Source organism: Tenebrio molitor, chromosome 7 (genome assembly GCF_963966145.1).
Source record: "Tenebrio molitor chromosome 7, icTenMoli1.1, whole genome shotgun sequence".
Classification (NCBI taxonomy): domain Eukaryota; kingdom Metazoa; phylum Arthropoda; class Insecta; order Coleoptera; family Tenebrionidae; genus Tenebrio; species Tenebrio molitor.
Window position 1 is genome coordinate 21,624,894 of NC_091052.1, and position 72,089 is coordinate 21,696,982.

Genomic DNA, 72,089 nt, shown 5'->3' on the forward strand with positions numbered 1-72,089 from the left:
TAGATAAATGACTCATATGCCTTTCTAATGTGGCAACATTATTTTACGTAAATTACCAAGTTAGTATAATAGGGATTTTAAATATTACCAACAGCTTGTCAACCGGACAGTGCGGATGTCAAGTGAACGGATAATAGCAAATTTTTGACAATGATTAATAAAGATTTTTGAAACGAACAAATTTGATTTTTTGAATAAATCAAATTTCCCGCTGTCAACGTAAATAGCCGATTCATCATTGACTAAATATGGTTATTTAGTTCGGCCCTACGCTAGGGTTGCGCTAGCATCGTCCACGTCTCCTAGGTTTTATATGGATTTTAACAGTCTTAATTTGTTACTGGTCTGTGTACGGAACAACTAGAATAAATGTCAACCGTTAATTCGTCATTGATTATCAAAATAACATAAATACAATAAGAACTTCAATCATAATCGGTGCAAATCATTTTGTAATATTAATTTGTGTTGGTGAGAAACAGCTAGACGTAGGAAGGGTTTGAAACTCGAATAAATATCAACCGTTAATCCGTCATTGATTGTCAAAATAACATAAATACAATAAGAACTTCAATCACAATAATGCAAATCATTTAAATTTTGACAATTCGAATAAATTTTTCCTTCTGTAATTTCTGTAATCACAGACAATTAAACTATAGTAAGACACTTCAATCCCATATAATAATGTTGGAATAGCTTCGACGGTGCTGCTCCGCACGCATTTGGCCAAAACACTCCGTCGTATTTATTCGTAAAATTTCGATTATTTATTACCGTTGTATTTAAAATAGTCAAAAAATATTTGTCAAATGTGACACTTTTCTGAAAAAAATAAAAATGTACTTATTAAAGATATAAGGCTTTCTGTGAATAAAAAGGTAGGAATTAGTGCCATTTATTAAATGAAAGTAATTACAATAGCCAACGTTTTCAGTATTGAGAAATTGTCAATAAGAAAACAATAAAGAAAAAAAAAATAACATTTTCTACTTTTTGGGCAATTTGTGAATCTGCTACGTAATTTATAAAGGTAAAAACTTAAGTGATGAAACTTCTTAATAAAGTTATAGTTTCAGTTTCAATTCAAGACAAAAAGAAACCAAACAATAGTGTGTGCCCCCGGTACCTATTCTTTTAAGGAGCATGACAAGTTAAAATTGAAACTAAATACACAGTGGGCCAAAAAAAAACGGTACAAATTTTGTTCGTTCATATCTTCCTGAGTTATTAAGTTTTTTAAATGATTAATATACCAGTGAAAAACCCAATATTTATAGAAAAGATGAAGGCCTCTTGCTGTGCAGAGATAGTCCTAACTCAAAAGTTGTGCGTCATAACATGAAGACATGCAAAAATTCTGGTTTTGAAGATTACCTATCTCAATTATGAGTTTCCAGATATGGTTCAATATGCCCTCCATTTTTATTAGCTATCATTTGTAATCGTCTTTGTCCGTCCCCAGTTGCAGAACCTACATATTTGTCTCTGAGGTAGCTGATTCCAGCATTCCGTTCAGGAGCCTTCAGCTCAAGGTATATGATTGTTTGTGCCGCTCGGTGCGATGTTGATGTTGCTCCATCTATCACTAGTGAAGACGATTGCAAATGGTAGCTAATAAAAATGGGGAGCATATTGAACCATATCTGTAAAACTTATAATTGAGAGAATTTTTGCATGTCTTCATGTTGTGACGCACAATTTTTCAGTTCTGGACAACAACAATCTTTTCTATAAATATTGAGGTTTTCACTGGTATATTACTCATTAAAAACAGATAATAACTCAGGAAAATATGAGCGTACAAAATTGGTACCGTTTTTATCGACCCACTATGTATATATGTATAACAGAAGAGTTGTGTGTTGTGTTGCCAAAATTTACGATCTAAGTGTATTTTTGAATAAAAAAAGTATTGGAAAGAAATTACGTATCGCCTTAGAACGAAAAATTAATTTTCATGGTTTATATAATGTATTCCAACTTTAAAAAAACGATGCTTGGCCATGACAATCTGACAGATTTCATCCTGTATATCTGAATAAAAGTTTGGTTAGGAATTTTGAAAATTTTGAAGGCACAGTGTTGCCATACTTAGGTTCCGCTTTTTTGCGAATCTATTGAAACTGTATTACAAGAGATTAATAGAGAACCCAGCATTTTTTATTAAAAATAGCAATTGAAAAAAAAGACAAATCAAAATGTAAACATCTGGTGGAGGCTTCAGTCGTTGAATGAGTTTCAAGAACGCTTGCTTTAGTTTAACAAGCAAAAAACGGATAAGTTCTCCAAAATGGAATCACTTTTTTCAAAAGACATCTACACTTTAACCTCCTCCATTATTTCATCTTCAGAATTATCTTCATCATTATATTCCGAATCATCTTCTAATGTTTAGCCCACGAATAATTTCGTTCAGATCTCTTTTAAAAAATGGTTCCACTTTTCTGATTTTCCTCTTTTTGTAGTTCTAGTATCCTCCAGACCCTTTTTTGTAATTATGCAATATATAACAGATCTTGCCATCTATAAATTAGTTATACAGTTCAGGATTTCATCGAATACAAATTCATTGTTCTCACATTGAAGATATCCATCAATCAGTTAATAATCGCATCATTACTTAGATCGGGCCTATCTCGTTTAAAATGTGTCTAGCCCTTCAACACACCATGTTTTGTCTCTACAAACACAACTTTTGGCATTATGTACTTGTAGTAAACCCTTTAAATTATTACTTTGTGTTGTCTAATTTAAAATAAATTGGAAAAACGTCAAAATGACATTTATTGACAACTTTATTTACTTTTTGTTTTAGAATCATCTTGCAACATAGCACTTCAAATTTAGTTACAAAAGATTTACAACCAAAATGAAATGAAATATAACTACTGCTTTCCTCAGTACTGCCAATTTAACAAAATTAAAGCATGGCAACCTATCGTTTTTTTAAAGATGGAATAGATTATATGTAAAAGCCATTTTCTGGAAATTAAAACAAATTTGTTGGATGCATCAATCAATTTGATCATTTATAAAAAAAAAACTGCAGGACGTAAGAAGAGAATTTAAAAAAAAATCGTCAAAGAGATGTTACTTACGAACCAAATGGGGATTTTCTGAATATTTAATTTTAGTTTTGGTTCTAGTTTTTAATTTAATTCATTTATTGTTAATTTTTCTTATAATTAATAAAACGTTGTGCATTTTAAAGACATTTTACATTTGAAATTAATATTAAACGAGGACAAAATTCTTAATTTAAACAACTCCATCAAGCATGCTTTATAAAATTAGTTCGGCCAACTGCTCGCGCCGCGCTGGAATCGTGTTTCCAACATAGATATATAAGGAGAAGATACAGCCATTCCATATAAACGTATTTCGTTGCTTGGGAAAACATATCAACGATTCCGGTACTATCCTCCATTTTTTTCTAGCACACAATGTAATGTATTCTTGTCTTGTTTCCATACATTTGCACTTGAATAGAAAGTACCTCGTATTCATCTAGTTGACTGATAATTGAGAAACGTCATCGTGACAAATTAATTGTGAATTATTTTTTGCTTTAAAGATGAAGACCTGTATTGTATGTTCCACTCCTTACAATTCTTCAAATAAAGAAATATCCTTTCATGGATATACATACATACATATACAATATACCTAACTCATGGGAAACGCTAGGAATAATATATTTGTTAATTACATGCGTGCGACTGAAATAGATACAAAAGGTACGTCTTGTCCCCAGTACTTCACCTATTGCTGTATCTTCTCCTTATATATCTATGGTTTCCAAAAATTGGGTAGCAATGCGACGTCTTACCATGACCAACTTCATTAAACTATGTTATGGCCATTCCAATTCCATTAAAATGGGCTTCGTATGAAGTATGTCATGGATAGTGATGAAGTGGTGCCATCTGTTTGTTAGACATCAAGGTAAAATTGCCGTCAAATTTGAAATTTTGTCAATCAAAAAACTCTGAAAATGCTCATTAAATGCATTATTTGTGGCAATTCTGAAAAACCTTTATTTCAATTTCCCAGCGACAGTGGAGTTAGAGCTAAATCGTTTGAGGTTCTTCGGGAAATTTGTGGTACTAGAAAAGAAATTCGTTAACATAGTTTAATGAAGTTGGTCATGTGATGGAGATGAATTGGCGATATCTAGTGAAATTTAGAATAACCACACATTAAAAAAGTTAAATATCAGGTTATGTTATATGCTATTTCATTGTCAAGAACTGTCAGTTTATACTTTTATGACACTATGGCAGGAACATGAAAAATTAGTTAGCGTCTTAGAACCTCGAATTCTGTAATTCTTGCATCGTTTTACTCCGAAATGATCAAGTTCCACGACGAAATTCCCATTCGGAGTGGTTTTGCTGTGATCTTTCATACTTGCTTGTGTAAAAACCTATTTAGAGGAAAGTTAGCGTCTTAAAACCTCGATTTCTGTAATTCTTGCATCGTTTTACTCCGGAATGTTCAAGTTCCACGACGAAATTCCGATTCGGCGTTAGTTTGCTGTGATTAGTCTATGGCTGTGATCCTTCACACTTGCGTGCGTAAAAACGCATTTAGAGGAAAGTTAGCGTCTTAGAACCTCGAATTCTGTAATGCTTGCATCGTTTTACTCCGAAATGATCAAGTTCCACGACGAAAACGTATAAACTGACAGTTTTTGACAATGAAATAGCATATAACATAACCTGATATTTAACTTTTTAAATGTGTGGTTATTCTAAATTTCACTAGATATCGCCACTTCATCTCCATCATCGACTTGTCATTTGGTTTACTGTTTTTCGACATTTGGGATGGCCATAACATAGTTTAATGAAGTTGGTCATGGTCTTACTATAGTTTAATTGTCTGTGTCTGTAATACTATTACAGTTTCCCATAACGCGCGAGGTGGTGACATCTACCGATATTTTTTCTTTTTTCCGGTCGCAGAGTTTAGAGCGATTGGCACGACTTGTTATTACGATCAGCGCAGACGACGTTTTATGCTCATTGTGATAATGACGGATAATGTAGTAGGGATCGCGATTGCTTTATGAATTGTCTTTTGGGTTGCATTTTTACCTGGTCAGGCTCGTCATCTTACGTGAATAACCCTGTATTTATCAGTGTCAGTGTCGCTTTGATGTTTATATATACATTTTTCAGTTTATACAGGGTGATTCTGAAATAAGTTTGGAAAAAAATGCGGAGTATCCTTGACACAAAATAATTCTGCGTAAATGACTTTTGGAGGTGAAATCAAAAGGATGGAAATTACCCTATATCCCTGTATCGTGCGTTCAAATGAAATCCTGGGCTGGGAAGAGGTTGGAAACCGTCAATTGTTGTGCTTTTTTAAAGCGTAGATTAATTGGAGCATGTTGACAGCTAACCTAAAATTTAGAGCCAAAAGTTCTTTGCAATGTTTTACATCAAAAATAGAATAACGTAACGATTCCTATTCTCGAAGCAAATATCTAAGGGCACCCTTTGCTGAAAACAAACATGTTCAATTATGTACCAATTAAACATAAACAAATGTCATTCGTGTCAAACGGCGGGAAGTTCAAACTTTACACTGTTCTAAACGGTTTAATTTTTCCAACGCCTACTCAGCCCAGGATTTCATTTGAACGCCCGATATTTCCAACGCCTATGAATAGGGAAAATTTGTCCGAATTTGTTCACTTCATTTGCAACCATTGTTACATCAACTCCACAATAAAGTCGTAGGTGCAAGCACACTGCTTTGTAAATGTTTCTAGGGAAATGATCGAGAGGAGTAAGGTTGCGTTTGTGACTGACGGGCACCTTTGATTATTATTATTGTTGCTAAACTACCAAGATAATCAGGTAATCCCCTTTAACTCAGCAGCGTACTAGCAATTTTGACCAAATTTTCAATCATTTGTATCTCGAAAACGAAAAAACTTTCATAGGAAAAATGTTTTGTCAATGACTTCTTCTCATCATCACCAATCCACCTATTCAAGGGAAGAAGGCAATGAGTGGGAAAAAGATAGAAGAAATAAAATTCCCAATGTTAAAATAAGACAGACGATTGCGCAGGAGTCGGTATGGAAAGCGTTATTAACCTCTTTTTGTATATCGCGCGCTGTCACTGCTTAGAAGTGGCTAAAGCTACAAACAGTCATAACACTCATTCACAGCTGAATGTCGGTTATTGAGGTTAAAACAAGAGAAAATGTTAGTTAATTCTTTAAAGTGCTATCATGGTTGCGAATTGCTGTGTACCTGGTTGTAAAGAAAAATACAGAGGATCGACAAAGTCAAACTTACTTGCTTCAAACCTTGAAACGTTAAATATTAAACTAAAAATTGCACCAAAAATATTACTAACTTCTGGAAGTGGTTAAAGTCGCATAGGCAACACTCCTGACAACTGCGCATGTATGGAAAAGCATTTTACGCACATTGAATAGGTGGATTACCGGTTTTTTCCAAACTTATTTCAGAATCACCCTGTATACCTAACTTGACATCTGTCAAAGATAACCTAAACGAACACGAAAAACGTTGTGTGCACCTCGGCCAAAAAGTATCCTCGCCTGTTTTCAAGTCTTGGCTACGCCTCGACTAGAAAACCCAGACTCGGACGAAAAAGATGCACTTTTTGAGCCTTAATACTATTTCAGAATTAACTGACAATGTTACAAAATGGTTTTTCAACTTCGGTGTCACAATGAGCATTTTGTGACACCGAAAACAATTTCACAAAGATCAATTTTATAGCATCGTTTCTAGTGATAATTGAATTTGGGATTGGTATTGAAAGTAAATTTCAGTGTTAAATGTGATGTCATTTGAACCTGAATCCGTGTTTTGGAGCAAAATAAACTATTAAGGGGGTAGATTATTATTGTAACAACATCTGGGAGACCATTTAAATTTAATTTTCAATGAAATGAAATTGCTTCGTCAATACCAACCAAATTCCATTAAAATAAAAGTCACTAGATAATAATTTTATATTAAAAAAAAAAAATTAATGAAGCCGAAATAGAAAAAATAGCATGTTACACTCGTTGCACAAGACATGTTGTCGAACGAGAGGGTTTAGAACACTCCTCACTGCAACTGTCTTGTGCAACTCGTATAACAATATACTTACTATTATTCTACTGAACAAAAGACAAAAGATTTATGACAGAAAGTTATTTGGGCAACGGGCCTGCAATGGTTTGTCACTGGACGTGCGTTCGTGAAAATTTTTAAAGCACTCTTGGGTAGATTTTTATTAAGGCCACATACCGAGAGGATTTTTTTTCGCTGAACATGCGTTTCCATGTTTATCAGAGGTTGCTTGGATATGTTGTAATTGCTTGTAATGCATTAACATGATTTTTGAAGTGAAACTTTTTATGGGAAGGTTTTGAAATTCTGATCGGCAACCTTTTTGTGTGACGAAAAGTGGTGGGTGTAAACACTGTCTGTTGGGTCGAGTGACAGCAGTGTCTCGCACAACGGTTGCACCAATATTTCCATCTCACTTAATTTGGATGTAAGTTAATCTGTTTGACACGATACAAACATCCCTTAAAATTGTGTATATATACTTCTGTCTTTGTCACACTCACGGCATTTATCGATAATGTTTACGCAGTTACGCATTTCGATATTGTTTAGTGTTATCGTTGTTTGTCATTTATTTTCTTCAATAAAATATACAATTTTGTTGTGAATATGCTATTTATACTCAATTTCATATAAATGTGCATCTAAGCAATTCATGAAAATCTGATTTTCTGTTGGTAGTAAAGCTAAAGCTAGTGACTTTGACTTTCAAAGTTGCTTGCTCTGCGCGAACCCGATTTGACTAATTTTTCAGTTTTTGTCTATTTTAACATTGCTGATTTCAAAAGCAGTGTTACGTCTTTTTACTGATTAAATTAAAGTAATTCTTAGTTGTTTTTGTCTTTGTATTTTTACCAAGTAAAGATTTATTGGGCATGACCTTCATAAATGTGACTTTTGTAATGTAACTAAATTAAAGATGCTTTTACAAATGCACAGCTCACTTGATGAACATTTATATGAAATCAATTATAAAAGTGATTGATGAATAATGTTTTCCTGTAATACAAAAGTTTCACTTCTATCGTGCGTCTTTACGACCCACTCTGCTTTTTTTTTATATTGAACATAGTGTTAATAGTGTTATTCAGCGAAATAAAATCCTCGTTGTATGTATAAAGCGAAATCATGTCTCTCTTGCGCTTACTGTACGGATTTTCTCCTTTTTTTCCAGACTAACGAGACCGACACGGGGATGCAAATGGTTTGCAACACCTGTTGTCAAATGACGATAAAAATGTACAAGTTCCTAACTTCATCGATGAAGAACAACAGAGATCTAAAGGTGAGCCCTTTGCGACAGCATAAGACAACTCGTTAAATTTTGGCGGTTTCAGACGAAATGTCCCGATCACAACTTCCCGCAGCTCACGCACACTTCCGTGCACTTTAAAAATGAACCCAACCCCACCTCCTGCACATCATCCAAAGCCGTGATGGTGAAAAATCCAATGCATATCATGTACAAGTTTGCTCATCCCTCCGTCAAAGAGGTGGTGAAGAAGTATCCCAATATCATCGTGCCCAAAAGTTGCCTGAAATCGCACATCGCTGCTTACGTCACTCTCGTGACCCAAGAGGTCGACGACTGGTTCAAAGAGAGGAATTTCACCAAGAATCAGATCGCCAAACTGAAGAGGGAAGCCTGCGAAGTGGCGAGCAAGTCACCAAAGAAGCTGAGGAAACAACCGCGAGAGGAAAGAAAACAGCAAACGAACTTCACGTCCGATGCAAAGAAGTCAATGTAACTGCTGGAAACGCCAGCAAGACGCGAAAAGTCTCCACTGTGAGGAGAGATGTGGCTAGCCCTGTAAACCCGAGCAAAAGGATTAGATTGACGGGCGATGATTATTCTAAGGTCACCACGTTGGAAGTGGAAAAAATGCAAAGTGAATCGGTTTTTAAAAAGAGTGAGGATACTAGTGTTACATCGACTTTTAATATGAGTGTCCAACCGACTGTAATCAGTAGTGGTACATTGAGTGCCAAGTCAGAAGTTACTTCCAGTTGTAGTGAAAGCGTTAAGTCGACTTTCAACGATAGTGTTTTATCGGCTTGCGATAAGAGTGTCGACTCGGTTATGGATAGTAGTGATAAATCAATTCCCAATACGGATGTTATTGCGCCGACAGACAATGAATCTAGTCAGGATGAGACGGTTCAGTCAAATAAAGACGGCAGTTGTGTTAATAACAGTGGGAAATCCACCTATGGTACCGCGGATGGTAAAAACAATGTTAAGGCATACGCGGAAGCTTTAGTTTGTATTCCATCACTTTCCCTCCTTGAATTGTTGCCTGTCGGTAGTGAAGACACTTCAAAACCGACAGAATCTGAAGATATAACATTCAAGTCCATTCTCGGTTGTAAAGATCTAGTTGACGAAATTACGTGTGAAATTAACAATACATTCGAAATAACAGAAAAAGATATTCCTGATACGTTTAAAAAAAAAGACCACCCACCATACATGTTCACCTCCCGCACTTTTACCCCATACACATCCTCGGAACAAACGCCTTCAAATCAAGCGGTCGCTAACCACGCCATCGTTCCGGTGTCGGAATATGGCCAAGACAGGACCGTCGACAACGGTTCCGACAACGACGAATTCGTGATGGACCTCGATTGCGCCACTGCGTCTGCTTCGTCGACGAGATCCGACAACAAAACCTCCTCGGAAATGAAATTGTCAGAATCCAGCAACATGCCGGATTTGTCCGTCGTCTCCGTCGCCAACAAGTTCTACACCTTGTACACTTGTAAAGTGTGCGATTCGCAGCATAAAAGTCTCAAAAATCTAAAACGGCACGAACGAAAGACCCACACCAAGTGTCCCTTCTGCAGAAAAAGGTTCAGAATTTCGCCGATTCGGGAGAAGCACATACTTTACTCTTGTCCAAAAAAGAGCACCCGTCAGCCGAGAAAAAACTGAAAATCTTGTTGGTGAAGGTCGACCAAGACCAGGAGATACCACAAAAGTATCCTGGAGCTTTCGACGAAGAGGAAGACGCTCCACACGTTATCGAAGTGGAGGGCTCCAACGAAAAGACCGTAGTGGAATGCGACCCCGACACGGCGAAAGCGGTGGGAGTTATGGAGAAGTTTTTGCAATTTGAAGATATAACCATCAAGTCCATTCTCGGTTGTAAAGTGCTAGTTGACAAAATTAAGGGTGAAGATAACAATACATTCGAAATAACAGAAAACACCACCCTTGGTCCGTTTAAAAAAAAAGACCAACCACCAGACACATTCACCTCCCACCCATTCTCGGGACAAACTCCTTCAAATCAAGCGGTCGCCGACCACGACATCGTTCCCGTATCAGAAGATGTTCAAGACAGGACCGTCGACAGCGGTTCCGACACCGACAAATTCGTGATGGACCTTGATTGCGACAGTTCGTCCGTTTTGTCGACGAGACCCGACGACAAAACCTCCTCGGAAACGAAATCGTCAGAATCCAGCAACATGCCGGATTTGTCAGTCGTCTCCGTCGCCAACAAGTTCTACACCCTGTACACTTGTAAAGTGTGCGATTCGAAGCATAAGAGTCTCAAAGATCTGAAACAGCACGAGCGAAAGACCCACACCAAGTGTCCCTTCTGCAGAAAAAGGTTCACAGCATTGGCGATTCGGAAGAAGCACATAGTTTATTTTTGTCCAAAGAAGAACACCCGTCACACGACGAAAAAACTGAAAATCTTGTTGGTAAAGGTCGACCAAGATCATGAGATACGACAGAAGTATCCTGGAGCTTTCGACGAAGAGGAAGACGCTCCTCACGTCATCGAAGTGGAGGGTCCCAGCGAAAAGGGCGTAGTGGAATGCGATCCCGACACGGCGAAAACGGTGAGAGATATGAAGAAGTTCTTCCTGTTTACCGAGGACGTCAAGGAGGATACGAAACAGAAGAAGGACGAAACGCCTTCAGGGAGCGCCGATGATGCCAAATCGGATCAAGAGAGTGCGAAAGAGGAAGTCATTTTTATATCCTTCGAAGAAACGGAGGTCGCCAAGTCGGAGCTGGAAGGTTCCCAACGAATAATAAAAGTGGTCAACAGAGAGTGTTTACAAAACTTCAACCCCGACGACGACGACAACGACGTCAACATGTTGAAGCAAGTACTGCGCAATGCCAGGTTGAACGTGTACGAGTCGATGGGTCTGAACAACAACAGCATCGTAGACGGTGGTTCCAACCGGGTGAAGATTTTTAAAAATTTGCGAAAACATCTGCGCCAGTACAGATTACCGATCGAATTGAAGTACAACGACAGCGTGCTGGTAGAATATATCTCTGCCAAGGCGCCAGTTTCGAAAAACACGAAAGATCTGTGGCACTCGATGACGCCTCGACAGTTGAAAAAGCCAAACGAATGTGCACCCGACCATTCGAAGGAGAAGGCCTCGACGAATGCTCAAGAAAACGATGAAAGACTAAACAGGCTGAAAGAGACAATTCACCGTGAGCACGACTACGCTAGCCAAGGTGCCGATTGCCAACCTGAGGCAAGCCCTCAGGGTCAGTCCTGCCGTCCAAAAAACACCACCACGTCCGCGAATCTGATACTGCCGTCCGGTTCGATCATGACCGCTACCGCCAACGGGAACTGCACCAGCAACGCGTTTCTGATCCTGAACGGGAGCACCAACGGTGCCAACTTCGCGAACATCATCCTGGTACCGGGCACGTTGATCCCTAAGAAGATGATCGTATCGGTATCGCAAGAATCTCTTCCTATGCTACAGACGGTCAGTAGTGCCGGTTGTTCGAACACCCAGCTCAAACAACAATGTCGGCAACAATGGAGTAGTGACTGTGAGCAATGCGACGATGCCGGTGACTAACGTTGACCAACACGAAAAAGCGATGGATCCATCCGTCGCGTCGCTTAGGCGGCAATAAGGGTTAAGAATCTTAGCTAATTGTCGTAACAAATAAAGCGATTTGATTTTGTACTTGGGTTTTTATTTTTTTATTTGCATTAAAGCATCCAAAAAAACGTGCGCTGTTTTATTGTTGCACTGAAAGGAGTAATTTCTGTTGGGAGCTCCAACTTAACAGAAAATTGAAGCCTTTTAACGTTAAAGTTGTTCGTTAGTGATTGGCTAAGCAATGGGCAGAGATCGCTAAACGGACTTCCGTTATTCTTTCACAGTTTTATGTTTGAAGCTATGCTGACTGTACACGTGTTCCGTAAGTAAACGGTAATCACCTGGGTGGTAACTGAAGGGAGCAAAAGGAATGTTATTTTCTTGGTTTCCTTTTACAGAAGACTTTCGTTTAAGTATTTATTTTATACTGTCCGATGTTCGATTGCATCATCAATTTGAGTCCGGTAGGTGAGTTATAACAGTATCACAGCCGGAAAGTGTCACTAAGCAACACCTACCGGACAGTTTTATTTTTATCCATCAAATCTGACATTGAAAAGTGAAAAAGTCAAAAAATATTCAATCTAAAAAAACAATAGCAACGGCCGTTGCCACAGGAAAAAGGTGATGCTATTTTCACAGAATAATGTGATTTTTTAATTTTTGAATTAAAATTATGATGCACAAGTATGAAATAAAATACATTACGATATACAGTCGCGAGCAATAAATTTTGATCGTCAAGGTCATTCTTGGACGCAATCGAAAATGCTCCATTGTAAAACAGTCGTAAATGTCATAACCTATCATCATGTTGTATGACATTAATTATCATTTTGTTCTCATTTTTTTGACACTTTGTTGACATGGGCATAATCTGGCAGGGAATTTTTTTTTAATTTGTGACAATCTAACCAAATTTTGAAATGACATTGACGACCAAAATTTATTGCTCGCGACAGTACATCCGATAGTACTTGTAACAGGTACTCGTTTAGACATTCTTGACTCGGCTCCTAACGTCGCCTCGTTCATAATGTCTAACTCGTACTGTTACAAGTAACCTACAGGACTTATAACGTAAATTACTATAGCAGGCTTCAAATTTGACCAATAGGAAGACAATCCATAAATCGGTTTTGAACAATGATCAAGTTGTCGACGCTCGATGGCAGCAAAAAGTTTGTCATTAGTTCAGTAGCGTTCAGGTTCGGGTCGTGTAATTTTTATTTTCACAATTGCTATGCATTATGGCCCAACTTTTTACGTGCCATGAATATGCAGACATGCACTTAGTGTATGGTGAAGTGTACCAAAACAGCTTGGCGGCAAGGCGAAAATACCAACAGATGTTTCGAAATAGAAGAATTCCACATATAGTTTGTCTCAATTCTAAATTTCCACCACCTGTTGAATTATGTTGGCAAAACAAAAATATTTCTCAATTGAGGATTCTTAATAACCAAAGTTGGCAATATAATTATTTCACAAATATTATTCAAAAACATTAAAATTAGTTCACAAGTTTATTTTGCTTTTAGAATTTGATTTTCTACCTACTTACCTACTTGCTGCATTTTAAAAAAGGTCCTCGTTCTTTTCCTTTATTTTAAAATTTTGAGTTGTAGAAACGGAAATTGACAGGTAACCTAACAAATACAATCTGATGTGCTTTTTCACCAAACAGTGTTGCCGGTTGTATTTCCAACGTAGAATGCAGTGTTGGTGGAAATTTAGAATTGAGACAGACTTTAGGAGCTTATTCAAGAGAATTGACCAAAAGGTAAGGGAATTTGGACATCTAAATATCAATAATTTAGATAGGGGAAGACCTCGAAATAACGACCACGTCGAACGTGATGAAGAAGTTTTGCAACTTGTCCAAGAAAATCGTAATATAAGTATACGTCAACTTAGTAGCATTGTTGGAACTTCAAATACCACCATTTGCAGAACCTTACATAACGAAAACATGCATCCTTACCATTACACACAGAGTCCGGCTTTACTGCCATAGGATTATGAGCAAAGACTCAATCTTTGTACAATGGCGGTCAAAAAATGTTAGCCGTCACTATCTTGACATTCACGTAAAGTGTAAGGGTACGTTTCTATAGTAAATTTTTTTTAATAAACAATTGTCATTGTCAAAATTAAGTAAAAAACCACCCTAAAATGTGCACATATGGACCAGCTGTATAACAAATTTTACACCAAATCGTAGTTTAGGTTATGTTCACTTCCCGTACCTTTCTTCCTTGAATTCATTTTCAAAACTAATTTAATGAGAAATCAGGAGAAATCTTTTTCAAATTTGAAATAAATTGTCGCTCGTCAGGGCGCAGGCTCAGTTATATCCTGTTCACGTTGGACTGAACATCAGTGGTGCAAATCGCACACATTTGGCATTAACTTTCATATGAGTTGTCATAGTAGGTGCGTTTTATTGCACTCTGCCGGTAGGAATGTCAGAGGAGGAACTTTGCCTCAGCAATAAAACGACTCCTTACATGACATAAGTAAACTGTCACTGTCAGCGTGTCAGCATTGGCATACTGTCAGTTGCAGGCGTAGTTTTGTGGTTCACGTTAGGCATGTGTTGTCGAAATTATGATCACCGATACTGAGAGACATATTGCTGTTCTAGCATTATTAAAATTAATCGAAAACGAACAGGGTACTAAAAATATTTGTTGTTCAAGTAATAATTTAAACAGTGTATGTGATCAACAAATTTTACATCAAATTATTCTTTGGTAAGTATTAGTACCTACCTGTATTATCTGCTATTAAAACTATTTTAATTTTAGCATGTCTAATGGCATCATTTGGAAAAATGAGAATTATTATGATGAAGTGATTCCGCGCCAAGATTTTGGAACTTTTAAAGCAAACTTTCGTCTAAGCCGACAAACATTTGTATTAGTCCTTAATTTAATGGGCAACAGTAATCATTTTGCCAAAAGAAATGAAGCATATGGTGGAAGAAATCAAATTTCTAGTGAAAAGTCTCTTCTTATAACATTATGGACTCTTGCAACACCTGAATCTTACAGAGCAATTGGGGATCGATTTAATGTTTCAAAATCAACTGTATACAACAGTTTAGAAGTCATTATCACCGTCATTCTTCTGGAATTAGGTCCAAGGTTTATTAGATGGCCTGATGAAAATGAAAAGATTGAAATTGCAAACAACTTTTCAAGATATGGTCTTCCAAATATCATTGGTGCTATTGATGGTTCCCATATCCCTATAAAGAAACCTACAGAAAATGGCATTGACTACTTCAACCGAAAGAAATATTATTCTATGGTGTTACAAGCTGTATGTAGACATGATCTAATATTTTTGGATTGTGATATACGTTGGCCTGGAAGTGTTCATGATGGGCGAGTATTACGAACTTCTGATATGTATCCAATTGGACAAGAATTGTGTGGCCCAGATCATCATATAATAGGTAAAAATAATAATAGGACTTACATAATTATTATATAATCCATGTTCTAATGTTGTGTAGGTGACAGTGCATACCCTATTAAAAACTGGCTTATTACACCTTATAAAAATAATGGTCATCTACAACCTTTTCAAGTATTGTTCAATAAGATTCTGTCAAAAACACGAGTAAAAATTGAGAATGCATTTGCTCTTTTAAAGGGAAGATTTCGTCGCTTAAAAGACCTACTGGATAGAAATGATGACAACGCAATTGCAAGGACAGTAATAACTTGTTGTGTGTTGCACAATATATGTATAATGAATGGTGAAGATGAAATTCAACAATACATAAGAGAAGGTCATAACGAAAATAGAGAGATACCAATGATCCCTGGAATTGGTTATAATGAAAATGATAATGCAGGGGTCATTAAAAGAAACTTGTTAGCTCAAGAACTTTGGAACAATCAATATGTTGAATTCCGATAATAAAACACGCAGGTTGAATTAAATTGTTTTTTTCTGTGAAATTTCAAACATAAACATAAATCTCTTAACTAAAAAATAACAATAGGTACTACATCATAAATCTCTTGACTAAAAAATAACAAAATATGTATTACATGAAAATGTAGTCAGTCTTAGTATAGTGTAGTGATAGTTACATGAAGGAAACTTAAATAATATTCAAATATGAAACAGTTGAGAAACAAGATTATTTTTCTTTTTTCCCCTTTAGAACTGCAATGAAACTTTTAATTAAAGACATATTTTCTGAATGATGTCGTTCAGCCATAGCGATTTTCTGCTCTTCTTGTTCCTTTGTATTTTCAGACAGGTTTTTTAACCAGTTTAACATGGTTCCCCTTGGATGATTTCTCACCTTTCTTTTTTTCTGTGGAGGACTTTTCTTTTTTTCATCATCATCACTGCTATTTGCACTGCGAATACTGTGAGTCTCAGCTCTGGTTTTTAATGCTAAGGTAGAGCATGATGCTTTTGGAGTAATTGATGGACGATCACCGATGTAGTCACTAAACATTTCAAAATATTCCCAATTTTTATTACTATTGCCACTTTTATCGTTGTGATCCTTCGTTTCCTTATATTTTGTTAATAGGGTCTTCATACGCCCCATGCATTGATCAGTTGAGAAATGATAACCATAATTCAACATTTCCTTCGCGATTTCTGCATAAACTTCTTTTTTTGGTATTTTTGGATTATCCATTTTTTTCTTTCTGTCTGTTGCTAACTTTAAAAACAGAATTGTTTCTGCTTTTGACCAAAATGTTGGCCTCTTGTTCTGCTCAACAGTTGAGGTACTTGGCTGGGGTTCTTGCATTGCCTGAGGGAGCTGAGACTGTGGTATGTCTCTAGTTTGCTGGATCTGCTGCATTTTTTCGTCGTCCACTTCAACCACTTGATATGTATCAGCTGAAAACAATCAGTTTCAGTTTTCATACATTTTCAGTACCTATACCTAAGTATGTACATAGAATTATACTTACTATCTTGATTATACCAAAGCAAAGAACCATCATCTGCCTGGATGAGTTCCATTAGATTTAAATCACAGACGATAATTTCAAAGATTAGAAAGAAAAAAACACTGACCAACAAAACGTTAACGAAACGAAACGAAACCACAACGAAACTAAACTGATTTTGAGGTTATGTTGGAACGAATGTTGACAGATTTGAGCATAGATTCGCGGGTTTTTAATTCCCCCACTACTTCTCTTCCCGTTCTGCGATGTCCGGAGACCGCAGAGAAAGTAGACGCGGTAGAATAAGTAGGGAACAATAAAACGACAATCGTTGTCTGCTGCGAGCAAAAGAAGATGCAATAAAACGCACCTAGTAACAGGTCAGGTCATTTGCACCACTGATGTTCATTCCAACGTGAATAGATATTACATTAAAAAAATGTTGACACTCAGTGTGACTAATCGTATTACATATCATGAAAATCACTGTTTGGCTCATGCCAACATGACAACGTTTTGACAATTTATTAAAAAAATTCAATTATAATCACTTTTCGTGCCAAGTGCAAACTCAACACGTGTCAACTACCGTGTTTCACCTAATAAAACAGTTGACACGAAAGCACACGTCAAATTAAAACGTCTTTAAAATGGTAGAAAATAATTTAAATCCTTATTGAAATGATATTGATGATGAATTTTTACTATAGGTAATATGTGGCTAATTATAAACCTTTTTGCACTCCCGGGACTAAATGGCCTATTTTAAGCGTCATTTTGAGGCACCAAAGTGCCACTTTTAATCCCTGAGGGATTACATTTTTTTCTAATCCCCCAAGAATGTAATCAATGTATCCGAAAATTACTAAATTTATTATTTATTTATATGAATAGATACCGGGTGTAGAATGGATTTTGGTACATAGGCACTTTACATGTAAAAGTACAAATCCTTGGATATTGGCTCCCATAATTATTTTAGAACAAACCCTTAAATATACCGGGTGATTCAGATTGGTATTCGCGCCCCTATATCTTTTTTATTTTAAGAAAAAAGTATAGTAAACCATATATATTTGTAAATCGCTTATGAAACTACAATAGATGACGTTATCAAATCTTCCCTACGATGACACATGTCAAAGTTAAGATGGTCAACTTTTTTTTTTTAAATAGTACACTATACATTTCTTAGCCTATTCTTGTAAAGATTTTTTTCTACATTTGTATGTGTAAAAAAAAGTTGACACTTACATCAGAAAAAAATCGAGAAAAAAAATAAAATATGATTTAATTTACTCGAAAGTGTTATTTTCTAAAAAGAGTTAGTTAGCCATGGAGACAATTGAATTTTGACATTAATAGCGTCAATTATTAAAGTAACTACATTTAAATAAATAGCTATGTTATAACCTACATTTAAATAGATAACTATGATATAACATCCGGCTTCGAAACCTTCTTCCTGACTATACCGCTTTGAATGCATACACGATGAAAATATGTAGTTGAATTTTGATAGTGCATGAATGACATGATGAGACTTGGGAATCGTATTCGAATTATTCGAATATTTGAATAGGTGACTATGTAAAATTCGAATAAGTGTAAATTTTAATATTCGAATAAAGTAAATTCAGGATGGATCGGGTATTTCACTGTCAAATAATTTTATTTTTTGGCTATGTAATTCTTAAAATAGTGAGATGCAGGGAACCAATATAACGCGAATTTAGCATAGTAAATTCAGTATGGATTTGGTATTTCGTCCGAGTCTCAGTTTTCTGGCCGAGGCGCACCCGAGGCTTGAAAACAAACAAGGTCAAATCATTTTATTTTTTGGCTACGTGGTTGTCTTGTAAATAGTGACATGCAGGGAACCAACATAATGCGAATTTACAAATGTTTGGCTTACTAGCTCTTTTTAGAAAATAACGCTTTCGAATAAATTAAATCATATTTTATTATTTTTCTCGATTTTTTTCCGATGTAAGTGTCAACTTTTTTTACACATTCAAATGTAGAAAAAAAGCTTTACAAGAATAGGCTAAGAAATGTATAGTGTACTATTTAAAAAAAAAGTTGACTATCTTAACTTTGACATAATAATATGTCATCGTAGAGAAGATTTGACAACATCATCTATTGTAGTTTCACAAGCGATTTAAAAATATATATGGTTTGCTATACTTTTCTCTTAAAACAAAAAAAAAATGTAGGGTCGCGAATACCAAACTGAATCATTCGGTATACAAAAGTTGTAGAGTTTAAAAAATGGTTCCCAATTCTATTTTGTTTTTTTTTTGTTTTTTAACATCTGGAAGTACACAATAATGGAATAAAGAATTGAAGAATTTGTCAAAATAGCAATAGCTGTGAAGTGTAACCGAGGTGAAAACACTGACAACCAAATATGACAATGTATGATATTTGACATGTCAAACTTGGAATTGGTCGCTCAGGATAAAATGCAGGAAATGTTGCTTGCATGTCTCTAAAAGACAATCCGGAGTAATACTATTTTACGAAGTTAACTTTTTCTTCTTTGTTAAATGAGTTCATTCTTTGAGGAATCAGCAAATTTGTTACGTTTGTCAAAAATAGTATATTATATAATTAAGAGTTGAAGTACCTCTTTTTGTGCTAAGTCCAGAGATTGAAGACCGAAACGAAGTTGAGGTCGACAACTGGGCGAAGCACAAAAAGAGCTTCTACTCTGAATGATATATACTATTTTATCTTCAAGTGGAACACAAAAAAAAATCGAACGTGAACTCATTTATTTATTTTTCTTTTCCTGCAGTTACAAGCTTCAAATTTTAAGGCACTAGTAATTTGTACTTCTCTTGTTATTGGTACTTGAAGTTTCAATAATATTAGTAAAGTCTACAATGCTATTCATTCTATCGAATGTACTTTCTGCAAATTTCCAGGTAAAACTTTCTCAAAATGGTGAATGATCGCGATTTGTAATTTTTAGTATCTTTTACTTTTACTACGATAGCAGAGCCCAAATCTTGATATCTCTCATTGTCATGTAACGGGTTAAAGCGCCCCATTTTAGACAAAAAATTCCAAAGTTGTGATTTTTGTGTTGAGGGTTCCTTTGCGCTACATGCTGAAACACAGTTTTGACTCTGCCTCAGTATAATTGTTTAAAATACTCATCTCCGGTAATTCGATGGATACTTGATATAATTAGATCATCAACCTTTCATTTCCGTATTTTTCTCTTAAAGTTCCTCATCTTCATCGCCCTGTGGTGAAGGGCTGAAGAATATCGCCACCCTTTGTGATTTAGGGGAAGTAGGAGTCTTCCAAAAGTCAAATTAAATTTTTTTTGTAATATCTAGTTGTTAAAGGTGGATATCCGGACTGTTTGTCACCATGTAAACAACCTTATAACGGCCGGAGTCCGTTAAGGGTGTCCGTTATGAGCGGGAGCGGCCGTTATGAATGACCAAATAACTATAGCAACGTAGATCTAAACTTTATTTTTCAACTTTTTTACAATTGGTACAATAATTAATGTTTAATGTTATGGGACAAACCTTGAATTAATCGAAATCCGTATGTCACTAGCAGATGTAGACGAGATCGAAGATGATGCTTCAGAATTTTAACACCGACTCAAGCGCGATTTTGCAGGGAATAACGATGACCTCACTTGCTCTGCGGCCATCCGGACTTCGGGAATATCTTGATCGCGATTTTTTATTGATTTCAGTCGTTTATTTTCAACGGAAAGTTAAGTGTTGAACAAATCTGACAAACAGCAGCAAATGGAGACAAGATCGAAGATGATGCTTCACTAACACAAGCGCGATTTTGCAGGCAATAACGGTGACCTCACTTCAGGACATCGGGAATATCTTGATTGCGGTTTTTTATTGATTTAATTCACTTATTTTCAACGGAAAGTTAAGCGTTGAACAAATCTGACAAAAAACATTGAAACAATTTTTTTTCACAAACAACGGTCGATATGACGACGTCCTCCGCACACTTATTAATCATTCGGTTTTTTCGATGGCGTTGAAAAAAATGTATTTCAAAAAGATAATTGTGAACGAATCGTAGAGATATTACAAAAACTATTGTACAATACACGTCCGTTAGGGCCTTTACAGCCTTGCCAGTATTATTCGACTCGCTCTGCGAGCTCGTCTCACAAAATTTCTGGCTCGGCAGTAAAGGCTACCCTAACGGACTTCTACTGTAATAGTATTTGTCTGATGCACGGTGTGGTGCGCTAACTCTCTTTCGCTCTGATCTATTTTTAACAGTTACCCCTATTTGTGGCCACTTTTCCATAAGCAACCGTATTCCATCGTGTAGAGAAAAAAATAGCTTTTTTCTAACACTAATATCTTATAATGTTTCTATGGTGCATTTGAGCTCACACCTTATGTTTCCCATAAAATACGCTTTTCACGTCGTCAATAGCAACGTATCTTATAGTCATAAAATACGCTCACACATATTATTCAAGTAACATTTTATTCATCATTTTTACAGTAATTATCACAAAAGTGAAAAGTACAATTATTGAATTGGAACTGCCACAATAGCTTCGTGCTCTTGTTCCTAACATCTTCTTCTTTAACTTCTGCTGTTTCATCCAATGCGAGTGGCCAACCATCGAAAACTGGCAATCTTTACATTTTCTTCAAATGATTCTTGCCGTAATGTAAATAAACTTTTAAACTTTTAAACTATCAAGAAAAGCCAAAATGACATCTTCCGTTACCTCCGTGATGCTTTTTTTATTGTTCCGGCCTTGAAACAAAACATACACCTTTTCCTATGCACTGTAACAAATTGCCCCGTTTTTCTTATTTCTTCTGGAACGTTTTGGCACATTTCAACGATGAAGATTGTTTTTTTCCAAATTTGTTGATATTATTACCATAGTACCCACGGCAACCTTGGTATTTTGTGTATTGTGACGCGCCTCGAATAATTTCTGAATTTTTTAAAATTTCTGATAAGATGTTAGTGTTAGAAAAAATCTTGAAGACAACGCATGTTTTATAGTTTAAAAATCTCGGTCTATTAAATCCTCGCTCCCTGAGGTCGCTCTGATTTAAACTACGACCTCGATTTTTAAATCGTCTATAAAACCCTTGTTGTCTTAATAGCTATAATTTGATATACAGGGTGACTCACGAAAAACCTTTGATGCTGTGTTTTGCTTATTTTTTATCCGATTTGAATAAATGACACATCAAATGAAATCATTTTGAAAACACTTCAATACCAACTAAATAAAAAAAATATATTGCGTCCAGTTTTTGACAGATGAACATCAGCTTCTTTTTTTCAAATAGCACTGTACATTTTTTTTATTGAGTATTGTAGAGATTTGTCTTCTGAATATAAAAATGCAAAGAAATATACCCATTCATTAAACAAAAGTCAAGAAATTAAAGAGTAAATGTACAAAATTTAAAAATTAAGTGACCAAAATAAACAAGAGAGAAGTTTGTTTTAAATGCTCCAAATGACTAAGTAAGCTCTGAGTATTCATTTGTCGAAACAGTTTGATAATAATAATATTATAATGTTGCTGTGGAAAAAAAATTCCAAAGACGATTTAGTGTTAACCTGTGGTGTGGCATTTTTGGAGATAGAATGGACTAGTGGGTCCCTTTTTTATTGATAGCAGCCTCAATCAAACAAAATATATTATTTATTACCAAACGAAATAAGCAATTTTCTGGATGAGATACCATTAGCAGTGTTGAATAGAGTCGTGTTTCATCAGGACGGCGCCTTACCACATAATGCACGCATGAATTTTGTATTTTTAAATCATTTAAATCATTTTGGTGAACGACGAATGGGTGCTCATGGAGCTATTCGATGGCTCGCTAGATCCCCAGATTTGAATCCATTGGATTTCTTTATATTCATTCGAAACTTTCGAGACAATGTTTATTTGACCCCACCAGGTACCCAAAAAGAGTTAAGAAAAAAGATAGTGCGAGTATGTCGGATTCCTGGTTTGGCAGCGATAGCGAGCAGACGTGGAAAAAGTGCAGAGATAACAAACGTAAACAACGACGAGTGAGTGAGAGGTGATAAGCAGAAAACAGCGGGCAAGAAAGAGAGGGCATGCCGAAATCGCCGAAAGCAAGGAAAGAAAGCAGCAAGAGAGAAAGAGAAGAGGGTAGGATGTCGGAAGAAGGCCTGAACCCATTCAGAAAGAGTTCCAGAACCGAAAGATCCCCAAGTAGAGGCGAAGAAAGAAATCAAAGCAAAGAAATAGAGAAGAAAATAAAAACAGTGCTCAGAGAGATAGAAGAGGATATGGCGGGAATAGTAGAGGAGAGCAGAGCACGAAGAAAGGAATTAGCGGCAGCGAGAGAGAAAGAGGGAGAGCAAGAAAGAGAGGACATGCTGAAATCGTCAGAAGTAAGGAAAGAAAGCAGCAAGAGAGAAAGAGAAGAGGGTAGAACGTCGAAAGAAGGCAAGAACCCACTCAGAAATAGTTCCAGAACGAGAAGATCACCAAATAGAAGCGAAGAAGAAAATCAAAGCAAGGAAATGGATAAGGAAATGAAAACTACCATGATAAGAGAGATGAGAGAGGAGATCAAAACACTAAGAAAGGAATTAGCGGCAGTGAGAGAGGAGAATGGGGAGCTAAGGAAAGAATTAGCGACAGTGAGAGAGGAGAGGAGAGGAAGAGACGAAAAAGAGCAGTTGGAGAAGGCAGATTGGATGAAAAGGATGGAAATGATAGAGGAAAAGATGGAACAAAGAGAAAAGAAGGAGAGGAAGAATAATGTTATAATAACTGGAATAGGAGCAATAAGTGGAAATATAGAGAAGGGGGTGGAAGAATGGTTAGAAAGGGAGATAGGAGTGAAAGTGAATGTAAAGGAAGCATTTAAAATAAATAAAGATAAGATGATGCTGGCAAAAATAGAAAGTTGGGAGCAGAAGAAGAACATAATGCTAAGTAAGAGTAAGTTAAAGGAAAAAAAAGGTGAGAGGATGTATATAGATGACGATTTGACAAAAGAAGAAAGGGAAACACAAAAGAAGTTAAGAGAGTTGGCCAGAGAGGAGAGAGATAGAGGAAAAAGGGTGAAAATAGGATACAGGAAAATACAGATAAAAGGGACTGGTTTAGATGGGATAAGAGACAGGAGAAACTGAAGAAAATTTGCTAAAAGAAGGAGAGAATAAGAAGACGACTCGGCGAGAAAATGTACAAGGAGAAGGTGAATAAAAAGGTAGGGGGACAAAGACACAGAAAAGTAAGAGAGAAGAGAGAGAATAAGAGAATCGAAGTACAATAGGGAGGAGAAAGAGTATGTGTGAGAGAGGAAAATGATAGCGGGTTGCAGAGGTGGGGACGAGGAGAGAGAGGACAGGAATGGGAAGGAAGGAGAAGAGAGAGAGAAGGTGCAAGAAGTGACGCGAGGATAGTGAGAAGATCAAACACATGCGGCGAAATGAGAGAGAGAAAGAGAAGGGAATGGGGATTAATAGGGAGCGAAGACGGCAGGGAGATGGATGAAAGAATAAGCAAGAGGAGAGAAAGAATAGAGAACGAGAGGAGTGAGGGAGAACAATAAATTGTTATTTTTTATGTTTTGTAATCAGGAATCTGAAAGCCCGTAGGGCAAAATAAAGCATTTTTCGTAGTGCGAGTATGTCAGGAAAAACCCCGAAATTTTTTACTGAATGCAAAGGTGGGCTTTTCTAGAAGGTATCGATAGTGTCTGCAACAGCATTGAGGAAATTTTGAGCAACTAGAATAGATTTTGTATTGTTTACAAATTTGATTACTTGATTTTTGATTTTCAATTTTTTTCATTTAAAATAGATTTTTTGTTTTTTCTTTTAATGTAAAAATATTCAAAAGAAGATTCTTTATAAGAACGAATAAAAAAATATACAGAGTGTAATTTGAAAAAAAAAGTTGGCTATCGCCTGTCAAAAAATAGATGTCGAAAAAAATATCGAATAGGATAATAATGAAGTGTTTTTCGAACTATTTCATTTGATGTGTCATTTATTCAAATCGGATAAAAAATAAGTAAGATACAGCGTCAAAGGTTTTTCGTCAGTCACCCTATATCGGTGTCCCAGAACTCGCGCGTCAGCCGTAAACCACAAATTCTGTTCTTCCATCTGATATAGGATTTTCAAGATTTTTTGTCTTAAACCACTTAATTTTTAAACTACAGCAATTTTAAGATAGCCAATCACAGAAGAATGATTAGTAAAGTGTATCAGGTGAATTATTCCGTGTACTGTTGTTACCAGGTAACAAAATTAATATTAAAAAGTCCAATATTTGTCTGGTCAACTATGCAAACGTTTTATACTAACGTCAAAGTGACATTAATTAGTACATTTGAAAAGTGTCGATTTTTGGACAGCAACACAGTAAGAAATATTCACTTCCGAAGAATACACCGAAATGATGATAATCTACGGGGAAAGTGGCAGGTATTTTAAAGCGGCCGCAAGGTTGTATCTAGGGGTTGTATTGTGAACGCTTTCCACATCGTCGGCATTCTAGTTCGGACGTATTTTTAGGTTTAGTGAACAGAACAAGAACCAAAAAATACTGTTCAAAACATTTTAAAAGGTAATCACATGCACCTGAATCATTACACCAAAGTTCAACATCTATTATCCGAAGATTATGCACCTCGATTGGAACTCCAGGAACACGAAGAGAATCCAGGCTTTCTTGCAAATGTGTTACTTACGGATGAATCCTATTTTTGCCGCAAAGGGACTTTTAATAGTCACAATCTTCACGAATGGTCGGGAGAAAATCCACAATTTGAACATTTACTTTAAAAATCCACTATTCGTTTAATGTTGTTTCCGTTTTCTGTTAAATGTCAAAGTGACAGAATTTAATAAAAGTGGTCCAAACATTTCATCACTGTTTTTTAGCAGCAACATCTAAAGTCATTTCCTCGGAACCGCATACATTTAGTAAAGTTACCTTCAGGAAGGGGTGTGTGATTGGTTATCTTAAAATCGTTTTCATTTCAAAACTAACATGCTTTTGACGTTTTTTCTTGTAGAATCCTTGTCGGATTAAATATTAAAATTAGCAGTTAACGGCTGACTCGCGAGTTCTGGGACACCTGTATAATTTATGAGGATAAGTTATGAAGGTATAAATTAAACAGGGAGGTACAGTTGATGGACAAATAAAACTGGGACAAAAATGACAATCACATAAGATTATCAAGTTAGAAATCAAACGTGCCCATTGTAAATATATTTTACAAGTGGAACAAAATATAACAAAAGATCCTAAAAGTTTTTGGTCTTATATCGATTGTATTAAGAAAAACAATTTTATACCTACTTACATGACTTTCAACGACAAGGAACTGCAGACTCCTACAGACATAGCAAATGGTTTTGCTGATTTCTTTCAACAAACTTATACCTCATCTTCCACAGCAGTTTCAGATAATAATCACTTCGATATGTATTCGCGCAATTCCGGCTGCTTAACTATTCCGACTTTTACGGTAACTAATATGAGTGATGCAATAAAAAAACTCAAAACTAAAAAATCCTCTGGCCCGGATGGTATTCCTGCTTTTGTAATTAAAAACATTTGTGACAATATTACAACCCCACTTACTATAATGTTTAACCGTGCGTTAAGTTTCTCGACATTCCCTGCTGTTTTTAAAAATTCAATAATTTGTCCGATCTATAAAAAAGGTGATAGAAAACAAATTCACAATTATAGGCCTGTGGTTCTGCTGTCGAGCTTTGCTAAGGTTTTTGAGATTTTACTTCACGATACGTTATCCCCCTTCGTGAAAAACCAGTTATCGAACTTTCAACACGGCTTTGTGAAGGGCCGATCTACTGTTACAAACTTATGCAGTTTTGTGCAGTTTGTGGCTGATTGCATGAATGATCGTTCTCAAGTTGATGTTGTATTCACGGACTTGTCGAAAGCGTTTGACACAATTGATCATCCAATACTGTTAGGAAAACTTTCCAAATTTGGACTCTGTACCAATTTTGTCGAATTTTTTAGGTCATATTTCAGTGGTCGTTGTCAGTATGTTAATTGTGCTGGCTTTCAATCACACGTGATCAATGTTTCATCTGGTGTACCGCAGGGCTCCATTCTTGGACCACTTTTGTTTAATGTCTTCATTAATAATATAGCGGATGTTGTTGACTCTCAAATTTTATTATATGCTGATGATTTCAAAATTTACTCAAGAATTGACCATGCTGTTGACTGCCTGCGAATGCAGGATTCCATTGATGAAGTGGTAACCTGGTGCAACAGCAATGGTCTAAAACTAAACAAGGATAAATGCTGTATTATGTCAATTACCAGAAAGACTCAGCCTATTCATCATCACTATACTCTTGACATCTCAGACCTACAACGCTGTACAAAACATGTTGATCTAGGAGTAACTCTCGACAGTAACTTGTCCTTCTTAGATCATGTTGAGGGCATGGTTACCAGATCGGTTAGATCCCTTGGGTTTGTCATCAGAAACTCTCGGAGTTTCAATAATACTGATACTGTGAAACGTTTGTATTTTGCTTTCGTGAGATCGAAATTGGAATATGCTAGTGTGGTTTGGTCTACTGGTTATAAGTCACAGATTGAGGATCTTGAGAAAATACAAAGACGTCTTCTAAAGTACTTGAGTTTCAAAGTTGATGGTACTTATCCAGAGAACGGCCATCCACAAAATGACTTGTTACGTCGTTGGAATGTAGACAGTCTTTTGCATCGCCGCGTTTGCCATTCCCTTATTTTTTTACATCGACTTATTAACAACGTCTTCGACTGTCCTGAACTGCTGGGTAAAATTAATTTTCATGTACCGAGGCTGGCATCCAGAAATCAGCAAACTTTTTATATGGATACTCCTCGCATTAATACGCAAAAATTTTCTCCGCTCTTCATGATGTGTCATAATTCTAATAAGTTACCTTCCCTCGATATTTTCAACTGCACTATTAGAGACATAAAGGGGATGTGCTTCAATACAGATTAATATACTGATTTTGGTTTTTCCTACCCTCTAAATGGACTACATGTCTGTTGGGTGGTGTAATAATAATAATAATAATAATAATAAGTCAAAATTTACAAATTTGCATCGTTTAATTACGGCTTTATCACAAATAGGTTAACTTTGGTTTGACATATTATATAGACACTGACAAATATATTGACAATTTAATGGTCTGATTTACATAGATTAAATTTTAAGTGTCCCAGTTTTATTTGTCCACCGACCGTACATGTTTACACCCGGTTGCCAAGGGGTTGCGGCAACTGAGAAATGGCAACCCAAACTTCTTAAATTATTTACACATCTCTCTTTGAAATGAATTATAATTTATGTAAAAAACAAGTGAACGAAACTGTTTGGAAAAAAATTATTAATTTAATTTTAATTAAAAAAATACTTGCGGCTATATTTTGATAGGCAACCCTCCAGAAACATATTTCTCTATTCATAATTATCTATAAAAATTGTATTTTGATTAAAAAACAGATGAACGTAGAAATCTTGCAGTGGGATCTTAGACCATCACTAAAACTCGTCGCGGGAGACGCTCGCGCAGTTCGTTCTTTTCCGGGCCGAGAAGCCAAAGAGTGCACACGCGAGTTATAGTGCGGTTCCAATAGGGGCAGTATCCAGTGGTGGCGAGGCCGAGAGGATCTAGCCCCGCACGTCCAAAGATGGAAAAGAGGACCACGCTATAAAAGGGTTCACTCGGTTAACCGCTCGCCTAGGGCTAGGTAAGAGATTCGACACACTTTGCGTTACCCTTTCGGGAGCAAGTGTCACCGGGCACCGTTTGCGTTCTGGTTTTGCTAGTGTAGCTTAGTCCCAACTACTCCAAAATTAGGCGGCCGAGAAAAGTAAGTTAGTTTTTCACACTCTAAAAGCGCGTGTGTCATTTCACTCCTCTCCCCAAAAAACGAGACTGCGATTTTCTTCGACGGAAGAACGCTTCGAGAGACGGGACGAATCGGCTCTTCTGGGAGTTGTTCCGACCAAGCAGAGGCATCGGTCAACAAAACGACACCGGTACCGATCACACCTCGAGGGCCGGTGGTAACATAATGGCGCCCAACGTGGGGTTCTCTTTGACCGATGTCTACGTCCCGGAGGACAGCAGTAGCCGTTCCCGTCGACCGAAGTGCGAAGCCGAGAAGAAGACGTCGTGGGTCAGCCACTGCCCACAGTCGGCGCAGCCAGCTACCCATCGTGTCCAGCTCCAGGTCGGAGCGAAGTCAGTCACCCAGAGGGAGAGGAGGACCAGAACCAGCATGACAACCACGACGCCGACATCATCACCACACCAGCAGCAGCAACAAAACGACACCGGTCCCGATCACACCTCGACGGCCGGTGGTACACAAGTAATACCTCGAGCTGATCTGCGGAAATTACGCGCTTAGTTCTAACAGAATCAACAAAAAAAATTGTAGGTTACCATTTGAAAAATAAAACTTGATCATTGCCCATAAACGGGTACCTAGACGGTATAAAAATTATATGCTCACTCAGGTTTCATTTGGGTCATCAATAGCAAAGTTATAGCGTAGGCCGTTTTTTTTTTAAGACAGCCTGTACATATTTTTTCAAACAAGTAAAGTTGCAAGTAAACTTGTTACAAGTTATTAGGTACAATCGCGGCCATCCAAAAGTGAACGATAGCTTGCGAAAATTTCCGTATTTTTCGTTAGATTAAATCAGGCTGTATTCATTGGCGTTCGTGCAGCAGGCGTTACTATTTTAATAATAAAAAGTTGTAATAATAAAAATGAGACTGAGAAGTAATAATTACATTATTAAAGTGAAAGTAAACTTTAGTAAAGAAACCTTTCCAACACCTATTCGCATTGGCCTCTCAAGCCTGTTTTCTTGCCAACCCCTCTTTTTATTGAAGATGCAAGTCTTACTGCAATGTAATTCTCTCGCCACAGCAGCCAACGACCAATTTTCTTTTAGCTTTGCAATAGCCCTAGCTGTCTGCATCGGAGTGAGATGTGGCTGATGTAGCATTTAAAAAAAATAGTTTTCATCATTTTTTTATGGCTAGTGTCAAACTTTGACATTTTAGGACGCCTATGATTTAAAGTAAAAATCAAACTATTAAAAAAAAACGTTCACTTTTGGATGGCCGCGATAGTACATCCGGACCAAAAAAGGATTATTTTAATGATGACAAAGAGATAAAAATTTGTACAAAATACAGGTGTCCCAGAACTCGCGGATCAAATTTAAACTGTATATTCCTTGATGGTAATGAAGGTAAAAAACGTTTAGAAAAATATTCAGGGTGCAACAGCTTTTTAGTTATGAATTAATCAAATTGACCAATAGAGCTCGATCTAATTTTCCCTTTCTGAGAAAATTGAGTACCTTCCTTCAATTGCCAAGCAACGTATAATTCGATGAATCATAAAATTATTTTTAGTATACTGTGCTGGTAGTAGGTGTCTACCTGCTTGACGACGAGTCCGGTAGACACATGTTTATGGTCTAGTCCGTTTTACTTTCCACCGCGGCCGGTAGCAAATGTCAAATAATTTGTCAGATTTACACATGTTTATGGTCTAGTCCGTTTTACTTTCTACGGCGGCCGGTAGCAAATGTCAAATAATTTGTCAGATTTATTGGATTTTATTTATTTAAAAATTAAATGTACAATTACTTATGTCATTGAAATGGTTTTCTAAAGGCAAGCATTACCCTTTGTCAATCCAAACAACTGTATTTCGTATTCTCCAATTGTAGAACAACTTGTACTCTGTGAAATATCTTCCCGATGATTTTTGGAGCAATAAGTTTGATCGCGCACTATCTACCTTCTCCAAAAGGTGGTCTGGGAAGAAAACTTGACTTCTGCTTCGGTTCGGTTGTGAGAATTTATTTTGTTAAAGGAAGTTAGCGCAAATGAAAGAAATCACATGAAAAACTTTGACAGACTGAATTTTGATGAATCGTTTGTTATCATAGTAACAAGGCATAGCAATCTTTTTCAAAGCCAAATTTTTTTATTTAAATTTATTTTCTTTTAAATAATTGTCTCAGTATACTAAAAAATCTTGTACGTCACACGACCGGTAGACGCATTATGGCCTCGCTAGTTTACAAGTCTCGCCCTATCGGGCTCGACCTGTAATTCACTAGCTCGTCCATAAAAACGTTACTACCGGTCTTGTAACGTAAATAGCTATTTTAGTATACTGTGCTGGTAGTAGTGTCTACTGCCTTGACGACGAGTCCGGTAGACACATGTTTATGGTCTGGTCCGTTTTACTTTCCACGGCGGCCGGTAGCAAATGTCAAATAATTTGTCAGATTTATTGGATTTTATTTATATAAAAATGAAATGTACAATTACTTATATCATTGAAATGGTTTTCTAAAGGCAAGCATTACCCTTTGATCAATCCAAACAACTTTATTTCGTATTCTCCAATTGTAGAACAACTTGTACTGTGTCAAATATCTTCCCGATGATTTTTGGAGCAATAAGTTTGATCGCGCACTATCTACCTTCTCCAAAAGGTGGTCTGGGAAGAAAACTTGACTTCTGCTTCAGTTCGGTTGTGAGAATTCATTTTATTAAAGGAAGGTAGCGCAAATGAAAGAAATAACATGAAAAAACTTCGACAGACTGAATTTTGATGAATCGTTTGTTATCATAGTAACAAGGCATAGCAATCTTTTTCAAAGCCAAATTTTTTTATTTAAATTTATTTTCTTTTATTCAATTTTGACAGTTTAAAGTGACTTTATTAACTCCATAACAACCGTCATAAGCAGGCAATGATTCACTAGTGAAATTTTGTGGATTTGATTCACTAGTGAATTAAAAAATTTTTAATTCACTAGTGGATTAAAAAATCGCATATTCTTTTTCATACGAATGTTTTGATTTGGCTGGCACCACTTTATTCAAAGCATTCAATGCTTCATGCAGAACTGCCGGGGGTACAAAAACTTCCGTTTTGTCTTGATCTTCTACGATTCCAGCCATTTTTCGCGCAAACGTCACAAGTACTATGGCGGACAATAAATTTAGGCCGGCCTGTCATTGAGTTGACATCAAAATGTGAAGCTGGCATTATGTTCAACTAACCCCATTTTCGATTTTTGTCATTCTTGTCATCGTGACAGCGATAATCAAAATTAAAATTGGGAAAAGAAGCGTGCACCAGGGAGAAGTGCTACTACAAATCAGTTATGCTAGTGCGTCATGATCTGTAAGTTACGAAAAAGGCGAAGGAAACGCCAAACAGCTTGAAAACCTTCAGTTTGACAAACTGACACATCAGTCATAATGACAATAAATGGTCGCTTGCATTGACTTTTTTGAAATGTCAGAAATTTGCCGGCCTAAATTTATTGTCCGCCATAGTACCACAAGTTTGGAAAAATGTAAACAACTTGTTCTCACGAAAATGTTTTACGCAGTCTACATGATTGTTCTAAACTAATTCGTGTGATTTGAATATCATTCTATTTTTTGTTCAAAATATCGTCAAAATTGAATAAAAACATATATACGACTCGTGAATTAAACATTGTTATTCACTCAAAGATATGATCACACTCGCACTACGTGCTTGTGAGATCAACATCTTTTCGTGAATAAACGGATGTTTAATTCACTTGGTGTATAATATTTATTAAATAATTGTCTCAGTATACTAAAAAATCTTGTACGTCACACGACCGGTAGACGCATTATATAAAAACGTTACTACCGGTCTTGTAACGTAAATAGCTATTTCAATATTTATTTGGTCGACTTGTCGGAGCAGACGTCAAAAGTGACAGCTACTTTTGAAATAACCAAAAATGGGATAATTTCGCCAAAGGCAGGTTAATAAATGTATAGCATCTAAATCAGGAAATGCAAGAAGTTTCGTCTTCCGGCAATGAATGAAAATTTCCAGAGCAATTGTCACCTTGAGGGGTATGGGAAGTTGACGGGAGGGATATGATGAATTGAACCTTCGTCGATGGAAGGTAAAACGGCGACGTAGCGTCAAGTGAGTAATATTATTACCTTGAAAATCTTAGTAAAAAGTGAAATATGCAGGGCATGTGAAGTGAATCGGAATCACAAGAAATTTATCCTGATTCCTGTGCATACACTCTGCATCTGCAACGTATTAGCGCAGCGGGACGCGTCATCGTTGAAATGAAAGCAAAGACTTTTAGGAATATTCTTGACATTGCAAAAAAGTTGGAATTACACGTAGGTTTTGAACAACAGATCAAGCATAGTGGGAGTTCTGAAAGAAAGAAAACAAAACTGCTTATTCAGGTCCCTAAAATGCAAGATTACCTTGGATTGAACTAACCTATTTATTTTAGCATCATTATTAGTAAAAATTTAAGATCAAATTTGATAACTTAAACGATGTAGAATGCAACAAATGAAATAAAAAACATGCAAGATAAAAAGAATAATTTATAACAAGTGTTCGAAATTACCACCTTTCATCTGAAGGAGTAGGCGAGCTCGTTTTATTAAATTTTCCCTTGCCAGTCTAAGCATATTCGTGAATTTTTTCATTTAGTTCTTCTAAAATATTGATAGGTTCGCGGTAAATATAGTTCTTCAAATATACTACTTCTATCGTCGTCATCAAAGGACTGAAGAACAGCATCTTCAGTCTCTGGCGTTCTAACTTCTCGCGGGGGACCACCAATTCCTTGTCAGGTAGGCACCAAGGACCCAGTGCCTCGAGCACGATCCACCAACCGTAGAAATACGTTATAATTTCGATGTGGCAAACGTCGTGGAAAACGTATTGCATATTCCCTTGCATCCTCACGTGCATTGCGCCCGCACTCTCCATAAAGTATGAGTATTTCGGCACACTCTGCAGCTGTATTCATGATTTCAATATGAAGTTTGACAATTTCGAATCAAATTATAACTTGACGTTGTCAAAATCTTCACAGTTGCCCAAACATTTACTTGAAATTCCATACCATTCTTACTACCTAGAATTATGTTGCTAGGCAATTCAAACTGTTGGTTAAATTTACGTGAAATTCAAATTAACAGCGTCCTTCTGATTGGTCAACTTTAATTATTCATTACAAAGAATCGATTATACCCTGTCCTTTTTTTAAACGCTATTGCTTTCAGTTATCATCAAGGAAAACGCACTGTAAGTTTGATCCGCTAGTTCTGGGACACCCTGTATAAAAGGTGATTTACGAGGAATAATGAGCCCGACGGAATAGAAAATGCAACCCGCAATTCATCAGGAGAAAAACCCGGACATTTACCGCTTCGATGTCTGGCTTTTTGTTGCAATGTATTGTGGGTTGCATTTTCTATTCCGTCGGGCTCATTATTCCTCGTAAATCACCCTGTATTTCAATATAAAATCAACTTCAAATAAAAGTTGTACAATTTCTTAGAATCTACTGCTTTAACAATAAATAAATGTATTTAGCTTGGCAGAACTGGACCAAGGTGCAATTACAATGTGCAACCTAACCTATTACAAGTCTTTGAACTGTTTACGACCAACTTCTTTCTTCCGCTTTTCTAGCAAAACTTGACACTCATCCTTGGGCATCATCAGAACGGCATAATCCAGTTCAATCTCTTTTATAGTATTGTAAAACACCGGTTTTACCGTGTAGCCTCTAAGAAAACTGGAAAGAGTAATCTTCATTCCCGTTATTCCAATCTTCCAACCTAAAATGCTCTCAGTTGAATTTGCAACTTGTCCTTGGCAGATGTCTTTTACCTGGACAATTTCTGGATCCGTGACTGAACGGCATATACGCACAACGATGTCTCCTTTCCACCTCTTCTGGTAAGAATCTGTCTGGATCGAATTTGCACGGATCAGGCCACACGTCAGGTCTCATATGGATCTTCATCATGGGAATGACAACGTTTGATCTAGCTGGAAACACTTGAGAATCTGGAAATATGTTAGTAGAATTAGAATTCTTCTCGAAAGTACACTTGTACCGATTTCGATGGTTTCGTCTACATATCGCATCACAAAAGGAATTGGTGGGAAGAATCTCAGCGATTCTTTGATAACTCTTTCCATATACTCCATGTTGTTGACGTCCTCCAAAGTGGGATCTCTGTCGCTTTCTCCAAACAACGAGTCAAGTTCCTTCTGGACGTTCTTCTGAACTTCAGGATACATCGCTAGTATCAGAATTGTGAAGCACAAAGCATACGTTGATGTTTCAGTACCGGCGACGATCATATTCTGAAGTTCAGCAGAAACGTCATTCTCGTCTAGTTTCCTTTCGGCGAGTAAGCCAAACAAGTGATTCAAATAACGTTTGCTCCTCAAATGGTCATCTGCAAAGTTGCAATAATAACTTGTTGCCAAGCCAAATGGAAAGCGGTTACCAGAGAGGTCAGGCTCGTATCTAAATATTTTTCTCTTCAATTCCATCAACTGAAACAAGATACTCTCGATATTGTTTTTACTATAGAAGAAAGTAGTACCTGATCGATGAAAGACCACATAAAATGAGACAATTCTTCCAAGCTTACGCCCAATTTAGAACGATTGAAAATAAAATTGGAAAATAGCCAAGGTTTTAAGGAGCGCTCCACCACGATCTCTTCAAATCTTGAATGAACAAAACACATTTATAGCTCTTATCATCATAATTCTTTTATTTACCTTCTAACTTGCATTACGTACTTATCTTGTCCTATCACTAAATCTGGACTGATATCCGCGAACGACTCTACCAATAAACTATCAACTTCAATCTTTCACCTTTGAACAAATCTTACCACAGAAAGCGTTGACAGAGTGTTGCCAAATTTGAGGCAATAACTTGATTGGACCTCCTCTGTAGGTCTTTCTGACATCATCCATAAACCTGTTGGAGTGTTTCACAAATGCCTCAGTGTACGAGTTCAAGATTCTCTGGTTGAACGTTTGATTAATCATCTTCCTGCGACCTTTCCACACCTTCACTGTAAACACTTCAATCATTTTTGATTTCTTGCAAATCGGTAAGCGTACCTCGCGATGTCACCAGACCATTTCCGAAACACAAATTTGCATATTTGTAAGAAGACGACTTCTCCAGATAATTTGAGAGAAGAATGTCTGCGTCGTTAAGCCGTGAAGTGACGATGTGGAGATCGGGTCCAAACCAGATCTTGAACACTTCGGGGTGAGTGTCGATGTATCGAAGGAGTCGGTAATAAAATGCTGCAACCACAACGATTATGATGTACACTACTCGCCCGATTTGGTACCAACAGATTTTGGGGATTTTGTTCAAATATGAAATTATTTGTGTTTTGATTAAAATTGTTAGATGTTACCATTTCTTCCTCCTTGAAAGTCGAGGCCGTTGCCCATCACAGGCCAAGCGAATTTGCCTGGAAATCTTGCAGCGTAGTAGTAGAGCCATCGTCTTTTCCAAAGAAATTTCGAAAGCAAAACTATCGTTAAAATGAACAATGACCACGTTAAAATAGCTGTTATTGTGACGGTCTTAAGGAACAACATTTTTCAGCTTTCGATAACCGATCATGAAGCACAAGTATAGTGGAAAGTCGACTCTTCTAGTTAATATACTGTGGAACTTAGTTCGCTTCCTGCTGAATATTGTTTAGATGCCAAGGTAACTGATTGCGTAAAAAAACATTTCTACAAATTACAAATGAATTATTCATTGTGGGAACGAATACAAAGAAGTATCTACGGGGAGTTGGAAAAGAGTAGAATAGAATTAGTGTATGAATGTATGATCAGCTTTAGCGAGTTTCGTTAGTCAGACAAACAACTTTTTTCCCCAATGGTAAAATTCATCCAGCGAGAGACTGGGGAATTTAAAATTTTATTAAATTAACCCAACACTACAAAATGCGCTAGAATACATTAATTCGAGCGTAATTTCAGGACAAAAATGTTACTCCTTGAATGATATACAGGGTCTATCAGAACTGGGAATAATAGGAAAAATGTTCAAAAAAATCTATGTTAAATAGTGATTAGGAAAGGGGTAATAAAGGGGTAATAAAGGTTGAGAGGACATAATTGGAGGTTGAAAAAAGACTTTAAAACGAAAATTCGCGAAAACTTCTTACCTAACAGAGTCTTTGATCACTGGAATGGACTATCAACTGAAATAGTAAATTCGACAACAGTAAACTTTTTTAAAAATAAACTAGATGTACTCCCCAGATAAGTAACCTACGCCACTGAAAGTTTACCTATCGAACACTTTATACAACAATTTTCCTAGCTGTCACACTGTCTCCCGTTACTAGGCATAATAGGTTTTATAAACTTCTGCCTTTATTTTCTTTCAATAATAATAATAATAATTTAAACTGATCAATCCTGTTGTTGATGTTAAGTTACCTATAAATTAGTTTTCCTGCTTTATTTGTAACTATGGACGCATTTCAAATCATGCATATGCATTGTTGGGTATTCGCATTGTTTGTGCAATGACGGACGTTTTTAGGTTATATTATTTGACATAAAAACTTTTGACCACATAAACGACAGCTGTTTATTTAAGAGAGTAACAAAAGACACTAAACTTAATACTCCTGAGCAGCAACTGTGGCACTCTCATCACACTGTCCATATAAGACAAGCTTATCAAAATATTCTGAAGTAGTAAACATGAAGCGTTTTTAATGACTTTTGTAATTTTCAGAAAATCTTTATTATGACATAATATTCAATTATTATGTCTTTGCAACAATCAAATTTGTTTCGATAATTACTAATATAATTTTTTAAGGTAATTTTATATCTATAATCTATTTCAAAATTAAAAATCCACCAACACTGCATTTTACCTCGAAAATACAACCGACAACGTCGCCAACTTTTGCTTTTAGTGTGTTTGCAAGTGTCAGAAAAAAGTGGAGTTATGAAAGAAAACTGTTGACAATTGTTTAGGTCGTAATTTATCGTGTTTTTCATTCTCATTTTATTATATCTCTCAAAAGTTATGATACGGTAGCTACCACCTTTTTGTACATAATAATTATTTTGTGTTACGTAAATAAACTCAACAGTTCAATGTCAAATTTTGGCAGGAGGTTGGGTCAACCCAAAAAATTAAACTTATTCTAGGGATTTCTTTTTTTTGCCAACATAATTCAACAGGTGGTGGATTTTTGATTTTGAAACAGATTATACACGCGATTGGTCAATTAAAAACGTATTATTCCCAGAAGATGATGATTTCATCGTATTATTTTGGTCCTCCAGTTCTGATAGACCCTGTATTTCAAATTTTACGTGCGTTAGGTAGGTACTATTCCGGCCAAAAAATTTCATCCACCCATTTCCTGTCATTTCACAAAAAATTGGGTGTATTTATTGTCATTATGATTGACGTTTGCAAATTACCTACAGTTTGAAATTTATTACTGTCACTCATAAGAACATTGATACAATATGTCAACATGTGAAGTGAGGTTATTCGTTCCTGAACGCTACTTTAGAGCATACGTGAGTGTAATGACAGTTGTAGACGATTTTTCTTGTCCACCATAGTAGTACTTTTAGTAGTAGGTTTAGTAGAAATTTTGACAACAATAAAAAATAAGGTTAACCATCCTAAAACTTGCTTTACAATTGAATATGATTAATGTCATCTTGGCGATCAATGTATTTTGACCGCGATAGTATCAAAACTGTATCAAAACGCTAGGCAAGTTATTATGGCCGTCCCGCTTGGTATGAAAAAGTGTTCCGTCTAATAGGCTACGGAGAGTACGTAAAGTGACGCCCCCTAAGTTAACATTAGGAACTATGGTTTGAAAAGGAAATTGTCAAAACTGTCAATTCATGATTATTATTGTCTTTGATATTTTGAAGCAATTGAAATTTTTAAAACTACTGACAGAACACCTTACCTATACAATTTCTTAAGTTGGGTTATTTTGTCTTCTAACTACGTACTACTATCTACACAATCTTCAAACTCAGACTGTACATACAGTAAATTAGTTTTAGTTAGATTGATAAATCACATATTTTCGTTTCTTTTTTCTAATTTCCACGAAATAAAGGCTGTACTTAAGTTGCCATTTGGAAGAAAAGTAGGTTGTTTTACCGAATTTTCATTTTATAATTTTCAAACCCACTGTAGATACTTAACAAACACTTCTCAGAATTTTTAGAAAAGTTGTTTTGCGTACACGCTTGGCGGTTAACGCATGAACAATAATTACCAGGGAATACATTAAATCGAGGTTAACCTACTCGTACATTAATTGAATAGTCGATTAATCACTCTAATTGTGTTTTGGGGTCGATGCTCGAAAGCTTAAGAATGTTGTTCGTAAAGAGTTATGCAACAACTATTATTCTGACATCGATTTTGATCCTTTTGACGATTATTTTGCTTTCGAATTTTCTTTGTAAAAGACGATGGGTCTAATGCTACGCTTCCAAGAACATTCGCTTGGCCTCTGTTGGACAACGCCCTCGACTTTCAAGGAGGAAGAAAGTGTAACATCTAACAATTTTAAGCAAAAAACAAATAATTTTATATTTGAACAAAATCCTAAAATCAATTGACACCAAATCGGGCGAGTAGTGTGTATCATAATCGTTGTGGTTGCAGCATTTTATTACGGACTCTTTCGATATATCGACACTCACCTCGAAGTCTTCAAGATCTGATTGGGACCCGACCTCCACATCATCACTTCACGGCTTAACGACGCAGACATTTTTCTCACAAATTATCTGGAAAAGTATTCTTGTTATATAGCGGGATATCAAAAATTATTTTGGTCCAAGGTGGGCAGGTCATACGGGAATATTTTTAGGAGTGCATGAAGTGCATGAGTATAGTACATTCTGTAACGAGTTTAGAATATGCCATTTCAAACATGTTGCAGACTATAGTTTTTGTACGCTTGTAGATAAATTAATTCTAAATTTTAAACATTCGCTCAGAACCTTGCGGCCGAAAAACGGACAAAATATCGGTAGCTGTCACCACCTCGTGTGTTATAGGAAACTGTAATAGTATTGCAGAAATTACAGCAGGAAAATATTTATTCGAACTGGCAAAATTTAAAAGCCTAGCAGTTTCTAGCGAACACAAATTGATATAACAAAATGATTTGCACTGATTGTGATTGAAGTTCTTATTGTATTTACGTTATTTTGACAATCAGTAACGGGTTAACGGTTAACATTTTTTGAAAAAATGTCAAAATGTCACGGAAGGTGGGTGCGTTGCGTCCAGACGAGACATCGTCGTCGTTGTATTCTTTATGCTTCAATGCTAATTCCGGGTAGTCGAGTAGCGATGTTATAGTCCCGCAAGCACTTGTAGAACCTCTCGGGCCTTCTACACAGGCCGAAATGAATTTGTTGCGTTTTATAATGCTACACTTGATCCAAAAACATTAATTATTTTAAACCTTTATACAACGTGTAACAGAAATAAGTACATTAATTTTAACTGGTAATAGAACTCGTCAAGAGGAACAACTTTTCTATCTAACATTTTGCTAAAAAACGATGTTTAATTCCAAAAAAAAATTGGAGAGATTTTTCACTAAAATAGGCCTACGCCACTAAATACTGCAATGGCTAATTGAGATCATCGCTAATATGAAAAAAAACCTCCATTTTCATCCAGAAAACATGTTTTAACGCAGAAATCGAAATTCAGACAAATCTACCCGTATAGCAAAAAATCTACTTCGTAAGAATCTGGTTGTTTCACGTTTTTAGGTAGCTTAGTTTTGGATATATGAACGGTTTTAGGAAAATCTTTCCTACTTTTTTAAGCCATTACGCAACATTTTTCGCCAAAATGGTAGAGAGAAAAGTTGTTCCTTTTGATGAGTTCTATTACCAGTTAAAATTAATGTACTTATTTCTGTTACACCCTGTATAGTATAGTTTGGACATCCCTCACAAAAGTCTCAACTATAAAAATTTAAAAATGGCAGTAATCGGTAATATATATTTTTATTTAAGAAACTGACTGAACATCTTAATATCAATATCATATCGATCCTTTCGTCATTGGAGCACATTTTAATTAATAAAAATTATTTCAGAATTACACAAAAAGGAACTTTCAAGTGATTGTCAATAATGCCTGGAGTCTCCAGATTTCATAGTAAAAATCAAGTTATCACTGAATAACGTATTACTGGCTGCATTTAACTTTCATTAGGGTCGGAAAGTTATCAGGCGTTCACGATTGTTTTAAATACGCAGCAGCCCAAGACATTTTCTGTTAGGTTGGCGTCAGGTTCTGTCATATGACGGTTCGTTGTTAAATATTCGTCTTATTGTCAATTCCGTAATTGATTAAGGCCCGATTGTATATGGCGATGTCAAGTTCCTTGTTAAAGATAACGTAATGTCAAGCGATTTGATTCGGGTATATTTAACATTGGATGTGAATCAGCCAGTCAAATGGGCGGATTTCGAACTTAACGCGTTGTTAGTTGACCAGATGTTAACTAAGCTTTATATAACCGGGCCTTAGTGCAATTTAATTATATGTCTTGCGAACACATCTTTTTACCGCGAATTTGGGCTTTTAAAAAGTTAGGTTATGGGTCACGTCATTTGTTCTGTCAAAACTGGTCCCAGTCAAAGTATAGTGAAATTAAATTTGTCTAATTATTTAAAAAAAAAGCAAAGTTGCACTAAACAAATAGGTACGAAAAGGCAGTTGTAGATTTATTACATATGTTAAATCACAATATTGCCAACTAAAATGTCAGATTTTCATAGACAGTCCGATTCGAAACAATCGTGAATGCTGTATATTTTTTATGTCTCGTGTGATTTCAGATACCTGCCTTTTGATTTTTCCAGTATTAAGTTATTTAAAGCTTGTTCTGCTTCATTTAAAACGTTTTGCCGTAAAACACTATCAGTCAAACTGACTTTGCAAAATGTCTATTTGTATAAACAACTATAGTCTGTTTCTTAATCAAAGAACCACGACCTGTTGATTTAGGTTTGCAAATATAAAATTTTACTAAATATAGGGAATTTAATGATATCTATTGGCTATACCAGCCAACATCTGCCATTAATGTCCTTGAAAGTACGCAAACTCGCAGCTAAAATTTGAACGTGTTATTAAAAATGCCTCGCAAATAAGACATTTACAGCGTGATCAACAATGACTGAGTCTGTTGGCAATGAAACAATTGAAAATACTGGTGATTTTTGTCTAGTAATTGGCACTGACCACGCACTGACCGAATTTTTTAACTTGAGATGACATTAGAAACATTCTTGGTTATGCAGGTTATGTTTATACTATTACAAAAATGAACCTTCGTTGGTAAATTTTAAATTTGCCAAAGTTCATTGTCACCAACAGACTCAGTCATTCTTGATCACTCCGTATTATACTCTCAAATTAGTTGTTATTAGTTGTTATTATCTTTATGAACGTGCTGCGCTACTAATATCTCTGATAACCTCAATTTTTATATGAGGAGATTTTTCACCCTAGGTCAAAAGTGTACAATGTTGTCAGCTCTATTTTGGGTGTAAATTGCGGTGTTGTGGTTTTTTGATTAAAAAATAAACTATACAGGGTGTTTTTGAAATGCGTGCAGAAATTTTAACCACGAGCTACTGGCTTCATGTAGAACTCGGGAAAAATATCTAAAAAATTCTATGTCAAAATTGCTTTTAGTCTTCTACGTTGCCAAACAACCTCGTAGGTAAAATTTCCGCACATTTTAAAAATACATCCTGTATATCATACTTTATAAAACGTACACCAATGCGGTTTCCTTGTTTTATAGGAAATATGCTTTAAAACAAGGAAACCGCATTGGTGTACGTTTTATAAAGTATGATATACAGGGTGTATTTTTAAAATGTGCCGAAATTTTACCTACGAGGTTGTAGGATAACGTAGAAAACTAAAAGCAATTTAAAAAAATTGTAGCTCAAAAAATAAATGTCATTTTATTTTTTGATATAGGATTTTTTAAATATTTTCTTCCGAGTTCTACATGAAGCCAGTAGCTCGTGATTACAATTTGTGTACGCATTTCAAAAACATGTAACATGTACATATGTAACTATGACACCTGAATATATCATGCAAACCCGATTTCCAACTCGAAAAAACTCTGTGTTCAAGAAGGTTGAAAATGGTAGTAGGAATTGGTTCTTCTAAAATTAAAGTAAACAGAAATTTTCCCCCTGTTTTGAAGGTCAAGTGTGCAAAATTTCATCAAAATTGAAGTAAAACTGTAGATTTACATACAAAACAAACAAACCAACCAACAAACAAACAGACATTCAGTTTTATATACAGGATGTAGAATGGATTTTGGTACATAGGCACTTTCCGTGTAATAGTAAAAATCCTCGGATATTGCCTCCCCTAATTATTTTCCAACAAAACCTTAAATTCAAAAGTTGTAGAGTAAAAAAAAATGTACCTAAATTCTTTTAAAATTATATTCTAACACCTTCTGGTTCTGTTAGACAAGAAAAATTAAATATTAAAAATCTATCGTTAAAATAGTAATAGCCATGATTCCCGACAAGCCGCGAAAGTTTACTTTTATGTGCGAGGTGTTTTTAAATGGCTGAGGTGAAGCGTAAGCGTAGCCGAGGTTATTTAAAAACTCCAAGCACGTGAAAGGCTTTCGCAACGTGTAATGTATTAAACTTTTCATTCTCCCATCGACATTTAATAAAATACCTACAATGATTCAGTGATTATTGATCACAATCGTTCAGAATTATTATGTCACTGGCTAGTAAAAGATAAATAGTCAAAATCTTTTTTAATATCTATCTACATAATAAAAATGAATCACCCCACAGAGGAGACGGTGAAAGTTGATCAAAAGTCGAAAATTTAAAATTCAATTTCATTAAGTTGAACCATGTAGTGGGGTAATAGATAAAGTAATTCAAAATTATTGTGGATAAATCTGGCAACTATGTACGAAAATTTATGTGGCAACTGTGTAGGTAGGATAGAGTTGACATTTCTTTGACAGTTCATAGTCGCGCAATTTTGAAAGTTGTCCAAATCAATGTGTAATGGAATTAAAAAAATCAAATGCACGCTTATGAAATGTCATACAAATGTCAACTCTATCCCATTCACACAGATGCCACATAAATTTTCGTACATAGTTGCAATACTTATTCACAATTATTTTGAATCACCCAATAAAACTGCTTGAGATTCATTGTGATTTCAAATTTAATGGAACCGCATGGTTCCAACTCGATCACATTCCAGGCACATCACACATTTCCAGCATTTCAGCAGTGTAGAATACTGCCGATAGAATTCATCTCCCATGTAAAATTCCTCATTTTTACTTTGTTTACACATTTGCAATAAATCCTGTTCACGTTGGATTGAACATCAGTGGTGCAAATCGCACACATTTGGCATTAACTTTCATATGAGTTGTCATAGTAACAGGTCAGTCATTTGCACCACAGCTGTTCTGCCCAACGTGAACAGGTATTAGCTTTTCACAAATTCACAAAACGATCACAAACAAATTTAGGTATTAAAATTTGGACAAGACAACGTCTGTCGGGTCAGCTAGTTTAAAATAAATGAGATCAAAGCTGCACCTTTTGAGCCCCCATATCTTCAAATCTAAGAGGTATAGAATTTTTAAATTAATTTTCTCATTATTTTCTAACATGAGTTGACATTGCTCCATTGAGTTGTTTCGCGAATTTTGGGCTACCCAGTATACAGGCTCGCACGTCCTTTCAAAGATAGTGAATTGTTTGTTCCATTGGCGTCTCTTCACAGAAGATCGGATCTTTGGAAATGTACGCTATTCTTCGATCTTCACAGTAGACCTGACTATCCTTATCTTCCCTTTAGTAATGGCAGGAGAAAGTGCATAAGTATGTAATTATATCTAGCGATCTAAAAGTCTTTCTATCAAGTGAGCCATGACATTATTATAATTACACCATAAAATAAAAAAATGTGAAATTAAAAATATCAAAGGATACGGGACAGACTAATAAAACATATTTTTAATTTTCATTTAAATATGCGCCAAATATGCTGCAGCCCAACGGCATTTGTTTCCACTGTCATGACCCACTTGATAGAAAGACTTTTGGATCGCACGGTAGAAACGAAAACGAAACAGTTTTTTCAGTTGAAAAATTAGTATCGATTAAAGATTAAATTGCTCGCGAGAAATCTTCACAGTTCCCTTTTTAGGTTTCAAACACGCCATGTTGTCGATGAAATCCACATTGGCAATATTATTTAAGGATTACAAGGTCCTATCTACCGAATACAAATTGGTTGAAGATGCGGACCTCTGGTTGAATATCGTGGCATACTGGAATATCCGAAAAGAGGCTGCAAAGTGAAGCTGCAAAAATTGGAAAAGAAAAATTCTTAAATTTTTAACTTGTGTTGTTGGAAGGTGTGGGAATTTTTAAATATGAAAAAAGAAGCAGGATAGTTCTGCGAAAGTGGAGTATGTATAGTCGCCAGCATTAAATCTAGGTGTCGTCAAGGTCATTTTCAAATTTCCTGTTACTGTCAAAAATAAAAGTTTTTGCATGGTTAATTAGGGCCAATGTCAATAAAACGTCAATTAAAAAAATTTCTAAGTTTTATTCCAAATATTCAAAATTATGACCCCAATATCGTATTTTAACAAAGTAAAAATTATTTCGTTGGTAGAGACGGATGTGTCAGAAGCTAGGGTGGTAACCCAGCTGGAACTTCCAAAAGATTGACAAGATCTTGACAAGAAGACACATAGAATTTATTATAGGTTATGCCCGTTTCAATTTGCGTCAAAGAATAACCTTGACCAAAATTTATTGCTCGCAACTGTACTTACTTTATTTTTTGTATTTGTTGTACTTTTTTCTTTCGTTCTTATCTTATCTAAATAAATGTTACCAGTTATTTTATTTGCCTAGTTACAAAAATGTTAGTATTGCTGCACATACGAATGTGGTTTAAATCATTTACTGTCCCTAACATATAAAACGATAACTGAGCAATTTGTTTATGAACGAAAGGTTAAGGCAACAATATTTGTGTAATTTGATTGGTCGAATCGTGCAGAATTTCTACCTCTGCTTGTTGCAGAAAGGTGCGATATGGGGTCGGGCATTATCTTGCTCCAGCGTACACAAATGTAACAGAATGAGTCTTAAGTTCTTATCGATATACAGGGTGATTTACGAGGAATAATGAGCCCGACGGAATAGAAAATGCAACCCACAATACAATGCAACAAAAAGCCGGACATCGAAGTGGTAAATGTTCGGGTTTTTCTCCTGATGAATTGCGGGTTGCATTTTCTATTCCGTCGGGCTCATTATTCCTCGTAAATCACCCTGTATAGATGCGTATTTAATCTGCCTCTGATAAAGACCAAAGTGGATCTCTACCCAATGCCAGTGGAATCCCATACCATAACACCTGGTGTTACGCCGCCATGGCCTCGTACACCAAACTCCAAATTGCGTCTTTCTTCACAGAATCTTTTAACCATTACACGGTTTGCCACAAACAAAATGGGGATTCCTCACTAAACATGCCTTGATTCCATCCACTGACCAACTTGTAATAATTCAATATCACTAGTCTTCCGCCAAAATTCAATGAATTATAGAACAGAACCCGCGTAATTGGATAAATTGGCCAAGTCGTGATCGTCATCGAAACGGCAAAAACCCTATGTTGTGTGTTTTTATACAAAATGGCCGAAGACTCGAGATGCAAATGATGGACCTGCTAGGTGGACAAACTTAGAAATAAAAATACATAAAGTCGGTGGAAAGACGCCTATATTTAATTTGTAAATATACGAATAAATACATTCCCGTTTTTGTTTACAACGATTGATCTAAAACCAGATCACTTTCAGCGGTGCGACTTCGCATGACACAGACAAAGACATAAATAAAAACACAGTTTTGTAACCATCGCTATGAGAGGGTCGTTAAAAAGAAGTTCCCCTTAGTTGAGGTGGAACCAAATATACAACAAATAAAATAACAACAACAGTCGCCCAGAACCTAAACCTGAAATAGAAGAACAAAGCGGCACCGTGAAACTAATGATATGACATTAATAACAGCCATTGTAAATGGGATGAGTAAAACCTCCAAAAATCATTCACAAACGATGGCACACCATAATGCTTTCAATTGATACAAGATGTGACTCTAGAGTGAACAAATAAGGCTTCAAATTTACCGTGACTGACGGCCTAACTGAATATTATGCTCCTCTAATTCTCAGCTCTTCCGGATATCACGTGGTCCCTGATCTTGACTTTATTCTAGCTTTCGTCCCCCTATCTATTATTCCCTACGACGCGCTCGTCTAAGTCCCTACGATACCTAACACGTTATGAGTGCAGTGCCCCGGTTTGTGTCCTCCGCGAAACGCCATTGTGGAGATCACAGTTGAGGAAGCAGAGGCGTTTCACCAAGGGCGGCTGAGAAATTATGACCCAGGGCACACATCATGGGAGAACCCGCTAACACAACGACGGCAAACCCACGTCGGCCCCTTAGTGTGCCCTCGCCTTTTATTTCCTCATGTCAATCTGCTCCCGCGTCGACAACCTAATTTCGGCCAAACACGTGCTCACGGTTTTCCTTGTTGCAAATGACTGGCCGTACCCGAAATGGACTACAGTTTATTCCCCGTCACGCGTTTCACCCACATGGTGCGCGACCCTCCCGAGTTTTGCCCTTTTTGCCTATTTACATTGCCATGCGTTATCGGAAAAAGAAAGCAAAAAACATATCTGTGCACCACGTGTCGTAGTTAAGTTAATACTACCAATATAAAACTGCGCAACCCGTTAGCGTCAAACGTGATGTTACACTTATACGCGATAGACGCGATTCGTGAAGATCTAGTCGCCTTTGATTTGATTTTGACAATACACAAAATGAACGACTCAAAGAATTGTACCAACAAAACATTAAATTTTCAAAATAAACTAACTCGTCAGAAAACATAACCGTTCAGTTCGAAAGCTGAAAGTCGATTTAGCACATTTTTGTCTTAGGTCCTTAACCGAATCCACTCCAATTGCCGCTGAAGGGCCAAACCCTTTTACAGTCAATTGACGGAGACGGCGATCTTCACGTTCGTTCCTTCTTCTAGGATGTCCACTTCCTGGTCGACGGTGGCTTCGGTTCAAACTCCACACTGTTTCACGGAACGAGAAACCCGCTTTGTGCATCCCGACAATTCGCCCACTTTCAAAGTCTGACGTTGCTGCAAACGCTGTCTTTGGGCAATTCCAGGCATTGTTAGGGATTAACACTTTGTGCTTTCGCAGAAAATATAGACCATTCTGAAATTCCGGTTTAAAAAAGTCCAAGACTTATTACATGCGGTTGTGCCAAACTAAATTAGAAATGTTTGTGAAATTATTTATTTTGTGGACAAGATTTTTAACAACAACCTCCTTTTGGATATGCCACGATGTTCACCCAAAAGTCTAATTCTTCGACAGATTTATGTTCACTAGACTGGACTTCGTAATCCTTAAAGAATATTGCCAATGTAGTTTTCATAGACAACATGGCGTACTTGAAACCTAAAACGAAAGCTGTTCAGATTTCTGGTGGGCAATCTATTCTGTATTAATTTTGAATCGACAAAAACCGTTTTTTTTTTCTCCCTATCTTTAATTACGTTGTAGTGATCCAGTTTAAAATTTAAATTTAAATTTCCGGTACCGCCACAACAGCGCGCCAAATGTGAAGGTACTAGCGGCTAGACTAGGAACTACGAGCAGAAAGATAGCGGGGGTTGAAGCTCGCTCGCGCGGGTGGTTGAAGGGGGGTAGGTCACTTTTGTTTAGTTTTTCGAAACGAACACACCTTGCGAAGAGCGATCCAAGTTTCTAAAATTTGTAAGTTAAACCTGAACAATTCCACTACCGTTCCAAGTAGATATTTTGTGTCCCCGTGAGGAATTCAAGGTTTTTAATTCACCTGGGTAATTTATCCCACTTTCGTTGCCTTTTTTTTGTGTTTTGTTTTTGGAGCCAGGACCACGTGGTAAGGGTATGTTGTAGATTTCATTTTGTTGCATGCTGTTTCTTTAAGAAGCGCCCATTTGTTAATTTTAAGCGTTATCCCTAAGTTTCTCCCGGGAGGTTCATTTTTTTTAACAATCTGGTAATTTCGCAAATTCGGAGCCGTCGTCCGAACCGCGTGCGTCCATTTTGTTTTTTTTCTTCGCTAACATTTTCTAACGGCACTCGACCCGCCATTTTCTTTTGTTTAACATTACCAGCGATTATTGTATTCGTGATTTATGTTGTTTACTGACATTTGTGCCATTTAAAGTGGTTCTATTTTATCGTTATTTAACTTCACGTTTTGTTCTCTTTTATTTCCTCATTGTTTAATGTTGCGGTTTGTTTTTGCTTATGTTATCCTTGTTTAATGTTGCGTTTTGTTTTGTGTATTTGATCATTGTTTAATGTTGCGCTTTGTTGTGTTGAATTTTCGCATCGTTTAATGTTACGCGTTGTTCGATAGAATTAAACCCGGTTTTTTTTTCTTCGTGTTGTTGCTAGATTTCGGAAAAGTTAAAGTAAAATGTTGTAAGTGCGCCCCTGTGGGAGCTAGGTGACAATCAGGAAGTCGTGGGGTTGTTTAGTAAATTTCTGTGGAAGCTACGGTTATTTAAAACCGTTAGGGGAGGCGGACCTAGGTCTTCGCATATGCGGCGGCGGGATGTTTTCGTGAAGCTTCCGTCGAGGTTATAGAGATTTCGGGGCTTGTCGGGAAACGGTTGGTTGGGGACGGTGGAGCTAAATATTCGCTTATGCTGTTTGGTGATGCTAATCGTACAACCCCGAGACGCTCTGTCACTCTTACTTGGTCGGCGAAATAGTCTGACGTTCATTAATACCCCGAATATCTACAAACGTCGCTTGATTTCAAGATGATTCAGATTATTCTTCTGAGTCCCCTCGCGACCGAAAGTTTGTTACCTCCAGCTCTAAGCCCCCGAAGGCGTACCTTGACCGCGTAGTTCCGAGTTAAACATTGTTTTTGTAATTAATCGAATTGTAAAATATGAGTAATACCTGGGATACGGTTTTTGAAGAGGGTTTTTCATCCGTCCATGTCTGTAATAACTGCACCATAATTTGTTTACTTGTTTTGCAAGCTTTAACTGTCATTTTGTCTGTCATGTGCCCGTTTTTCTGTTATGTTAAATATTGTTGCATTCATCTTGTCGTTTATCTTTGTGATGTACTCAACTAGTTAATTTCTTGTACTTCGTAAAACTTAATTTCTGTCCTTTGTATTCGTTCCAGTTTCTTTTCCATCAAAGTTATTACAGACATTTTTAATAAAAGGTATTTTGCGTCCCTCACATGTGTGTTTTATTTGCGGCACTCTTCCGACTGGAACCCTCACCGTTTGCATTCCGAACCTTTTCCGCCAAAAGAAAATCACAACGTAGGGCTCCTCCGATTCGATGACGATCACGACCACATTTGTTACGGTTTTGCGCAGGTTCAAATATTTGGCGGAAAAAGTAATGTATTCAAATCATTACAACGTACCAATGCAATTTTTGTTGCCGCTACTAAAAGGAAGATAAGAATACCCAGGTCTACTTGCTTCATTATTTGCAAGGAACCTGTCGGGATCGAAGATTAGTGGATCTTTCCACAGATTTGGTCTTCTGTGAAGGGACACCACTGGAATAAACACTTCACTTTCTTTTGGGAGGACGTGCGAGTCTGTACACAGAATTCAGTAGAAACAATTAAATAGGTACTTTACAACTGTTAAAATAAGTAAATGGAAACTAAAATACTTTCTGACAGTTAATATTGCTTAAGAATGTATAAATCACCTACTGTTTAGTTATTAATTATTATAGCTCAAAGATGTTTCAAGAAAGCAAAATTTAGTAGGAAACACCAATTTACAAAATCTAGAAGTTTCTACCTAATTTTATGTCCTTGTCAATAGCTCTTCTGATGAACGGGACAACAGGAAATAATCTCATGGTTTCTTTGATAACACGTTCCAAATGATACATCCTGTTGACATCCTCTACAGTGACATTTCTCTCGCTACTACCAAATATCGAGTCAAGTTCCTCTTGGATAGTTTTCTGTTAGGAAACAGAAATAACAATAAATTTCTTATAATGTTGCTAAAAAAACACCCACCTGAATAGGCGGATATAGTCCCATCATACTTAAAAGTTGACCAACAGTAAGACCTGTTGTTTCACTAGCACCAGATAGAATTGTGTGCATCTCATCCATGACATCCGTTTCAGATAATTTTTCTGATCCTGCTTCGAGATTGAGTAAATTGTTCAGAAACAATTTCTCTTGCTACCGTAACCTAGAAAAAATTGTTCAGTTTTCTCCCGCACAAGAAACAAATTCCATACCACTGTAAATATTTTTGCAGAAGGCTGAGTCTATTTTTTTCATTTCCATTATCTGAAAATGCGGGATTATAAAAAATGAAAATGAGAAAGAGTTCTTTGTATTTACTTGTCTAAGAAAATTGATGATGATGGTAATTTCTTTGTGTAAAGAGGTGTATTTCCAGATAAAATTTGGATGAAGCCATATATTACTGGCACGATTGAGGGAGATTTTGGCCATTTTGAAACAATGTTTTGTCAATCGGAAATCACTCAGAAATTTATTACCTGTTGATGTTTGCAATGTATCGAGCTTGTCCGGTGATTGAATTGGAGTCTACATCGAACAGTGTCTCTACATAAAAATCTTCAATACAATGTTAAACAAAATCTCACCAACTCACCGCAAGCAGTGTCCAAAGAGCATCTGATCACTGATCAGTGTCTCCAGCACATCAATATATTTTCCGTCGCATTTCTTTTCAAAACGTTGCATTAAGTATCTGGCACGTTTGTCGAAAATGTCGACGTAAGTACGAATTTAGAATGTTTGTGTTGAAACTTTTATTAATAATTTTCCTGCGTGTTCTCCATACGTCAACTTTAAAAAGACAACACTTTTCGAAATTGGTGTGACCTGGTGCCGTGAATAAACCAGTTTGGTACAATTCTTCCCAATGTTTGGTTCCTAGTCGATTAAAACAAGTTTTCAGAATGACTTCAGCATGAGTTGGTTGTGTTGTCAGAATAACCAGCTTGGTGCCCATCCAGAGTTTGAAAATTGGCGGCTGGGAATTGATCAGATTCGTCAAGCTTTTGTAAGAGTCTGGATGAAAGTGAGATTGCTTGGTGTTTGTTAGTGAGAGGAATAACTACAACCTCTATATCCTCCGACGAAGAGATAGGTGCTCCCTATGACGGACCAAGCGGAAGGACCTTTGATTCTTGATCCATGATAGTAAAGCCATCGCCTACTCCAGTTGTATTTCAAGAAGAAAATTAACACGAAGTGGCACGAAAGGATAGAATCTATCTTCGTCTACTTTCCTCCGTCCACAAATTCGAAGCAAATGCTCCATATAGGAGTATTAGATATATGGTAAATACCTGTCTAATACCGTTGCGCAATTAAAGTATGACAAAAAAATAAACTTAAATCTAATTACTAAGCAAAAACTTAACATTCGTACTGAAAAACCACACATTAGAACAAATAACAATACATAACCAAGTCTATAAAACTAGTTTCACGAAAATCGTTCTACGACTCAAGTAACCAACACATAGTGGATAAATAATAGTTTTGACTAATTGAAGCTGAAATTTGAGACCATATACACTTTTCAATTTTTACATAGACTTCCTGTATATTGTAACGGTCCGAATAGGTTTGATAAATTAAGAATTTTAATTTTAAAATAATTTCAATGAAATATTTTAAATACCGTTCATTTGCGACGGAAATGCTGGTCAGTTGTAAATTTTATTGATCTTTGTCCACAAGGGTGGTACCACATTCCTCAAGTAAAATCGGCAAACCTTTCTTTGAAAAGGCAGGTACGCGCCCGGTCCGAACACAACACAAAGGTATAGTCCATTCATTTTAAATCTTGGGTTTAGTAATAAAACTTGCCTGCTTTGACACTTGTCCGAAGCTCAGTGAATCTAAAACTGTGTTCAATACCGAGTGTCAACTACCAAACCTGACCATAGGAATTTAACATGAAAAATAGTTTTTGCGTGATTTCAGGTACCTACTTCATTAAGAAATTGATTAAATTTAACATTTGTTAAATGGTCAAGTTATTAGAAACATTTTTATTCACATTTATCAAAATGTCGAAATATGTTTGTGTTTAAATTTACTACTAAAATCGCCCAATAATTTGATTATTAAAAATACCATCCCAAACAATAAATTTCTGAGGGCATTGCGTTCTTGTAAATATCGAGTGTTCTGGGTGGCTCATTATTTAACATACATTTGCATTCGTCGGTAAAACATCTGTTTTTAGGTACTATAAATATGTTCTGCTTACCTTATCTATACGACTGGTGCAGGTAATAATAAGACATCCCAAGCGTAGACAGAAAGTACATAATAATGGGGTTTTCCCGAATTTTAAAAATACAGGACCGGCCGGCCCTAAGCCACTTAAACAATTACAGTCTTAGTTGTACCGTTCAAGAAATAACTTGTGTTGTGTAAAGTGAATTCAGTGCGTTAATTTTACTCAGTATGTAACATTTGTTGCCAATACTGGTGAATCATCTAATGAATTTGATTCAGATGACGATTAATTTTCTATTTGTTTATGTAAGTATTTTATTATTTTATTTATTAATTTACTTTAAAGTATACATGTAATGGATACTTTATTAATTACTCTTATTTCTTTATTTAGTAATCTTATTTCTCAAATACAAAATTTCCCAATACAAAATCAACAATCTCTTAACATTTTTTTGGTCACTGATCGCAAAATGTGTTTTAATTTTTTTTTATTTGCGGATACTTTAAGGTCTCTTTCTTTTGCTCGTCGATAAGATGGTGAAAGTACGACGTGGTACCAATTTTATGTGAACAGAGGGATTACTACTTTACAGTACCCACACAATGAAAACTTGCCGCTTTCGTAATTTACGGCGTTTTGAGTTTACAACTTTACCCAAGATTTAAAATGAATGGACTATAACAGTTTCATGGGAAAAGAAACATTGCAAAATTTACTCGTTCGACAATTTCGGGAGTCCAGTTAAAATCAGGGGATAATTGAATTAATGAATTTGATCTTAGCAGGTTTCACATTGAGAGAACCACCAAATCAATGTTCATTAGGTTAATTTACCATTTTTAGCATTCTCAAATTTGTGGCATATTTGTAATTAAAGGACGAGAATTGCAAATTAGAAACAGAGCGCTTTATCGTAGAAAATAACTAGAATCGTTTGCACTTTTAATTAGAAAAGTAACAAAGCAAAGCAATAAAGGAGTCGGTAGAAAACACAGACAACAGGGTAACGGTAAAAGCAGGTAGTCGTAGAAACCAGATGTGTGAGTGAGAGAAAGCGAATGAAGATTACTAATTAACTAAAACAGTTTTGGGAAATCAAACCAATGTAGAACAATTAGTAGAAGTAGCAGATCCACGGAATTTAGGTGCATGGTATGGCAATTACGTAACAGCGTTTCAAGCCCAATTTAGGTTTCAACATAATGTTAATTTGTTTCATTTTTAATTCTGTTCGTTTCTTAATGCTGATGTTTATTATTGTATAGAGTCAGTAATTTAGTTTCCGTTTTCAGAGTTGTAATTCAACTACAAATTATGTACATTCGGTCTAGTCCTAACAAAAGTCTAAATTTAAACATTTAAAATTATGGCAGGAAACGGAAATGGTTATTTTAAAAATCGGAAAAGTGTCGCGATCGGCGGGAATAACAAGTAAAGCCGTATCAAGTTGATTGGTGATTTTTGGTCAAGTAGGGCTTGCGAAAGTGGGGTGTTATCGATCGCGGAACGGAAAACGGGGCTTTTTGATTCATTTGAGGTTTGGAGTCCAAAGTAGCCGGAGGTAATATCTATTCACTTTGATTGTGACCATAACGAAAAACATAGTAGGCGCTGTTTAGCTGTGTGCTGCATACGTTTTACACTAAATATTTGTGTGGTGTGAACAAGATGTGAAAATGTCAGAATTGTCAAAACTTGACCATGGTAGTAAAGCAATGATTTTAATGTATTTATCAGTATTAATAACGGAAATCAATATTTGAAGTAGGAGAAACTAAAAACGTCTGTCTGATTCTGTGATCACGTCTGTTGAAAAGTGGGGTTATATCCAGGTACAGATTATTTAACGTTTATTTTTTTTTTTTTTTTAAATTTGCCATTCCCGTTTTTTGCCATACGGCTTTTTACGGTACCTTTCGGTCGGCTGTCTTTTCCATACCAATTTCCTTGTTCCTTTGCCTTCTCAGGTGATGCGACGGGGCTCCGGGGCACTTTCCCCGGCCACCCACGCCCATTCCACCTCACATTCACAGACATACACAACAACATTTATACACCCATGGGCGCCTTTTCCCGACGGGACTCGAACCCGTGCTGACCTCGCGGTGGTGGCCGAAAGAGCGTTGATTCTTCCTTCCACCACCCTACCGTCAGCCCCGAGGAGACATACACACACATCCATTGCCCGGCGGAGGTTCCTTCCTTTGAAAAAATCCTCCCCCTTCGGTGGGATTCGAACCCACTAGCATCGGGACCGCGACCTCGGAGTACTTTCTCCGACAGCCATGCGGCCACCGAGCCACCCAGATTATTTAACGTAAAAACTTCAAAATCACCTCATGCAATTCTCGATATTAATGAAGAACGAAGGAAATGGTCATTTGGCAGTAAGACAAACGCGAAAAATGTCTAGGGATTACTAAATGTAATCAGAACTTTCAATTAGCATTGATTAATACAAATATTTTCAAATAAAACTAATTAGACAGAAAGTTCAAAAAAATGATTTACAGGGGATGAAAAGGCAGAAGGTATCAACTACAGCACTTACTAGCCAAAATGTACAACAAAAAAGCACAAATAAAGTTAACTTTATTAGTGATGTTCGTCTTTGTGAGTTGTTTTCCCGTTGGCTTCAATAAATGTCTCGAAACAAGTCAATATTAACCGTTTGGTCCCAACTTTGAGGAGACGACGTGGCATTTTCTTTTTGAATTCTAAAATTTTGTACCAAAACTCAATTTTATAGATATGCGCACAGTGTACGTCGAAAAACGTTTGCGCAAGTCGTTCTCCGTTCTGTCTTCTGTGAGCGTGACGTTTCTGTCAAAATGGCGCCTCCGAGGGTTGCCAACTGCGACTGGATTTAGTGTTATCTAAAATTCCCTATCAATAACCTAGCAACTAAAAGGTTACTAGGGAGTGGTCACAATCAAAATGAATAGATTACACGTTCAGTACCTCCAGCAGTTAATTTGTGACCACTAATTACAAGGTAAATGATTGCTCTAATTCTTGCACTTGCATTGTAGTTGCGGTTTAATTATTCACACAGCATTAGTTCTTTATCGTGCTAAAGTCAAAATAGATTATTTTCTTTGAGAATTCGGTTATAACGGGACTCTTTGAAGCTTGCATTAAATTCTTTATCGCGAAGTATGTGATCTTCTTGCATTTACCGATTGGGGAAACGCGATCTATTATAAAGGCGATCTATTATAAAACATCTTCATTAATGATTCGTTACTTGGGAGCCGTCTCCGTCGGGGAAGCTACCGCCAGTGTCCATCGCACTCAATTAGCTGTGGTCCGGCGTAAGTACACAAACAGCCGCGTCACCCATAAGTGGGACAGTGACCAAACTAGGCCACCTGACACGTGAAGAAAGGTACCCTATAAGTCTGTTAGTAGGTACCGTTTTTTTTCCCTTTTATTTTCAACCACCGAAGTAGACCAGGCTTTGACTGAGAGCTTCCAGGGTTATCGCATCGGGTTCAATTTAATTGAGGAAACAATCCAAAGCTAAACCGGATCACATATTTCGTATCGCAAACTCTTATAATGCTGTTCGCACCATAAAATACGGTATTTCCCCAGCTTAGTCATTTACTCATGAGTCATCATTTAATTCACGGGCCGTGAGTAAAATCTCATTCACTCAAACGTCCACCAAAAGACTTTACTAAATTCATTTATTTATTTACACTGTTTGTTGGGCCCACATTCGATTATTTGTTAAATAAAATTATTTTATTTTTATTTATTTATTTTATTTATTTATTTATTTATTTTATTATTAAATTAAATATCGTTTTAATTCCATTTTAAAATCCTTCGAAAGGTGCGGCTTCTCGTAGAACCAAATTAAACTAAATTATAAATAAAGCACAACGTAGGGCAAATTAACATTTCTTTTTTTTTTACTATTTTTGTTTCGTATTATTCCGCAAAAATATCATCCAAGGGAATGCGGCAACCGAGAATACAATACAAATAAGGAAGGAAAGTTTCATCGAGGAGGAACCAAGGAAGTCGAAACGTTTCAGTATCGAAGAGTCGATTGTAGACGTAAGTACTATGGCGGCCAAAAAATTTTACAGCCCTTTCACAATGGCGTTAACGTTACGTCGATGTTAAAACGTTAATGTTAACGTTAGATCAACATACATGTATTTCAGTACTTTTTATAAATTATTTCCGTTGGCTAATGTTAGAATGTAACGTTAAGAATCCAGAACATTTCTAGAACTAACGTTAACGCTAACAATATCATGGAAAATTAATTTTCATCATAACGTCATTGTGAACCGTCCACAATGAAATACATGTAATTTTGAATTTCTAGATCTAACGTTAACATTAACGTTTTAACATCGACGTAACGTTAACGCCATTGTGTATGGGCCTTTAGCCGTCAATATCTTGACATTCACATAAAGTGTAAGTAAATCGTAACCCCACTTTCAATTCTTGTCAATTTGACATGCATATTGTTATTCTGTCAATCAATTTAAACTGTTAAAGCTCAGATATTCCAAAAATCCGACATGAATGAACAAAATTAGAGGAGTCGTACATAAATAACCTGAGGTAAACCTTCTGTGTAGTAGAAAATGTCAAAATCATTTCGAGTTTTGAAATTTACCACCCAAAAAATACAATCATAATTAAGACGGTAATCATAATGACAATAAAGTATGGGTTACATTTCTTTTTTTTTTAATGACAGAAAGTGACGGACAAAATTTTTTGCCCGCCATAGTACTACGCATTACGGTTAACGGATCAGCTGTTTAAATTTTACGTTTTTACACAATCGATTCTTCAACGCCAACTTTGAGGATAAATTTAAATGAACGCACGATATGATTTGTGTTATACATCCTCAATGTTCTAATTCTTCTACTCATTGCACCAACAAATGTAACCAAATTTATTCCGATTGTTAGTGCTTTAAATTACTCTTTTATCAACGAAAGAACATTTGCATTTGTTGTTTATACAAATTTGCAGACGTCAATCCGCAACAATGACTCACCAGGAATAAAAATTAAATTATATTTTATTTTATATACAGGGTGTTTCTGAAATAGGTTTGTTAATTTTAACCAGTGGAAGAACGCGCCAAATCATGGAACTTTTCTCTATAACATTTTTACGAAAAAGCAATACAAATTGATTTAAAATTTGGAATAAATTAACCATCAAAGTGTATACCCGCCTATGGGTAAGGACGAAAATTTTCTGTTGTGATAGAAACAGAGCTTTGTTAAAAAGTTCCATTGTTATAGAAAAAAATAAATAATCAAAATTTAGATTCTCATGGTTACAAAAAATAGAAACTAGTTAATCACACAAAACGACTCATTTGGTAAAAATTGTGGGGCAAAAAATCTTGGAATACTTTTACGAATCTTACAAAATGTTACAGAGAAAAGTTTCATCAATTGGCGAGTTCTTTCACTGGTTAAAATTAACACACGTATTTCAGAAACAGCCTGTATATTACAAGAAATTTTGGAAAGAAATGGGGCTATGACCAAATACTAACTAAATAAAAGATTGTTTTAAGTTATGTTGTTATATTCAAAAGTAGTTAAAGATTTAGTAACGATCGTGAATAGTTTATTAATTATTGGTGTTTGACAATTCCTAAATAAACTAGGTAAAAATGAAGAGATTTTTTTCTTTTTTGAAGTTTTTAAAACTACAGTTTAAAATTGATAATGAAATGTGTCAGAAATATACACACATACACATTAAATGTAATGTTTCAAGTACCTGTAACATTTTAAATTTATCTAGTGTTTAAGAATACGTGGGAGGATTGGGGCAATTATTTTGCTTTCCAAGAAAAATTGTGGAATTCCCTATTCATTTTTGCCTAGTTTAATATATGTTTTGTTCTTTGATTTTGAAACATTTCTTGTAAATAAATTAGGTATATGTATTTGTCTTTGTGTGAAACTTGTTTTTTCTATTTTTGTATTCAATAAGCATTATTAGGTATTGCTAGGAAACGTACACGCAACAAAGCTGTACTTTTGAACCGTACGAAATCATGTACAAGTTCACACGCTACAAATTCTGTACAACAGTTTTTTTAACACAACTGTACTGTCGCGAGCAATAAATTTTGGTTGCCACGGTGATTCTTTGACGCAACGGAAAGTACTCTAATGTGAAACGGGCATAACCTCTAATAAATTCTATTTGTCTAGTCTTGTCAAGATCTCGTCAACTTGTTGCAAATCCCAACTGGGTTGCCACCCTAGCTTCCTGACACATCCGTCTCTATCAGCGAAATAATTTTTACTTTGTTAAAATAATAACCCTCCGCCACCCGGCGGTACGGCAATTTTGCCGGAGTACATACACTATTACGGATATTACTATCAAGTAATAATGCAGTGCTTATCAACATAATTACCAGCGTCTCGCCTCCGCATTTTGACTTTGTTGTGTATTATGTTCTGTGTCAATGTTAAGGAATTTCCTCACGATATGACATGAGTACAATAATATACCTTTTTGAATTTCAACTACCAATGTGTTCCCTAAATCCAGAATTTAAAAATTTTTAAAAAGAGATTGCGGTACTATTCCCGTTGCTGAAATTATAAGTGGTAAAATAGACATTTTTTCTAAACTCCAACGATTTCTCATAGCAACGGAGAGCTCTAAATATTTATTAATTTTTGTGTTATATGTCTGTGTTATATTATGGGAATTTGGAACAGCTATATCTAAAAGATATGCTTGCTTTTGTTGTTTATTTAAAATAATAATGTCTGGTCTGTTATGCTGAATGTGAATGTCAGTTAAAACTGTGCGATCAAAATATAATTTGTAATTGTCATTTTCTAAACAACTTTCTGGTTTCAAAACAAAGAGCTAGAGGAGCTACCACAACTGCAGAGGGCCGTGATGTCAATTTTCCATGGAGCTTGTCCACACCCAATTAAATACATGGATGAGGAAGGGCAATTGGACATTGAACAATACAAAGTCGACTTGCAAATTTGGATGGCAACAGTAACCGCAACGTGGTTTATCTATGATGGGACAGATCATGAAATAAGTTGCAAATGTTGCATAAGGTTAAAACAACTAGCAACAAACTACGAACGCCAACTAGAGATGGGAGTTCTGAGGAATTTCACGTCAAAAGGGTATCTGTGAACACCATTCGAAGGTGGGCAGCAGGTATATCTGAGGAAAGTGCTAAAGAAACTCTCGCAAGCTTGAAAGTAATAGCTGACGCACTGTTATCCAGTACGGAAAATAGTTTCATTTCTGAGTTAACTACTGACTCAACTACTGACTCTAGTGTACTTTCTGATACTGAACAAGATGAAGGACGTCTGTCTACAACACCAAGCGTCAAAGTTAGTCAACAGCGCCGCAACCTGAAAATTGACGAATCATCAGAAAAATCAACATCAAACAAAGAGGAAAGCCAAATTCAACCAATGGTCAGAATGAGACGCCGAAAAATTGCGATAAGGCCAGTTGACAAAGTGTAAAGCATCTCTACCTCCGAGTCTAGATAGTGTCCGATCAGTGTACACCACAAGGAGCAGAAAACGTATTAGGTATAGTAATGAGCACTATAATGGAAGTCTATTTTCGACAAATTCCACACGTAAAACCGCAATATAAACTTTGTTTTGGAGCGGACCAAAAGTGATCGAGTCCACCCAATCGATCTAGGCGACGTAAGACGTTATGTTATTATTTTTTTCCAACATCGATTATGAAAATGATACTTTCATCACTCAATTTAGTGAGGAAAATAGGCGTTTACATCACTAGTGAGGAACATTTATTTAACAATCTACTACGTTAACAATCTACTACCTACTTATTAATATAAAAATTTAAAACACTGTTATTTGCATTAATTGAAACTCCAGATCCGGAAAATTCAAAAAATAGGGGAGTAAAATAATTATAAAGAAATTTAAAATTCAGACTCATTTTCATAAGCGATGTTGGAAAAAATAGTATACACAATTCGTGATCAAAGTGCGATTTTTCAACTCGCAATACTATCCTCACTCGCTGCCGCTCGAGAGTATATCATGTATTGCTCGTTGAAAAATCAGACACTTTCATCACTTATAGTGTAATATACTATTACTCAGTTCATAACAATAAACAACAATATGTGTGTTCTTAAATCTGTTTTTACTTATCTATAACTTGTATAAATCTACCTGTCACGTTTGACGATTGACGGCAGAACATAAACTTAAATTCAAAAATCCCGGGAAGCGCGCCTAGTAATTTAAGCTGATATCAAACAAACGTCATTTTGACAATTCACATCTATAACGATTTTACTTTAGCTAGGTTATAGCGTATAACCTAGCTACCTAGCTTAAGTAAAACACTAAAAAACCGCGGCAATCTGTCTGACACCTGATATGCGCATCATGCGAATTCATGCCTCAGCAACTTGTCAACAAACAGTGGAATGGAGTAGGTACGTTCAGGTTCAGAAATTAAATGCCCAAATTAAAATGTGCAAATTTTACAGGTGCAAGGCAGTAGATATTACAAAATCGATAGAGACCTATAGTGCTTGTATCTTCCTAAGGAATTCTGACTTAAGCCCTAAATAAACCGAACAAAGACCCTACTTAAAGAAATTTATTGTCATATTGTGCCTGTCAATCACTAGAGGGTCTCCGACAAATATTTTGAGTACCTACTACCCCAGGTAATTTTTTTCTCCGAGACCGGCTAGTGATTGACAATATCACAATAAATTTCTTTAAGTAGGGTCTTTGTTCGGTTTATTTATGACTTAAGCCAAAATTCCTTAGGAAGATAAAAATACTATATAATGTATTCCAACTTTAAAAAAACCATGCTTGGCCATGACAGCCTGACAGATTTCATCCTGTATATCCGAAGAAAAGTTTGGTTAGGAGTTTCGAAAATGTTGAAGTCACAATGTTGCCATACTTATGTTCCGCCTTTTTGCGAATCGATTGAAACTGTATTAAAAGAAATTAATAGAGAGCCAAGCATTTTTTATTAAAAATAACAATTGAAAAAAAAGACAAATAAAAAATCAAGAAGTACACATCTGGTGGAGGCTTTAGTCGTTGAATTAGTTTCAAGAACGCTTTCTTTAGTTTAACAAGCAGAAAACGGATAAGTCCTTCTCCAAAATTTAATCACTTTTTTTAAAAGAAATCTAAACTTTAACCTCCTCCATAATTTCATCTTCAGAATCATCTTCATCATTCTCCTGTCATGGTTTTGTTCTTACTGCCTAAAATTAAATCACACCCCCCTAACCACCCCAGTTCACAACCCACATGTAATATTGTACACCGTTTACCTTGCTTTTGAATTTTGATGGATTGCATTTTAAATCTGTGTTCTGTGCCCACCGACGAATTTGACACCCATTTTGATAAATCCAATTTTCGCCCAAGTACACAAACAGAAACAGTTTTCTGTGGGAACTTTCTTAAAAAACGTTTGAAATTTTGACGTGTTTTTGTTCACAAACCCTTTAAATTATTACTTTGTGTTGTCTAATTTAAAATAAATTAGAAAAACGTCAAAATGACATTTATTGAAAACTTTAAAATATTTTGTTTTAGAATCATCTTACATTTAAAATTTAGTTAAAAAAGGTTTACCACCAAATTAATAATAATAATAATAATAATAATAATAATAATAGCTTTTATTAACCCAAGAACAAAACTGTCCACAAAGGGTAACAAATAATAAATAATGTATATGTATATTCATAGGCATATACATAAATAACAATAAAAGAGAAAAGAAAAGGTAAAAAAAAAACAACCTAGAAAATAATATAATAGAGAAAAATTAAATAAAGAAAAATTAAATAAATAAATAAATAAATAAATAAATCCCCAACATAACCAGCAAATACATCAAGCACATCTAATTCAACAAAGACAATGCTTCAGATATTCGACGACGGAATGTACCAGCATGATATTCAAATATATCAGCAAATAGCTGCAACTGGTTATACAACGTACACATAGCAATAATTGGTGAATTTTGATGGTAATTAGTGCTTGAAAGTTGATTGCAGAATGTAACACTATAACGAATTCCCAATTTTGGGATTCTAAACTTTAACATTTCAACTAAATTGAAATATAATAAATGTCAGAACGTCAATGTCAGACACTGATTTTTCCGAAGATGAACATTCACTTTTAAAATACCCATCCAGTGGAAAATTTGCGGAAAAAATATCATCATTTAAAATTTCCGAAAAAGATTCGATAGAAGCAGGACCATCAAAAGAATATGTATCCTCTGGAAATGTTAAGAAAAACACTTTCCAAAAAGGTTGTTCTCAATGTGACAAATCTTTCAAGAGTGAAAAAGGTTTTAAAATTCATAATGGAAGAATACATAGACCTCAAAAATACTTTTTCTACAACCGTCAAAAAAACGCGACATTTATGCATCATTATCAATTCGTAAAGTATGTCATTTTTTGATAGATCAAAAATAGTTGTCAAAAAGTTTCCTTGGATGTTTCAATTTTTTTTTCACTGTTTTTACGGTGAAAATAGTAGTTTATTTGACGAGTTCTTGTAAACTGGCCCACTTGTGCCAAAAAAACCCCAATTTACACACGAACGAGTTGAATACAACGTTTTTTTGTTCGACGAGCCCCTTAAAGGCTCCCAATCGCTTATAATGTTTAAAATTAGTTTGACGTTTCGTCTTGACAAGTGGTGACATTTATCAAAATACGTTCACGTAGGAGAAAATTCTCAAATTCTGAGTGTCGAACAAAAAAAAAAATTAAAACACCCTAGGAAAATTTTACAAAAATTCGTAACCAAGTAACCAGCACAAGCGGGTAACTTGAATGTCTGATCGTTTTGTAGTAAGTATGAATTTTATTAGCAAAGGCTTAAAAAGCGGTTGTAGAAAAAATAGTGTTTGTATTTCGTGTGCAAGATGATTGTTTTGTTGGCGCATTCGAATGAGATTGAAGTCTCGACCTGACGGTCTCGACAAAAAACTCATTCTCATGCGCCAACAAAAAACAATCATTTTGCGCACTATTAACTATTTCGACACGCAATAATAAATTTGAAGATATCAAAAGTTCGCCTGAAGAAAAATTGAAAAAACACCCTCAAATCCTTAATGCAAATAATCGAACATTTACACAATTCCAACAAAAGAAAGAAAGTTGTAATTTTTGTGTCTACAGAATATTCCTCAGATAAAGAATATTTACCATCTAAATATCCATGTAGTGGCAAATCTAGAAATATGTATACCTAATACATAATTGGAACCTATGTCAAGAAGATCTTCAAGACGCAAGCCCATCTAATGCGAATAATTTCATAATTAATTCTGATGTCAAAATAATTGATGAAATTTTTTGTGATATACGTCAACGTTACTTCAAAAACTTCAATGGTTTGAAAATTCACCTTTCAAGAATACATCCTACTACAACAGTTACGCCTTTTAAGTGTTTTGAAGTAAACAGTGAAGATGTACGTTTAAGAATCTCAACAAACCAAGTTTTAAAGACCGCAGAGGTAGATATTGATACCATAGTCTCTTCTCAAGATGTAAGTTTGGATATTATTCCTATTACTTTTAATAATGCTGCTAACCCAAATTATGGAAAGGACTCTCAATGTCTTATTTGTTATAAATTTTTTCGTGGCACAAACGGCTTAAAGCACCACACTAGAATTATGCATGGTAGTAATTTGAATCCATCTGTTGACTTTTCTGATCCTTCAACTATAGTTGGCTTAATTTCTAACTTACGCACTTCTACACCAATTTTGAATCGAATTTCTAAAGGTGCTCGTATTACTGTAGCTGATGAGCTTTCAAATATTTTAATTTCGTGTATAAATGACAATTTTTTAGTCAAATGGCTTCGTTTATTGATTTTCCCATATTGTGTTCTACGTGTTCCTGAAAAATCTTTAAAGAAAACACAGTCTTTATCATCTGCAGTTAAAATAAATCATGAATTTTGGAAACGTAACAAAGATTTATCATCTCAATCGTTATTTAATATTTACTTATCAAAATCAAAACCAACAAAAATTAATAAAAAAACAGGAATTAATAATATTTATGAAAAAATTAAATCAAAATTGTCTGATGGTGATTTAAGAGGAGCAATTCGTCTTTTATGTTCCCAGGACTTTCTAGCTCCAAATGAGGACACAATTTTTTTAAAACTACAAGAAAAACATCCGAAGCTTCAAGAAAAAACAATTAAACCTAATTGATGGACTTTCGTCTTGTTCTTCTGTTACTTCAAATGAAGTTTACAATACTATTATGTCTTTTTCCCCTGGTTCAGCTGGTGGTTTAGCCTCTTTGAAACCTTAACATTTAAAAGATCTAATTTCGGATAAACTTGGTTTATCATCTTCGAATCTTCTTTCTTCGTTGGCTAAAATTATTGATTTAAATTTTCTTGGTTTAATACCTTTCGAAATTAGTCAGATTCTTTATGGAGCCTCACTTTGTGCTCTTAGTAAAAAAGGTGGAGGAATCCGTCCAATAGCTGTGGGTTGTACATTACGAAGATTAGCTGCTAACATTTTTGGCACACGGATTTCTAAATCCCTTACAATTAGGTTTTGGCACAAAATATGGAGCAGAAGCAGAAGCTTATTCAGCAAGATAATATTTATCATACTGCCATTCTTCAGTCAAAGTTTTTAAAAAGTAAGAGTGCCATGCGTCTGTCAACATCATTTGATAATTCTCTTGAAGAAAGTAATAGTTATCTTGAGTTTAAATATCCTCAAGACACAAGATTTCGTCTACGAACAACAGATTGGAAAATAAGTGATCAAGATTTAACTGATGCAGGCCCTTCGAACGCTAATCTTGAACATAAATTCGGAAACGTCAAAAAGTGTCATAAAATTTCTGGAGAAAAATTAGTTTTTCGATGTGAAGACTGCAACAGAGATTTCAAAAAGGAAAAGGGCCTTAAAATTCATAGATCAAGGATTCATGGACCAATGAGCCAATCGTTTTCGTCAAAATCATTTTCTTCAGAAATTAATAAAACAAGAAGGAAAACTGAAGAAATTAATAACACTTCATTTAATTGCACGGATTATGAGAAGCAATTCGGATCTCAAGATAATCATTCTAGTGGACAACAAAGATTAAATTGTAATTTGTGTCCCGGAAAATCTTTTAAGGATAATACCAGATTGAAAATTCACGTAGATAAGTATCATACAAATAGTAACCTACCAACTTCTTCTAATTTCTCTTCAACGGTTTCTATCACAAAATTGCTTATTAATTTAAAACAGCAGCTACCAACTATTAGAAGATTGCCTAAAGCTTGTAGACATTTAGCTGCTGATAAATTAAGTTCAATTATTAATAATTGTCTTTCGACCAAATCAATCTCTTCATTTGAGGATCTTTTGCTATTCTCTTATACAGTGCATTTTTTTTAACTGTTGCCATAGGGAATTGCATGGTAAAACTTATACCCCCTGTTAACTTTTGTTCTGATGAAAATATTCAAACCATTTTTGGAACAAAGTTGGAAGATTTTTTAAACTACCGGATAGTTTACAATTCAATATCCTAAACTGTCGAAAAAGTTGTGAAAAAATATTTTAAAGCGCGCCGGAATAATAGTACGTCGAGCGGCCGCCAGAATAGCGTCCCTATCGGCTCAACCTGACCAAATTCCATTCCAGTGCGACATTTACAAAATAGTCGAAGAAAAACATTTCGAACAATTCCTTTGATAATTTCTGTTAATGTGTTGAATTATTTGTGCGTTAACGTTTTTACGTTTTGTTTTTTTTATAAAGAAATTTAATCATAGCCACCAGAAGATCTCGCTATTTATTTTTTAAATGAAACTGACAAAAATCAAAAGTGGGGATAGGCAGTTGCTGGTTGAGCCGACAAGGACGCTATTCTGGCGGCCGCTCGACGGACTATTATTCCGGCGTGGTACAAATATTTTTTTCACAACTTTTTCGACAGTTTAGGATATTGAATTGTAATCTATCCGATAGTTTAAAAAATCTTTCAACTTTGTTCCAAAAATGGTTTGAATATTTTCATCAGAACAAAAGTTAACAGGGGGTATAAGTTTTACCATGCAATTCCCTATGGCAACAGTTAAAAAAAATGCACTGTAGAGCTTTCAATGTAGCCGAGAAATCTGATAAATCATTGAATAAGCATATAAAAGAAAATCTTTCTAATTTTGAAGTACCTCAAATACGAACATCTTCTAAGAGACGAACACATTTATCACTAGCTAAGAAAGTGGAAGCAAAAGTAGCCGATTTTGATATCAAAGGAGCTGTTAAATTATTGTCCTCGGATGACTCATTAGCTTCATTCAATGAAGATGTTGCTGAAGAATTAAAAAAAAAGCATCCTTCACCATCTCGCGAACTTTTTTTTCCAGACGCTTTCAAAACGGGAGACTTTTCTTTAATAGTTAATGAGCAAAACGTTCGAGAAGCTATCAATTCCTTTCCTGCCGGTTCTTCACCAGGTTTAGATGGCATGAGATCACAATATTTAAAAGATATTATATCTTTATCAGCGGGCGAAGCAGGTCAGCGGGCACTAAGAGCTTTAACAAAACTATGCAATTTTTTATTGTCTGGCCAACTTCCTTCAGAAATTTGTCATTTATTATATGGTGCGTCTTTATGCGCCCTTCATAAGAAAGATGGAGGAATTAGACCGATCGCTATAGGAAACTGTTTACGAAGATTGACTTCAAAGCTTGCTTGTTTTCAAAGTCGTAATATTGTAAATTCGTATTTATCTCCACACCAACTTGGAGTGGCAACTAAGCTAGGATGCGAAGCAGCAATTCATACTACACGTACCTTTGTGAATAACGACCTAAACCGTAGCAAAGTTGTTCTTAAATTAGATTTCAAAAACGCATTTAACTCAGTCGAACGAGATTGTATTCTGAAAGAAGTCCAATGTCATACCCCACTTCTTTACCCTTATCTTTATCAATGCTATAGGAATCCTTCAACTTTATTTTTTGGTGATCATTTAATTTCTTCTTCTGTTGGAGCTCAACAAGGAGATCCTTGTGGTCCTATGATTTTTAGTCTTGCCATTCAACCAATTATTTTATCTTTGAATTCTGAACTGAATATTTGGTATTTAGATGATGGAACCCTAGCTGATTACCCAGAAGTAGTTTTGTCCGACTTTAAGAAAGTTATCAATTTATCCAGAAAAATTGGTCTTGAATTAAACTTTAACAAATGCGAGATCTTTAGCTGTTCTGGAGACACAGATTTAAAAGTCATAAAGGAATTTCAAAATTTAGCACCAGGTATTAAAATTTGTGACCGAGGAAGTTTATCTCTTTTAGACTCTCCAATCTTTGACCAAGGCTTCAAAAACACTGTCGAAAAAACTATTATTACAGTTGAAAATCTTTTAAATAAAGCTGAATTTCTTAGCAGACACGTGGCTTATACCTTAATCAAGAACTGTCTTTTCATACCAAAATTTAATTTTTTATTAAGAACAACTCCTTTTTGGAAATTTTCTAATTACGTTAATTCCATTGATTCTTCTTTAAAGTCTTCTTTAGAAAAAATACTTAATTTACGTTTAACTGATTTACAGTGGTGTCAGTCCACTTTACCGATTAGATTTGGTGGACTGGGAATTCGCCGCATTTCCGATATTTGCCTCCCTGCTTTCCTATCTTCAGTTCATGGTGTTAAAAAGCTTGTTTCTCAATTACTAAATTCAAAGGATAATGAGCTTATTATTCACCATTATGATGAAGCTTTAGCAGTCTGGGATGTAGAAAATGAGAACGAAAGACCAACAATTCCACAATTTCAGAAGAATTGGGATAATATCAATATCAAAAGAATAATTGACAATGACTTAATCTTTAATTCATCTAGGGACTTATCTCGTTTTAAGGCTTTGCAATGCAGAGAATCAGGATCTTGGTTACATGCAATACCTTCTCCTAATATTGGTACTCTTTTAGATAACACTTCCTTCCAAGTTTGTATTGGTTTAAGATTGGGTTGTAATCTTTGTACACCTCATATTTGCAAATGCAATGCGAAAGTTGATGAAATTGGTATTCACGGTCTAAGTTGTTCCAAAAGCAGTGGTAGATTTTCAAGACACACTGAAATTAATTCTATTATCAACCGGTCTTTGACTTCTATTCATGTTAATTCAACTTTAGAACCAAACGGACTATCTCGTGATGACGGAAAACGCCCTGATGGGATGACTTTAATACCGTGGAATAAAGGTCAACCTTTGGTTTGGGACGTTACTGTCGTAGATACACTTGCAGACAGTTACGTATTGAAAACATCTGAAGTCTCAGGTTTTGCCGCTGAAATGGCTTGCAAACGCAAACATAACAAATATCGTTCAATTATTTCGTCAAACTACATATTTAAAGGTTTAGCCTTTGAAACCTTAGGCCCTTGGTGCAAAGAAACAATAGATTTTATTAATGTCATCGGAGACCGTCTTATCGCGGAATCAGGGGATTCAAAATCTAAGAAATTCCTTTTTGAGAGGATTTCCCTTGCCATTCAACGTGGAAACGCTGCAAGCATTCGGGGCACTTTTCCAGATTCCGCATTATTATCGGAAATTTTCGCATTGTAAATTAAAAATGTTATTTTAAAAAATTGATTTTTTCAATGCTTTTAATACGATTTCTCGTACAGCTGTTCTATACAGAGCAAGTGAGCTAATTCCTGCCTTATCTTACTAAATGTTATTTTGGTCCAACAATTTTGTCATATGGAAATAAAATAATAATTTTTGAAACAGGTGTTCAACAGGGAGATCCATTGGATCCCGTTCTCTTTTGTCTTGCGCTTCATCCTGTGATTATATCTTTAAAATCAGAATTTAATGTTTGGTATTTGGATGATGGAGTTTTAGCAGATGATCCTAGTGTTGTTTTTAATGATTTTCAAGAAATTATTGAGTTATCTTCAAAAATAGGTTTATCACTTAATTATAAGAAATGTGAACTTCTAATAATTTCTGATAATACCACAATAAAGAAGTTGTCCTTTTAACGAATGGTGGTATCAGTAAATAAATTATAGAAAAAATTAGCACCTTCAAACGTTTTTCTAATGGTTTAAAATTTTTACCTTCTCATTCAGCTTATTTTCTTTTAAAAAATTCTTTATCAATACCTCGAATGACTTACTTATTACGTTGTTCCCCTTGCTGGAGATCTAATGACGATCTTATTGAATATGATACTTTGAAAGATATCTGTAATTTTAGTTTCAATGAAAATTCTTGGTCTCAATCTACTCTTCCAGTATCTTTGGGAGGTTTAGGGTTCCGCAAGTTGACATCTTTATGTTACTCCTCTTTTCTAGGCTCCATACATGGAGTTGCAAAATTACTGCTTACAATTTTACCTGCCTATATCTCTCAATCGTCAGATACAGTCCTTGTTGAAGCTTTATGCCATTGGTCAAAATTAAGTAGGAAGGAACCAATTAATAGCGTTTCACAACGTGACTGGGATATGCAAATTTGTCTTCCGAATTTGGACACTTTAACGTCTAATACAGAAAATTTTCGAGATAAAGCACGTTTACTTGCTACTCAACAAAAAGAATCTGGTGCCTGGTTGAATTGCTTACCTTCATCATTTCTTGGAACTGTAATGATCCGAATAGGTCCGCCAAATTAAGAACTTGTAAATTTTTCTTTTATTTTAAATTTTAAAATCAGTTCAACCAAACTTTCTTAGAACCGTCCATTTTGGGGCGGAAATGCTGGTCAGTTGTAAATTTTATTTTATCGGTGCCTTTGTCGGCAAGAATCGTACCACAGCCCTCAAGTGAAGTTTGCTGGCCTCTCTTTGAAAATGCAGGTATGCGTCTGGGGCAAACCATCGCCCAAGGGGAACAAGTGTTCAGGGGAAAGGAAGCGTTGCAATAAATTACATGTTCGACAATTTGGGTGGTCCAGTTAAAATCAGGGGATAATTGAATTAATGAATTTGAGGTTAGCAGGTTTCAAATTGAGAGAACTACCAAATCAATGTCCATTAGGTTAATTTCCTTTTTTTAGCATTCTCAAATTTGTGGCATATTTGTAATTAAAGGGCGAGAACTGCGAATTAGAAACAGAGCGCTTTATCGTAGAAAATAACTAGGATCGTCTGCACTTTTAGTTAGAAAAGTAACAAGGCACGGTAGAAAGGGAGACGGTAGAAAACACGGACAACACGGTAACGGTAAAACCAGGTAGTCGTAGAAATCAGAGGTGTGAGTGAGAGAGAGAATGAAAATTACGAATTAATTATTAATTAGAACCGTTTTGGGGAATCAAACCAATGTAGAACAATTTTTAGAAGTAGCAGATTAATGCATGATATAACACTTGCGTAACAGCGTTTCAAGCCCAATTTAGGTTTCAAAATAATGTTAATTTGTTTCATTTTAATTATGTTTGTTTCATGTTAATTATGTTTGTTTCATGTTAATTATGATTGTTTCATTTTAATTCTGTTTGTTTCATTTTAATTCTGTTTGTTTCATTTAAATTCTGTTTAATTCTTGGTGCTGATTTTTATTATGGTATAGAGTCGGTAATTCAGTGTTCCTGTTAATTCTGTTTGTTCCATTGTTTAGATTGTGTTTGTTTCTTGATGTT

The 72,089-nt window shown here is 35.7% G+C and overlaps 1 protein-coding gene and 2 long non-coding RNA genes across 3 annotated transcripts; 2 read left to right on the top strand and 1 right to left on the bottom strand.

Annotated features, from left to right (window-relative positions):
- The first annotated feature begins 798 nt into the window (after window positions 1-798).
- Window positions 799-2,972, top strand: LOC138135771 (uncharacterized). Its single transcript, XR_011161071.1, has 3 exons — window positions 799-881; window positions 938-1,033; window positions 1,080-2,972. It is a non-coding gene; the product is annotated as an uncharacterized lncRNA (long non-coding RNA).
- An 11,458-nt stretch (window positions 2,973-14,430) lies between these two features.
- On the top strand, window positions 14,431-15,952 carry LOC138135432 (uncharacterized). Its single transcript, XR_011160983.1, has 3 exons — window positions 14,431-14,752; window positions 14,807-15,459; window positions 15,520-15,952. It is a non-coding gene; the product is annotated as an uncharacterized lncRNA (long non-coding RNA).
- An 18,441-nt stretch (window positions 15,953-34,393) lies between these two features.
- LOC138135434 (cytochrome P450 4C1-like) lies at window positions 34,394-36,534 on the bottom strand. Its single transcript, XM_069054157.1, has 9 exons — window positions 36,287-36,534; window positions 35,979-36,170; window positions 35,744-35,929; window positions 35,628-35,694; window positions 35,447-35,573; window positions 35,348-35,396; window positions 34,949-35,296; window positions 34,719-34,898; window positions 34,394-34,666 (listed from the first exon to the last, which is right to left on the bottom strand). The coding sequence occupies exons 1-9, from the start codon at window positions 36,471-36,473 to the stop codon at window positions 34,467-34,469; spliced, it is 1,536 nt and encodes a 511-aa protein (XP_068910258.1). The 5' UTR covers window positions 36,474-36,534; the 3' UTR covers window positions 34,394-34,466.
- Between the last annotated feature and the right edge of the window lie 35,555 nt (window positions 36,535-72,089).

What these genes read in the sequence shown, in the direction of transcription:
- LOC138135434 (XM_069054157.1), bottom strand. Translation starts at nt 36,473, where the DNA reads ATGTTGTTCCTTAAGACCGTCACAATAACAGCTATTTTAACGTGGTCA. An exon ending in TACGTAATGCAAGTTAGAAG is followed by an intron (nt 35,574 to 35,627) that starts GTAAATAAAAGA and finishes TGTTCATTCAAG; the next exon opens with ATTTGAAGAGATCGTGGTGG. An exon ending in CGGATCCAGAAATTGTCCAG is followed by an intron (nt 34,667 to 34,718) that starts GTAAAAGACATC and finishes AGAGCATTTTAG; the next exon opens with GTTGGAAGATTGGAATAACG.